The sequence below is a fragment of the Leuciscus leuciscus genome (genome assembly GCF_965113295.1).
Source record: "Leuciscus leuciscus genome assembly, chromosome: 8".
Lineage (NCBI taxonomy): Eukaryota > Metazoa > Chordata > Actinopteri > Cypriniformes > Leuciscidae > Leuciscus > Leuciscus leuciscus.
In genome coordinates this window covers 37,976,058-38,048,146 of record NC_138732.1, presented here as the reverse complement: position 1 = coordinate 38,048,146, position 72,089 = coordinate 37,976,058, and the positions used below count along the sequence as shown (strand labels likewise).

The 72,089-nt window shown below is 38.7% G+C and overlaps 5 protein-coding genes and 1 long non-coding RNA gene across 6 annotated transcripts in view; 1 reads left to right on the top strand and 5 right to left on the bottom strand.

Moving 5' to 3' along the window:
• LOC309504970 (uncharacterized protein) overlaps nt 1-2,014 on the bottom strand; it is a 5,272-nt gene extending 3,258 nt beyond the window's left edge. The window contains exons 1-3 of the mRNA XM_082178295.1: nt 1,888-2,014; nt 1,351-1,464; nt 1-717 (exon numbers count right to left, since the gene is read on the bottom strand). The exon at nt 1-717 is cut by the window's left edge and continues 960 nt beyond it. Coding sequence (XP_082034421.1) covers nt 1-717; nt 1,351-1,464; nt 1,888-1,942 — 886 coding nt within the window. The 5' untranslated portion in view covers nt 1,943-2,014. The remainder of the gene's footprint in view (nt 718-1,350; nt 1,465-1,887) is intronic.
• An 819-nt stretch (nt 2,015-2,833) lies between these two features.
• LOC309504887 (glutamine amidotransferase-like class 1 domain-containing protein 3, mitochondrial) lies at nt 2,834-6,769 on the top strand. The gene is made up of 5 exons (XM_082178176.1): nt 2,834-2,988; nt 3,410-3,530; nt 3,647-3,818; nt 5,641-5,842; nt 6,435-6,769. Exons 1-5 carry the CDS (start codon nt 2,873-2,875, stop codon nt 6,625-6,627), a joined length of 804 nt encoding a protein of 267 aa, XP_082034302.1. The 5' UTR covers nt 2,834-2,872; the 3' UTR covers nt 6,628-6,769.
• A 949-nt stretch (nt 6,770-7,718) lies between these two features.
• Nucleotides 7,719-8,972, bottom strand: LOC309504888. The gene is made up of 2 exons (XR_014208218.1): nt 8,590-8,972; nt 7,719-8,021 (listed from the first exon to the last, which is right to left on the bottom strand). It is a non-coding gene; the product is annotated as an uncharacterized lncRNA (long non-coding RNA).
• Nucleotides 8,973-14,960: 5,988 nt separating this feature from the next.
• Nucleotides 14,961-17,912, bottom strand: LOC309505063 (L-threonyl-[L-threonyl-carrier protein] 4-chlorinase). The gene is made up of 8 exons (XM_082178445.1): nt 17,812-17,912; nt 17,629-17,675; nt 17,042-17,282; nt 16,426-16,669; nt 16,241-16,332; nt 16,024-16,163; nt 15,484-15,588; nt 14,961-15,399 (listed from the first exon to the last, which is right to left on the bottom strand). The coding sequence occupies exons 3-8, from the start codon at nt 17,166-17,168 to the stop codon at nt 15,316-15,318; spliced, it is 792 nt and encodes a 263-aa protein (XP_082034571.1). The 5' UTR covers nt 17,169-17,282; nt 17,629-17,675; nt 17,812-17,912; the 3' UTR covers nt 14,961-15,315.
• Nucleotides 17,913-18,670: 758 nt separating this feature from the next.
• Nucleotides 18,671-30,047, bottom strand: LOC309505038 (uncharacterized protein). Its single transcript, XM_082178402.1, has 7 exons — nt 29,796-30,047; nt 25,953-26,103; nt 24,550-24,693; nt 22,588-22,719; nt 22,315-22,509; nt 21,514-21,639; nt 18,671-19,734 (listed from the first exon to the last, which is right to left on the bottom strand). Exons 1-7 carry the CDS (start codon nt 29,885-29,887, stop codon nt 19,507-19,509), a joined length of 1,068 nt encoding a protein of 355 aa, XP_082034528.1. The 5' UTR covers nt 29,888-30,047; the 3' UTR covers nt 18,671-19,506.
• Nucleotides 30,048-38,462: 8,415 nt separating this feature from the next.
• Nucleotides 38,463-41,412, bottom strand: LOC309505297 (E3 SUMO-protein ligase ZBED1-like; the record flags this gene model as incomplete). The annotated part of the gene is made up of 2 exons (XM_082178674.1): nt 38,463-40,816; nt 40,972-41,412. 2 exons carry the CDS (start codon nt 41,410-41,412, stop codon nt 40,409-40,411), a joined length of 849 nt encoding a protein of 282 aa, XP_082034800.1. The 3' UTR covers nt 38,463-40,408.
• Nucleotides 41,413-72,089: the final 30,677 nt, after the last annotated feature.

Here is a 72,089-nt window from a genome sequence, read left to right as displayed (position 1 = left end):
CTGGCGAATAGGGCACCTGGTTTGTTAAGTGCACAACTAGTGCAGTGTACCCTTCAGTGAAGCGTAGAATGGATGTGAAGCCGTAGAAAGTGGCCGCCAGGGTGTCCATAGATCTATAGCTCTTAACACACACACCCAGCTGAAAGACACCAGCGGTCCATAGCCATGGCACATGGCCAGAGAAAAGCTTAGGCACAACACCAAGCAGAGGACAAGCTAGCACGCTAGCTGACAGCAGGTTCATGATTATACCAATGGTCACGATATCATTAGCTTCTTGATTCTGTAACGGTTTCAAGCTCTCTTTCTTAAATGTTCCGGGTAGCTGAATCTTTCTTTGTGTAATGTAAGACAACAAACGGCCACTGCCAAAGTAAGCACCCACTAAACAGACCATGAGGTAGCAGACAGCGGTGGCTGACTGTCCGAAAGCTAAATCTGCCAAACCAGCAATCTGGTGGGCACATGCTAAACATATGGACAGGGCAATGAATGAGAGGACAATCTCATGACATATAACAGCCACAATGCAAATAACAAGCAGTGCCAGAGTGAAAGCTGCAAGACCTGGCACCATAGCATCTCTCAGCTCATTTCTGCCATTTATTATCTTTTCACCTGAAAGTATGTGCACTAAACCTGAACCACTCCATAGGGCGGACACTGTCAAGCACAAACTACCAAAAAGTGCATTGTGGGACCGGTTGCGCCGTACACCTATATAAAAGGACAGTGAGATGGAGAATGATAGAGGGAGAGGGAGAGGGAGAGGGGGGAGAGGGAGAGGGAGAGGGGGGAGAGGGGGGAGAGGGAGGGAGGGAGGGAGGGAGGGAGGGAGGGAGGGGGGGGGGGGGGGGGGTTATTTATCAACTTTAAAATGAGTAAAATAAATAAATAATTAGAGCTCAATAAAACATTTTGTATACATTTTCATGCAACAAGGGAATGGACAATTTAGTTTATGTGATTATGTTTAGTTTATATTGTTCTTGTTTCTGCTTTGTCATCGGTTATTCAATTATTCAACTAAATCGTCAACCTAAAATGTTAGGTTGACAAGGCATCTAATATGGTAAGATGCCGTATGGGCATCTTACCCCTCTTTTTATATTTTACATTTTGTATATTTTGTGCTATTACAACTAAATTAGTGAATGTATTAATTTCCTATAATAACACATTGGCTGATACATCATCATCCTGCACATGTTAAACATCTAAATATGTTTTATTTGACAAAATAAAAGACTAAAACTAACTTGTGAATAACTTGTAGCTTGTAAGTAATTAGCTAAAAAATAAAAAAATAAAATGTCAACGTGATTTACATTTCTGTGAAAAATATATTACCTGAATAAGCCAGCAGAGCCGCAATCATGAGGAGCAGAACTCCTAAAGCTGTGTCTGTGATCAGAGGTCTGTCTGGAGAGCTTGCATAGTTGTTCACCAGAAGCAACAAAGAACCTGTTAATAAGACACTATTATTATTGGCATCACTTTCATTTCAAGTCAAAAAAAAAAAAGAAAAGAAAAAAAAAGATTACCGTCAAGTGTTTCCATCAGCGTGTAGTTAACTTATTGCACAGTACACACGTTAGTTTTGCCCTCTACTGGCGTTTTTTTTAAACATAATAAAACAGCCTACAAATTAATGAGGATATTATTGCTTATCATAAAACATTTACAAAGATTAAAAATGCAATTACATCGCAAATAAATGTTTAAATTCGAAATAAATTTCTTTATCAGTTTTGTTGTATTAATAAAAAAAAAAAAAAAATACCGTTCGAGATTAAAAACAGCGATTAAAATCATTTAAATTCCTCGCTAATAAATCATTTGTAAGTTCTAAAAGCTCACAAAACGTTTTTCTATTTTTGCACATACCTCCAGATACTCCCAGAACTCCGATGGATAAGTGCAGCGATTCAGACTCCGCCATCCTTCTTCACAGTTCACACACACACAACCTCTCACACTCACTGAGCTTTATATACACACACACCCGCGACGACGTACACGATGATGTCAGAAAAGCACTCGCACAAAAGGTTTATTTCCTTCTTTCCTGGAGTTTCCTCAACCTCATATAACACTGATGGGAATACAAAACAAAAGTATGCAGTTTCAATTGTTTAACTTTTATTTAAGCCATATAGCCTAGGCTACTAATTAGAAACTATATCTTATTACTTTTTCGTTTAATACACTTGAATGTCGGCTACGTTTTTTGTCAAATGTGGATGCAGATAGAAAATATGCATTTATTTTAAAGAAAAATAGCACAAATATACTTTTCAAAATTATTTAACAGAAGTGTTAGATTTCAAATTAATAATTAATTTCAAATTATTAGATATAGAGCTAATAATGAAGAAAAGTATTACGAAAAGGTAATGGAACATATTTGCATAATTAATGTGAAATTCTACACATTACTCAGCTAGGACACCTGTGTGAATCTGAGGAGATCTGACTTCAAACATCCAGGGAAAATGTCTGTGACAACAATCATCTCTAGTCATTGCGGAAAAAAAATACATAAAAAAAATAATATATATATATATATATAACACCAGCGTTTATATATACTATATATATGTAGTAAACAAATATTTTTTTTTTAAATGTATATGTATTAGTAATGTTTTATATCCTTATACTGTACAGCTCACCAAATCACATCCTGTCAATTATGTGAAACTTTCTTTGGCTTTGTTGCAGTGCAGTTAATATGCCACCAATGTAAATACAGGTGAACTCAGACAGAAAGGTCAGCATGACTAAGCATTGTCTACATGGGCAAACAGACAAAAGCTTTCTTTTTCCTTCCAGGAAGCTCTGGCAGTGTGTGACCGTTTAACACGCCTCCATGGGAGGGACCACATTCAGTAATATAAGCAGTCAGCCCGTGTGTTCTTCTGTGCGTTCAGTGAAACATTCAGAAAGACTACACACTTCACTGAAAAGGACAACTCCTTTAACAAGGTAGGTTAAAGCAATCGATTTACTGTAACCTTTAAGTTTAACTCTGAAACATCATTATTTCCATATCCATTTTCTGATTATTTTTAAGGTTGTTGTTTAATGGTACTATTAATATTATTCTCACTATTACTCTTACTGTAACCAACATTTTGAATAGAGTATGTGCATAATAAAACCAACAAGAAATTGTTTTTAGCACTTGTTTACTATAACTCCTTGGAAACTGATGTGTGTTACCTTGGCCAAACTCTCTAGGGGTGTTAGCCATATAAATATCTAATTCTGCAAGTGTGTATGTAACTGGCATTTGTTGTGTACTTCTAATATCTCTTCTCACTGTTATGAACCTTTACATTGTGTTCAAATGAATACTTACAGTAAAAGAGCAACGTTAAAAGTTGATTTCCTTGTTTGTGTTTAGTGTAACAGGCAAGATGGTAAAGCGTGTGGCGGTGATTTTGTCAGGATGTGGTGTGTATGATGGCACAGAAGTTCATGAGGCGTCTGCTGTAATGGTACACCTCAGTCGAGCAGGTGCCAAGGTAATGACACACACACAAACACACACACACACAAGACAAGTTCTAGCGTGAAAATAAAGCTTGTCATTTGTGTCTCAGTTGGACTTGGCTTTAATGCAGCTCACTTTGCGGTGTAGGTTCAGATGTTTGCCCCAGATATTGAGATGATGCATGTGGTGAATCACTGTGAAGGACAGCCTGGGACAGACAAGAGGAACGTGCTGCAGGAGAGCGCCCGCATCGCCCGGGGGGACATCACTGACCTGGCCAAGCTCGACGTCAGCGCCTTTGATGCTCTCGTCATCCCAGGTAATTGAAACGTCTGCACAAATTCAGTACTATATAGATTACATATTACTATACTGTATATACAAAAAGGGGCTTTCGCACCGGAGGAACCTTTTCATAGTTCCTAGAGCTATTGGCGGAAGTACACGGATTTTGGCACGTTTGCACCGCAGGAACTAGAAATGATTTGAGTTCTAGGAACTCCTTTTGGAGGAACTAATTTATCTCCTACTTCAGAGTCGATCTAAACCAGCACTATAGGAACTATCTGTGATGTTAGTGTTCGCTGATTGGCCGAACACACGCGAAACACCTGCACCCGCCATTTTAAAAAAAAGGCCAATATATTTACTCCACAAACTAACTCTATAAACATGTAAAACAGTGATAGATGGACCTCTTAACCTCTACACTGAGGAGAAAATCCAACGTGACTTTGAGGGGACCAAGCCAAACATGATTATGTATTTCTGCTCAGCAACACTGGACATCCACCACACGGCAAACGCTAATACTTTTTCATATACTGTCTATTTTCAATGTATAACAGTTATTTCCAGTAACGTATTAGACAGGACTGTTAAACAGATCATAATCTAATGAAGACGGAGAGTGCTAGCACTGTTTGTTTGCTCAGGATCTGCCGTTCTCAGCGCCGTCAAAATAAAAGTTCATTCTGGTGGTGCGAATGCAACCAGGAAAATTTTCCTAAGGGAACTATTAGTTATCTGGGAAACACCCTGGTGGCTAGTTCCTATAACTACCCGGTTCAAAAGCCCTTAACGTGATAACACCCTGGTTAAGCAACTTCACAAAAAAACAAGCACAAATAGGTGTTTTAAATGCAGGCCAATGTTCTTAGTGAAAGCCAAACCTCCAAATTAAACTATGGACTGCATTTTTTGGTCCAAAAGGTGTGATTAAAACGTTAGTAGATTTATTTATTCGTTTGGTAACAATAAATAAAGAGACATTACCAATTGTCTTTTTTACTCTGAACATGTTTGTCACTTTAAAATAATAGTCCAGATCACTAGTAGTTCCTAGGCAAAACTTGAGTGATTATTAATGCATTTTATGACCATATTCAGAGTAAAAAGCAACAACTGATCACATCTCAGACACACGTTAATGTTGTGATTGGTAATTAATTGGTAATATAATTTGTCATAGTTAGTTGATAGTTCTTAATGATGCTAATCTCATTCAGTAATTATTGATTACTTAAGAAACTATCTTAGTCCTAAATGTGATTTTACTTACTGACTAGTTAAGCTTTTTTTTCTATATTAGTTAAAGCTGAAGTGTTAATGTAGGACTACTCATTTGTGCTGCATTAATTCCTGCATAGTTAATGATGGACCATTACTCTAAAATGTTACCTTTTTATTTATATTTTTTAAATAAAATGATAATTTAGAAATTAAATTATATTTTCTACCCCGATATTAGCCCTCTGATTCAAAGGCTCTGTTTAAATGTGTCACAAGACTTCAATATAAACGCCCACTACTATTAACAAGAACTGAACAAACAAATAATGCTCTACTGAGAATTTTGCATAGTAAATAGACAATTTCCTATTAGGATCCTTTGAAAGGTAAAGCTATTTATACTCCAGTCATCCTGTTGTAGTAGATCTTTTATCTGGCCATATAATGTGTGTGAGTATGGATCTGTGTCTGGCAGGCAGTCTTGTGCGGATGTATTAACCTCCATTGTCTAATAAAACTTGTTTCAATAAAAGCTTACAGTATAACTTACATTGACCTCCTATATTTCAAAGATCAAGGAAATTTGATTTCTCAATTCATGGTGAATGAACTCTTGATGTGCCATGCAGGTGGTTTTGGAGTGGCTAAAAACCTGAGCGACTGGGCCACCAAAGGCAAGGACTACTCAATCACTCCTGAGATTGAGAAGGTCATTAAAGGTTTCCATCAGGCGAAGAAACCCATGGGCATGTGCTGCATCTCCCCTGTGCTGGCAGCCAAAGCTATCCCAGGATGTGAGATCACCGTCGGACACGACTGCGAGTGTGAGAAGTGAGTTTGGGCAATATCTTCAAGCAGGGTTCATAGAGATGATGGTTTGAAGGTGCAGTGTGTAAAGTTCTAGTGGTGAGGTTGCGAATTGCAACCAACAGAAGTTACGGGGGCCGACAGAAGTGATGTCGTCGTCTGAGACAGCAGAGATTCTTTACAAAGATAAATTAATAAATTAGGTTTACTTAATTATTCAGTAAAACGATATGTTATTGCGAATATTATTTTTACTTGTTCATCATTGTGTCTTTAGCTAGCTTCTTAACATGAAAAACAACATAGTGACGAAACGAGTTCTGTAGTAGTTTGTCCGTTTAGGGCCACTGTAGAAACATGGCGGCGCAAAATGGCTATTTCAATGTAAGGAGACCAGCGGTGTGTGTAGATAGAAATGGCCCATTCTAAGGTAATAAAAACATAATGGTTCATTATGTAAGGTCTTTATTCACCACTGAGAACATAGTTATGTATATGATATTGCATTTCTGTAAACAGATCCTCCTAAATATCACACAATGCACAAAGCAGTAGAGCTCTTAAAAGTGGGCTCTGGTGATACAACTGGTTGATATTGTCTTTCTTGCAACCGCAGGTGGCCGTACGCTCAGGTGGCTGTAACCATGGCAGAACTGGGAAGCAAACACTTGAATAAAAATGTCGGTGAGGTGCATGTGGATTCCAAGAACAAACTGGTGACTACAAGTGCGTTCATGTGCAACGCTCCCATCCATGAGATCTTTGATGGTCTGGGTGTCATGATTAAAGAAGTTCTCAAACTAGCCTAACTTTTAACAGAAGTCTATTTATTTATAAACAAATTCATCACAAAACCGGTTTTTTATCGAAAAGGAGAAACAGAACAAACCATCTGTCAATGTTTTTGTTGTTGTGGTAACCTATTATCAATAAAACTGAACTGAATTTAAACATTTCCTTGTTCGTATTGATATTTTACACTTAGTCAGTCTTTCATGAATATGGAATATATTATATTGTACCAATGATAAAAATGTGGAAGATGTTATGTTTTGTGAAGGAGGGCCTTTGAGCTGTGTTTATGATCACAACAATATAGTGGTTTTCAATTAGTCACAACACATACAGTATACATATTTATTTTAGGTATGGGAATGGCTTATTTTAAAAATGTGATGCCTATATTTTGGGCTGTTTTTGATTGGCTATTGGGGTAGTTTTGTTACACAGACCTGGCAACGTCATACTGCACGATACAGGACGTATCATGATACTCAGGCTACTCGCAATACAGTATGTATCAATAATGGGGAATTAAAGCATTCCTTTCATTAAAAAATATCATCATGGTCCTAGTTTTCCTGTTTATATAAATTTGATTTCATTGACATTAAACAGAATAAATACGTTGTAATTCCAAGCATAATCAATTACATGATATCATCAAATATTGCACAGAGAAAATCGAATTTATCCAGTAGAGCTAACAAAAAAACAGTTGTCACGCTAAACTGTGGCTGTAATGAATTGCACGCCGATCAGAGATAACAGTCTTTAATATAATAATCCAAAAACAGGAATACAAGCATCCAGTGATGCTTTTTAAGATCTCATTACAGTATAGAATCATTGTCAGGTTTCTATATGTACACTTTGCTCTTTTATTTAGACCTAGGCTTTACAGATATACACTCATTTCCAGTGTTGCTAATTGTGACAGCAAGTCTCATCATACTCATATCTTATTGTAGCGGCACGAGGATGGGATGGAATGATTTTAAGCATAAATGATCTCTGCTAACGACTACGCCACCCTGGAATCTTGCCAGGGACAATAAAATATAGTTTGTTATTTAAGGAAACACAGGTTCGTCCACAGTAAGGCGGCAGGAGACGTGGGTACAAAAATATAAATTTGTTTTATTAAAGATAAATAATCAATATAAAATGCACAAACATCAACAGCACTCAATGTAGACAATTTTGTGGTTCCACGAGCACACATGGAGCGACCTGAGTCAGCAGGACAGGAGCCGAGGCAGAGCAGTGGATAAGGGCACATAAGGCCTCCACGACAAGTCACCTTTTCCGCACGCCTGTGCATATACACTCACACCAGTACACACACTCACACCACTCAGCACACCACACTCGTGAGGGAGACCACCACCAACAATCCGCCCCTGCTTTGTGCACTCAGCTCCTGGAACAGAAATGTCACTGTTGAAACACACTCAGAATTGTCACTGTTGAAACACACTCAGAATTGTCACTCCAAGAGACAAAAATTGGAGTAGAGATGTTCAGTTTCACGTTAAACATATTACAAAATTCTGAGTCAAAATACAAAATAAAAACTAATACAAATGAAAAGAAAACTTTCCTGGTGTCACAAGACACAGAGACAACCCCGAAATAAAGGGCTCACATGGAGGCACACCCACTAAAATAAACACAAAGGACAGTGTTTTCAGTCCTTTGTCCACAGCGGATCAAAGCAACAGCAAAAGCAGCAGAGCAGCAGAGCAGCAAAGCATAAAGCAGCAAAGCATAAAGCAGCAAAGCAACAGCGCCTCCAGAAGTAGTCCCACGCAGTCAACCGCACGGAAACTAATCGGTGGTGCAGATGCGACCCATTGGTCCATACTACATCTATAAATTTACAAATAATCAATCAGACAAACTCTGTGATTTAACTGCTAACCATTAATAAAAACTGTTTCTCTCAACAGATTGCCATTTAACCTAGGCGCAAATTTAAAACGACATACCTTTTAGGTGCGATCTCTGGGGACCAACTCAGTCAGGCAGACAACATGCATGTGGGCTCATCCCATCTATCAGGTGGACAGCGTGCGCGTCGGCAATAACTAAGCATTCTGGGCATGAAGTATAAACAACCATACTTTGACCATCAAGGGTACAACCTCAGCCGAATGCCAGCCGCGAAAGCTTGCATGTCGCCCTGGAAATAAGCTAATGTTAGCTACAGTATGCCATTGATCGACCAGCTCACAACACCCAACATACCTGAATGACGACAGAAAATGACGACACGGGAAGGGGCGGTGCCTCATGGCACCATACACTCTAACCAGCTTGTTTATATGCGCTACTACAGCTCACTGAAAGGACGAGCTCAAATGAATTAATCAGCCACCTGCAGGCAGGATATATTTCATTAGACCTGCCACATTATCTTATTTCCTCATGTTGAAATGTCATATTCTTATCACAGATGATGACTTTATTATAGACATTTCTAAAGTATATTTAGATCACTGTGGGATATGATCTAATACACTAGTAAACTAGTCAACACTTTGCCACGTTCTCTCTTCTCATTGCCATAATCCATCTCTCTCTCCTTTTCCCTTTTGGACAGTTGTAGGTGTGATGTGATGATGAATTTTTCGACCTAAAGGGAACACTGAAATTAAAATGGCTCTGCTATCCCATTTACCTCTATAAGCCAGAGGTGCGGCTTACCCCGCTATCATTTACTTCCATGGCCAAACCCTGAAATGTGAAAAGGGTTCATTCTTTAAATCCTCATATACTGACATGAAAAACATAAAAAAAGGGAAAATAAGTGAATATGTTTTAAATTTGATCAACCTGATAGGAAATCAGACACATTCTAAAGATTTTGGGCTGTCCCAGACGAAAGATGACCAATCGTGGTGATTTCTGAGGTCGTGACTCCTACATCGTACAGTGAGAGAGGTTTAAAGACGGTCGTTGTCACCGTCTTGCGACCAAAGATAGCCTGCGATAATTATCTGACAGTGTCATAAATTAAGCATGATCGTCTCACAGTGTGTGTGACCTACGTCTGACTAGCCAATAAAAATGCAACATGAAATGGCGTATTGATCAACATGACTTGGCGCTAAAACTTAAGGATTCACTTTATTCTGATGGTCCCTTTAACACATGCTGTTGACTATAAGTAACGTTGCACCTACATGTCTACTAACTCTCATTAGAGTATTAGTAGAGTATTAGTAGACTGGTAGGGTTAGGGCTAGAATAAGTTGACATGTAGTTGCAAAGTTACTTATAGTCAGTAGAGTGTCTGTTGGAGGACCATCACAATAAAGAGTTATCAGATATCAAGCAGACAGTACACTAATACTCTAATGAGAGCTAGTTGACATGTAGTTGCAAAGTTACTTATAGTCAACAGAATGTTCAAAAGGGACCCTCAAAACTACTTTCCTCAAACTCAATTTGCAAAATTGTCATGCCAATCTGGCCTCTTTTCCCTAGCCATTACCGCATCCATATTCTCCTCGTTCCTTCTCTTTTTTCAGTACACATAAAAACCACAACTGCTGAAGTGTGATTTTTTTAAATTTGTTTATTTTTAAGGATCCCATTAGCTGAAAGTCTGTGCAATCAGCTAGTCTTCCAGGGGTCCATTCTAAAAAATGACATTACAACAACCAACAACATTTCAATCATCACAGTTAACACATATACACATTTCACATACATACAAACACACACACACTCGTACATACATACAATCTAGTTTCGATTCATAACAAGACGAAACATAAATACAATATGATTTACAATTACCTTAATCAAAACATATAAAAACCTACATCAACACATAACACCTTAGACTTCTTTTAAATGACAGCTTATTACAAAGCTGACGAACTTCAATGGGAAAGTTATTCCAGATGACAATAGCTCTATACAGGACGGTTTTCTTCATAAAATTAGTTTTTGGATAGGGGGTCGTTATATGACCGTTATTTGCCTTTCTGGTGTTATGATTGTGCACAGAGTTACAATATACTATTTGATTAAACAGAGAAATAGGCATTTTCATTGTCAATGTGTTAAATATCATAGTGCTTAAAGTAACTGTTATTCTTTGGTTTAAAGTGAGCCATGAAAGAGTAGAATACATCTGATCTCTACTTATTTTAATTGAGCAGCCCAGAACAAGTCTTGCTGCTTTATTTTGCCCAACCTGAATTTTTGTCAAGTCCTTTTTAGATGCAGAGGACCACACCTCAGTGCAGTATGACAAGTGACATAATATTAATGACTCTGTTACTATTTTTAAAGTTTCCTGATCCACATAATGACACATTTTTTTAGTTAATGCAATGCTGCATCCCATTCTGTTAACAATAGTATTTATGTGTTCTGTCCAAGAAAGACTACTATCAATAACCAAACCCAACAGTTTAGCCTTTTCTACGCGTTGTATTATTTGCCTGGCTATATGTAACTTTAATTCCGATCCCAGCATAAATTTTTGTTTTGATCCAATGAGATTGATCTTGCTCTATTTGTTTACCACTAGCACACGCTGATGACGTTTTATTCTTATTTACTAACTTGCGTCATATGTAGCCTGTGATAGTCAGGTGTCATTATCATACAGATTACATACATGTCGTACCCAAGTTTATTAGATCCATGTCGTACAGTGTGATCTGTAATGTTCTTATAGGACTGTTGAAATCTCAGCCTGTAGCAGGAAGAGGAAATAGGTAATCTATAGGACATTAGAATTGTTTGTACCTTTTTTTTTTTTTTATAAGTAATGATTGACTTTTTTGTGCTTTTCACAGTGATAATGACTAAATCAATAAATAGGGGAAACCGGGGACGGAAGTAACACTTTTTGTTTGAGCATCAGTAACTCAGTGGTTGTTTGTGCTTTATCTCTTAAACTTTGAAACACGATATCCACATTTGTGGCAAAACTCACTTGGACGTGTACTACACAATCACATATTTTGTGAGTTCATGTCAAACACAAAGAGTTCTGTTGTTACAACCTACCCCACTACTGTTGTAACACTAGCCGGGGATAGATCGATGTAACAATGAGAGCTAATTTGCTGAAATAAGATCCACGCTATCTAATTTACACAATAACTTTATTGTAAAACAAAGAATAATCAATTTTGAATAAAGTGAATTTAAAGTAACCTGGCTACTTTAGGTTATGTAAGTCAAATAATTGGATCTATAGCTACATTTCAATGATTGCTAGGCAAACAAATTATCTTGATAACATTTTTTTTACTATCTTTCCTGAAAGTCAGTGGTAACACTTTATTTTACAGTGTCGTTGTTACATATGTATGTTACATACTTACCATAGTATTAACAGTAAATTAATACTATGGTAAACACTCAACCAAATCCTAATCCTACCCAAACCCTATAGTACATGTAGTTGCTTAATATTACTCAGTACTTAAATATATAATTACACTGTAACAATGACACCTCAAAATAAAGTGTAACCAAAGTGAAAGGTGATGGTAGTGTATGATATTGATGACATTACCACAGCTATTTTCTGACTGCTCCATGTTACAACACTCAGGAAATATTGACTCCTTCACATGATCATGAAGCAATAGAACACAACGAAACTGCTGCTTCCGTTTCTTGCTCATGCAAAATCACAATTCCATATGTATAAAGCATGTATAAAGCCTCTCAGAGTAAAAATTGTGTCTTAAGTGTGTCAAAATTCCAAGAATGACAAGTTAAGACTAGGTCTCAGCTCCTAAATGATTTAATAGTGCTGGAGAGGTATCCTAACCTTGTTAGGAGTAACAAGATGACAGCAGAGAGGAGGAGGACATTCTTTCCATCAAATATATAATGTATTGGAGTTAAATGATGACAGGGCGTTGATGAAACGATAACATTTTGATCGTAAAGGTCTTGTTTTTGTAACTGACCTTGTAAGAAATGTAATAACTTCTCCCACTCTACAAATCAATGCTCTGACTGCAGTAATGAAAGTAATAAGGACATTTTTTGTCGACTGGAAGAATGCAGCAGTGCACCGGTGATGACTTGAGCTCATCAGTCCACTGTAAGCAGGGTTTCAATAGCACTATTGTGGCACTGACCACACCAAACATACAGTAGTGGCCAAAAGAGGTTTTTTATTTATTTATTTAATTATTTTTTTAATGACCTTACAAGTTGTCTTAAACCATCAAAATATTTTAAATGTTTTAATTATGTTAATTATGATAATTATTTTAAAATATGAAGGAAGAACAACACACTAAACTTAGTGAAGGTATTTATCTGACAAAATGATTTGGCAAAAAAGGCAAACTACAGCTATAGGTAAAAATAATTAAAAAAGCTCACAGGAAAATGAAAACTTTGACAACAACATACTCGGTTATTAATATTTCTCTGGTTCTATCTTGTTTTTGCATGTGTTCATCATTTCTTCACACGATTTGGCATATTTCATTGCATTATCACAAATACAATATTTAACTCCAAGCACAACTACCCAATATGCGTACAAAATCTTTAACACATTTTTAATACTATTTGAATAAAGGGTGAATCTGTTTCCTTTGCCTCACTTTTGCCCACTACTGTTTGGCAGTTCATTGACTTTCCAACTGATCTTCAAACCATGTGGCAAAAGCAAGCCACTTTTATGAGGACTGCAAGCTTCCTCAAGTTGTTGGATCCACTGATGGAACTCATGTTTGCATCATCGCTCCAACTGCAAATGAGGAGAGGATTCCACAGCATCAATACTAATTCATGATAATTTTGCACAATATAAAGATTTTAAATAAAATAAAATAAATTTAAATATTAAAGTTTCAGTGTCTCAATTGAATGATTGGTGTCATGCTGCTGTGACCTCACTATTGGATCACTATTGGCTGATTCAGTGGTTGAGGGCGGCCATTTTGGGTTGACATTATTATAGGCCTTAGTTCACAACACTTAAGTGCCACTTCAGTCAGCACTTAAGAATCAGTCTTAGACTTGATGAAAGTTGCTTTTAGCTTCTTCATAAAAGTCTCCTACGCAACAAATTTTTTAACATTTAAGTCAAAGCTTAAGACTATTCTTAAGAGCATATCTGAGAAGTTTTATGCATACGGGCTTAGGCAGAAATCGTGGGAGGTTGGGGGTCAGGACCTACCCCATCTGAGGGTTGTCCCCCACTAAAAATAGCATTAAAAACCATGCAGTGTATTGTAAATAATATATACTTAAAAAAAAAAAAATGTGTTTAGTAAAACAATACAAAAGATTTATGTTCAGAAACATTTTGAGTCCAGTGAAAGACAGAAACAAGTTCTTCAGTAGTTGTGGAACTAGTCGGCTGTCAAGGCTATCTTATTCACTTTAATCATCGGATTAAGTGATTCTTTTTTCTTTAATACAGATGATGCTGTGTCATTAATACATTAGTCATGAAAAAAATGAAAAAAATATGAAATCCGATATATTTTTCCATGAGTCAGCTATGTCAGCGATTATAATGTTACCTAGCTTGTTTGGTAGCTTGTTTAAAACAGGAGCTTGTTGGATAGTAAGTCACCCACTACAACTAACACAGCGATAAGCCTACATGTATGTGTGAACTGATATTAGGTTAATATTGTAGATCTACCGTTGTGTTGGGATTTGCTCAATATGATGTTAAGTGGCAGATCAGTGGGCTTGTATGTCCCAGACGAAACCCAAAAATATATGTGGAGGACACAAGATAATTTAATAATTATAATGTGACCGCTTGATGAACCTATGAATCTAACTCATATTTAAGCATCTTAATGAGCCTTTGTGTAAGTAGTTCAATTTTGGCTGTATTATTAGTGTCTCCTTAGTGTTTTTTTGTTTATTGTCCCCCCTACTGTTAGATGAAATGTACGCCCATGCGGGCCCATGTTTCGATGTGTCTAGAGGTTTCAAGAACAAGACTATAACAAGATCAAGACTGCATATGTATTGTTGCTGCTCTTTCCTTTCTCTTCTTTATTTTATATATTCTGTAGTCTTTATTTTGTATCGGACTTACTAAACCCAGACCAAGGTTCAAATGACATATTGCATCAACAGCCAAAGCAACACTGCCACTGGACACAGACCATTTGTATATATAATACAGCCTGAACCAACATTAGCATGCCAGATTTCACTTTCTATGTGGTTAGTATTGGTAAGAACCTTAGACATTACACTGTATGATTTTAATCATATTTTACTGAGCGAGGCATCTGCTGGTCTGATACCACATGTGGAATACTTAAGTTAATGTGTTGTGATTTTCGACAAAGATTTGTTGAATATGTTGCAAATGACTTAAAACATCCAAAGGTAATATTGAACAGTTTATTGAGCATTTCAGATCAGGTCAATGTTCAGAATTTGACAGTTCAGTTACAGGACACATAAGATCATAGCTTAAAATCCCATGACACATGATTTCCGGAAAAGCCTGAAAGATACATACCCAAAGTTTGAATAACTGTAGTGCTATAACAAAGTAAATATCGCATAGAAAAATATTGAACTTTATTCTTTGATTGTCAACTATTGTTAATATTATAAATAATAATAAATAAGAGCTAAAAATTTGATGTTTCATTCGAGGGGACACACACTGTTAGAGATTAATTAGTTCCTATAGCCAAAGCACCCATGCCTTAAATAAAGAGTTCAGCATTAGCCGGTCACAGTTTGGAGGCGAAATGGTTGTATTTGTCAAATCCGCTGACCAGCACTGTGTCAGGAAAACTCCTGGGCCGCTCAGGGTCCTGTCAGGAAAGCACACATATTTATGATCTTTACTGCTAAATATCTATGACTACATGATTTTGTAAACTGAGAAAGATTTTTACCTGGATTGGATAAGCACATGTAGGGACATATCGGATGACATAGCCACAGCGCCTCCTGTTAGATGTGTTGGGATCGCTGGCATGAACCAGAAGTCCATCATGGACCTGTGTGGGAACAGAATTCAGACAATGAATGCTTGGAAAATGCTTAAATTAAACTCAGACATATTGACTGTGTCTGGGTTCCGGTCTCATCTGCTTATATTTAATTTTTTTGCCGTTCAAAACAGCTCATTTACACACTGGTTTGGAGCGCAAACAGTTTTACCATTTACTGCATTACTGCTATTCTTCTAGTTATTTACTTACAGTGGCTAATGAATCAGAAGGCTCACATATTTGCAGAAAATAACAGTCTACTACTAATACTCTGGTAGTTGACATGTAGTTGCAAATTATGGTTCTTAAAGTGTCTAAAGTGGGCTATCGAAATAAAGTGTAACCTTGACGGGTAGTGCACCTGCATTCTGACACTGCATATTGTTTTTTCAGACATTAAAGAAATGTCAGGGAAACATATAAATACATATTCACACTCACAGACATCTGACCAGCTTGAAGTGGGCATAAGAGGGCATTCTCTGACTGCACCAGCTCCTCTGGGATCTCCTGATTGACACTCAGCATGTTCCCAGCTCGTTTTGATTGGTGGTGGGGCAGAAGACCGGCGTGGTGACTACCTGTTGGATAAATAAGGACAATTTAGACACTTCCCATTACAAATCAGACATCGAGGCACATTGAGCAGTGCTTGTACCTGGAATAACTTGCAGTGCTCCATTGTCCTCAAGCGAGTCATCAAGGGCAAGCCAGACAGACAGAACGGGACCTCCATCAAAACCCCAGTACCTAAAGACCAAAACATGATGAAATCTGAGCCAATAGAAACCCCCCCCAAAAAAACCCCCAAAAAAACATTAGATTATGTGGAATAGTGCTTACGTCATGTCCTGGTGCCAGGCCACAAACGGAAGTCCTTCCATCTTATCACTGCTCAATTGGATGACGCCATTGCTTTCTGGCTTTCGGACTGGATATTTACAAATGAATCTGGAGTCCAGCAGGATGACGTCGGGCCCCAGAACTGCAGTGACCACCTCAAGAAGCCGAGGGTGCTTGGCGAGCGCCATCACCCAGTCATGATCCTTGTGGATGTTATGAAGGCTGTAAGCAGTGTAATCTTCACCTGTAAAAGAATACCTGGGTTATTTCAATTCCAAACCTTGAGTCCAAGCCAACAACAGGAATGCAGCAGATCCACTGAAGTCAAGTCAAGTCACATTTATTCATACAGTGCTTTATACAATACAGATTGTTTCAAAGCAGCTTTACAGTGATAAAAGGAAAATAATGCAACAAAGTTTGTTTCTAGATGAAAATAGCTTCACAGTCCAGCTTAAGTAAGTTCAGTGATGGTTCATTTTTGTTGTAAAAAAGTTATTAATTTAGTTCATTTATATTTAACCACTCTGGAGAAAACCATGATGTCATTGTCCAGCTCAGTTCATTTCTCATATAATGTTGTCATTGCAGGCAGATCAATGATACCGAACCTCACCATGCTTTCTCTCCAGCCCAGCGAAGGCATCCCGGGCCTGCTGGAGCTCTTCTGGACTCAGGATGGGAAGAGCCGACAGATACCCCTGCTTCTCGTACTGGGCCTGAATCTCAGCGTCTCTGTTCATGTCTGAAACGGCAGGGAAACTTCCGCTTGTCTGGTTTGTCTCAATCTTTCTCAAGAGCTTGGCTTAATCTCAGCTGTGCAAACTCCACAGGGAGAGAGAACCTGTTTTTATAACCTGTGGTACAGAGAGAGAACGATGGAAATTAAACTTTGGGTCCATGCTCAGTCTAGCATTTCCTTTTTTGACTTCTGAAAACCTCCTTGTCTTGGCCTTACACCACCTCATTTATTCATGGCAAATTTATTCTGGGTTATTTACTCAGGGACAGAGAGTCCTATGGTGCCTGGAAGCAATGGTCCCTGAGCAATTACATGGGGAGAACAACTTACTCTTAAGCATTTAAGGGTGGAGGCGAGTCACAGTTAGCAGTTAAATGCTGCCATCTATTTAGCCATCTGTCTAGTGCACTGATTTTCAGTGCTAAAGTTCACTGAGTTTGGCAACAACAAGAAACACGCACCTGAGTCTGGAAGCTGTTGGTTTCTTTCTGCTGAGTCTTGGTGCAAGCTGGAAAGATGAAAATAATAATAATAATAATCAAAATGACCAAAAAACAAACAAACACACACTCAAATGTATAAAACAATTGAAAAAGTACAGAAAATGTAATAACAGCCATACATGAAATAAAGATCAGCAATACCTGCTGCTTCTCTGCTGTTCAGGCTGTTTCTTCCTGAGGTGTTTGTGCTCTTTACCTTAAAACTGTGAATATTTATAATCATTTGAGAATCAGGCTCCTCCTCCATTACATCATCATACATACCTGTTAAGATTCCAGGGAAGAAAAGAAAGGGCATATTTTTAACTTTTTTTTATTTTTTTTTTTTTTTTTTATATCATAGGGTGTGTAAACATTGAATACAATATATGTTGCAATAATGTTCTACTGATGATGCTGGGAATTTCAAGGCACTCCAAAAAGAGCATTTCCTTTTGTGAGTAATTCTTTGTGTGTATCTGTCACTGGATATTACTTACTCACCTAAACACAATGGGAAACTGACAGCTCTCAGCGCGTGCTGAATGTGAGCTTGTCACCTATTGGTTGGCATTGTGGTAAAGTGAAAACATTTATTCAAAGACACTTAGAGGCTATACATCCCATACCCATAGTTATTTACTAAATATTGTACTATATATGAAACTATATACATAGTTTTTATCCATTCAAATCCATCCTTACATCCCCTGACTTTGTTTAAAGGTGAACAAAATAATGGCTTAATTTTTATTAAAATAAAACATATTTCTACCTCTAAAGATTTATAATAAAACAATGTCCATTTTATTACATGTGTGACATTTATAGTATTTTTTTGTGTGTTTTTTCTCTCTAAAAATTATGTGCAACTTATTTCAGTTATTAAATAAATAGCTGTTTACAGAGGAAACAATAGAACAAACTATCTAGCAATAATGACATGGTCATTTTTTTTTTTTATATTCCTTATATATATAAACTTGTGTTGTCTTAAGAATTGGGGGGGTACAATCATATATATTGTTAATGTGTATTTTATTGAAACAATGTAGTTGAACATTTCAAAGCAATTCTAAGGGACACATTTAATTGGTTATAATCTTAAAAAAACACAAACAAACGAACAATAACAATGCCTGACCTATATAACAGGTGCAAGAGCAGGGATGGAAATTATTGAGAGACAACCACATTTAATTTAAATTAATCATTCATATCCTGTTTTCTTTTTTATTATAGATCTACTATTCTACACTTTTAACTTTTTAATTTCATCGTTATAATCTATTTTATTTGTTATTATTATCCTAGTGTCAATTGCTCTTGAACTGCATTGATTTGTTTGGGAAACATGCTCTCCAAATAAAGTTTTATTTATGGACACAACTGAGCAAATATCCTGGAAAAATCTGTTGTCATTAAGAATGAGGTCATTACTGAAGAAATTCCAATGGCCTCGGGTTTCCGTAAAGTCAAAGTGCAAAAACATCTGAAGTTGTTTCCTGTTAGTAATGTATTAAGAAAAGGTCCATTTGCTGACATATTAACTAAAAAATAATAATAATAAAAAACCCAAACAAATAGGCTTATAAAGATTACAATATTTACTTTCTGACATGGATTGTTTGAGTTTCATGTGTTCAGCCATTGAACTGGTTCAGATTGTCCCATATTAAAACAGTTTCCATACAGTCATTGTACAAACACATTCATTTCAAGAATATAATAGAATAATACAATAAAGAATAATAATAAAAAAACCTCATATATATATAGCATTTAAAAGGGACCTAAAAGATAGAAAATAGCTTGTTTTCCCTTTCTTTAATCTGATGAATGAAAGCGTGTCAGCGTTCAGGGGAAGTCCAGCTGGCCGTGATGTTCACAGTGTTTGGGACAAACGTATCCCCCCCGCTGATCTTCTCGGTTCTTCCTCCTGTCGGTCCTGGGCCGGTCCTGCTCGTTGTTGCAGCGATGCACCAGAACCGGATCTTTCTCGGCTGGAGATTTCTTCATCAGCAGTCTCTGGAGAATCTGTTTGTCTGAGCGTTCCTTGTGAAAATCATCCTCATACACCTTTAGCTAAGGAAAAAGAACAAATTAAGATAAAAAAAAAACATTAGATATCGGTTTAATTGTGCCTTTCATACATTGTAAATGTGCAGTTGTTAGTTACCGTTTCTGTAATTGCATTACAGACTATAATGACAGTATTGTAGTTCACATGCAGAAATTAAATGGTAAACAGTGGTTCAACTAACATTAATGTTCACATCAACCCATTAAGACCCGATAAGATAATTATCTGCATTCCTGTTAAGTAAGACTCTCATGTTTTATGACATATTCAACATCAGGACACCGTGAAGTCATAATTAGTTTCACTGGAACCTACTGATCATTTCCTTTTGCATAAGATTCTTTGTTCATGTGATAGTTACTTCAAGATCACAATGGAAATCTTTGACGGAAGTCAGAAGTCTGATGAACTTGATCTACAGGTGACAGCATCATGATAAAGGTTCATTGTCTTATAGAAACACTTTCAATCTGTCCTTACTGTACAACAAAAACAGCTTAAATAGAAAATATTCATTTATATTTTTGGCATCAACTAAGTGAGCTGAGTGTCTAATATTCTGGTCATGTGTCCAATAGGTAAATGTGATTTCACTAAGAATTTGATCCAACATGTTGATCCTATAACAACATTCCAATCAACCAATCAGATTTGAGAGATGGGTTTACAGTTAATGTCAAGTTTAGTCTTACAGGGGTAGGGACAGGTTTAGGACTTGTAATGCTGAGTCAGGATCAGATCAAAATCATACATTTAATAATCTATTGCATAAGGCAACAGACGCAGGCAAGTGTAACACAAGCAAATTGCTATCTGCCATCGGTCCATCAAACATTCTACAATAAGGTCTCATTAGTTAATGTGAACTAACAATGAGCAAAACATTTGATACAGTATTTATTAGGGGTGTAACAATATATTGTGTCACAATATATCGTAATACAAAAATTCAACAATATGTATCGTGTATAGTTCATCCAAAATGTTTACAGAGTTTTAGTGTCAGCACTACATTATACTATATATAATGTTGAATATAATATAATAATGCAATGGGGGAATATTTGTGGGTCCTGATAATGCCAAATGTCTGATGTTACCAGTAAAAAGTGGCCTACATTATTTTAAATATTTCCATTATATTCAGAGTGAAAGCATGTTTGTTTTAAAACAATTCTGTATTTTCAGCTTCATAATCATAAATATTTTAATTCTAGTGTCTTTATTGTCCTGTGCATTGGGTTTCCAGCACAAAGATCAAGCCTATTCATTTACACCCACAATGTAATGTAAAAAATGTTTGGAGTATCGCAATAATATCATATTGTCAGTTCAGAATCGTGATATGTATTGAAATCGTGACATGAGGGTATCATTACAGCCATAGTATTTATTCATCTTTGTCAATGTTAGTCATATTCATTGTTAGTTCACGTTAGCCTAGGATCATTAAATAATATTAACAGACATGATTTTTGATTTTAATAATGTATTAGTAAATGCTGAAATTAACAGGAACTAAGATTAATAAATTCTATGGAAGTTTTGTCATTGTTAGATAAGTTCACTAATGTAGCTGGTTAATAAATGAAACTTTACTGTAAAATGATTCGGTAGCTGACGTGTCAGACTGCTAGGCTGTTTGTAGGCTGGAGGAATCAGCCAACAAACAGAGGAAGATCAGTGTGTGCCAGAGGAGATCGTGATTAGCTGGTAACATCTGCCCCCCAGTGGTGGACATCTGCACGACAGACGGTTGAACTGTCCAGTCCTGTGCTCACCTGCTCCTGCAACAGCGCCATCTGCTGACGCATGTCCCCCTCTCTGCGCCGCAGTCTCTTGTTCTCCTGCAGCATGCGCTCATGGTCCTTCTGCTCCGTCTTATATTCAGCCTCATAGATTTTAGTCTGTGGATGGGAAACATTATTGAGATTTGACTGTGAAACCTGTAACACTTTAATCTCCACCTGTTTGTTTAAAACGTAAACTCTGTTTTTATAAAAAACAACAACATCTAAGAAACAAACATTTTAAATAACGATAAGCAGTTCATATTTCACCTCAAATTTAAAGGTTCATTTTTTTTAAATTGTATTTTAAATTTTAGGACCATTAGAGTTTTTTTTTTCCATCATTTGCTTTACTGTAATGCAAAAAAAAAAACCAACTATATTTAAATATTCAACATTGTTAAAAAATCATGTTCAAATATGAATATCAAATATGATCTATCAGGCTTTTGAAGAACATTTTTTGTGCATGTCTCATTTATCATTTTATTGCACAGCATTATGTTTTGCACGCCAGAATTAAATACATATTATTGAGAGACAGAGTTAAAACGTATATTTATATGCATTTTATGTAAGTAAACTGCTATACTGTTATGAAGATGAGAATTTCATCTTTCTTTTTGAAAATATAAATATCAGCAACTGCACCAAATTGCATATTTTCGCTCAGTTTGGGCATCTGAATACCCAAACTGAGATATTCTGATATTCTGTCCATATTCTCCTACATCATAAGTCAACTACAGGCCTATTTAAATGTTTTTGGATGTTATGATCACGTTAACTCACCTGACACCGCAACACCTCCAGCTGTTCTTTCAGATCCTGAACCTCTCTCACCGGGTCAGACCGGATCTCCATTCCCATAGCAGCCAGTCTGAGGCTCGACTTTGTGCCTGGTGACACAGTAGACCGGACATCCAGCGACGGTTTAGAGGGCCGCTGGAGTAGCTGAGAGTCTGAGGTGCCACTCATATCTGGGGTCTTTCAACAGAGAAAAAGTCAATCGAAATGTATTATAGCTACTGTAAATCTCTGGTCTGACTGATTCTGGAAGCTGACCTGTGTCCCTCTAGTCCACTGATGAAGATCTGTTTGGTGCAGTCGGCTCTCCAGCAGTCGGATATACTCCTGGAGATGCTGGTTTTTCTTCAGTTCCTGCATCAGTGTTTGTTCATAATATTCCCCCTTATTCTACACACAAATAACAGAAAAAAGTGTCAGTGTCTGCTCATGTACTGTATCTACTTCTGAATTACAGAAAAATCAATCACACCATAAGCATTCCATAAAAAAAAAAAAAAAAAAAAAAAGTTCAATGTTCTCAGTTAAGAAGATGAGCAGCAAAAATTAATTAACCTTTTTTTTTTTTTTTTTTTTGATTATGTGATATGTAATCACCGCTCAGGCAGCCAAGATCTCAGGCATTAAGTTACTTGTAATTGGCAAGTCTTCCCAATATGGCTTACAATTACCAACACTTGGCTGACCACCAGTGCAACCAAACAACCCTCTTCATATTACATCTGTTCACTGGTAGACCACGGGGAGCTCGAGTTCATCCTGCTGTTCATAAATCACTTGGATGTCTTCATCAGTGTGTTATAGGGCATTAGTGTGCTGGAGTCTGGGAGATTCATACGGGATCAGAGTGAGTCTGCAAGATCCTCATATTCCTGGCTCTCGACCATGCCGAGCGATCAAATGAACTAATTACTCCAAACAACATATTATGACCTGAAGCCATCCTTTAGCTTTCTTCAAATATAAAGCGGTCCAGATGTAATAAATCGGGTGAGAGATGACTCGCCACACATATTGCTTTTCCAATCACTCAAAGAAGCAGGGTTTGTGGAGCAGGGTTTGTGCAGCAGGTTATGGACTTGCATAGGTGTGCTCCAGACTCAACATCAACTGTGAAAACTGATTGGCTAATAGGAATGTTGTTCAGGGATGAAGGATGCTGATCCAAGAACACATGGCAAAACATGTCTCATAGTTCCTTCTTTACGTGTTATTTTGCTTTATCTGTGTTTCTCTTTGACGATTCGGTTTGATCCTGTTTAGCAGGTCACTATTTTATTTGTTCCTCTTGCATTTTACAATTACAATGTGTTTTTTGAGACCGATGCACAAATTGTGTTAGCAGCCTAATTTAATTTTTTTAAATATCGCATATGAAAGTGCTCACTAGGAATTGTTCTAGAACTGATGGAAGTGCTAACCGACATCCTGAATGATTCAGTTTTGCAGCTCAATATACAGTATAATTGTGATTTGAGATGTCCCAAAAATTCTACAATGTTATCACAGTGTAAACATGTTAAAAATCTTTTTGACGAAAAACAATTCAAATTGTAATATGACTGAATCAACCCGACTAGCTAAGATTATTCCATTGGAAGTCATTTTTATTGGCAGTCACCATGAAATCGAAAGTGACACTTTTTTGTGTGAAATATTGCAGTATTTATTATAAATGATTTATCCGTGCACATATATATATTTTTTTTTAATTCATGTGCCTCATGATCTTTAATTAAAATAACTCCCCCTAATTCTTGCAGAGACATCCATTCTCTTCTCTTCTCTGATAACGTGTTTACTGGCGTGAGGGCGGGGCAACCTGTCACTCACAAGAGATCCACCAATAGCAATCCACCACCATCCAATCAGTTCCCATTGGACAAAATCGATTCCTATCCTACAATCTTCGAGAAGATGATTGCAACTTCTGTTTCATGCTGACTTTAAGAGTCAGGAAATGTAAAAATAGCTTCACAAGATAACATACTCACTGGTAATGTGGTATGAAGGACTCGTCCAACCAGTGGTGTGAGTTCAGGGCAGGATTGCCTGTTTGCCCAACCACTGGCAAACGGGATGTTAGCGGGAGGTAAACTCTAACAATATTTACTTTTCTGTTTAGTGACAACAATGATGCTAAAATTACACACTTAGCTTTAAACACACCTCTGCCATAAGGATTTGTGAGAGTGTGTGTGTGTGTATCTGCCCACGTACCTGTTCATGTTCTACTTTGAACAGCAGTCTGCGGTTGACCTGTTTGAGGGCCGTGTTTTCCTCCCCGAGAGCCGCCACACGCTGCTGGAGGCCCACACTTGTGCTGTGGTAGATATGATCCCACTCCTCGTTCAGTTTCATCAGCTGACGCACACACACACACACACGATGGGTTTCCATGTTTTATAGGGACTTTCCTTTAACATAATGATTTTTACACTGTACAAACTGTACATTCTATCCCCTAACCCTAAACCTTCCCATCACAGAAAACTTTCTACATTTTCAAAAAAAATTCACTTGGTATGATTTATAAGCTTTTCTTGAATTCTTGGTATTGGTATTGTCCATAACTTAGGGTTTACTAGGACCACACACACACACACACACACACACACACACACACACACACACACACACACACACACACACACACACACACACACACACACACACACACACACACACACACACACACACACACACGTTGACTTTCATGTCATTGTGGGGAGTTTATGTTGACTTCTGTTTTTAATTTGCTTTGTAATTGTATTTGCTGTATCCTAACCCTATGCTAACCCTAAACCCCTGCAGTCCCATTAAGTGTCTTCACTATGTACTAACATTTTAATGAATCATTTGATACAATGCACTTATTGCGTAAATGCATGTTTTTACTTATATTTCAATATACCTGCATGTAATTACAGCTGTATTTGATTTCTGTAATTACATCTATACTTACACTGTTGCCTTTCCCTTACACCTTAACCCACCCTTAACCTACCCATACCACCAAACCTGGCCTAACCTTCCCCGTATCCCACTTTCATTGTTTTACAATACAATATCAACACAATAAAAACATTGCACCAATTAATTTGTTTATTAATTTATTGATTTGCTTGTTTCCACCACAGAATAAAACAAATTGAAAGATAATTCAGACTTTATATCTCGCAATTCTGACTTTATAACAAATCAGAATTTTGAAGAAAAAGTCACAATTAACTTTTACAAATTTTTTTTATTCTGTGGCTGAAACAAGCTGCATATATTTTTTATGCAAGTACCTGGTAGTTAAAGACACTTAATATAAAGTGGGACCACACTGGATCCGCAAAAATGAAAGGCACCTTACTTCTTGACATAAAAATAGTTTAAAAATAATATTATAAAAGGAATTCAATATAAAGGACACTTAACAAAAAATACAAAGTTTAACATGCAAATGAAAAAGAAGTATCTAAATGAAAGTCAAATTCATGTTCTGAGCTTTCGGAATTGCAAGAAAATATTTTTCTTTTCTTTTTATGGTGAATTTCAGATAATTATACATCAGGTACACTACATACTAGTGGATTATGAAAATTGAGTTTTAGGGTCATGGTGTTTTATTCTACCTCTTTGTTGAGTCTCCGCAGTTCAGTGTTTTTGTTGAGGAGCTGCAGCTTCTCTTCATCAGAGGAGGTGATTGACATGCTCTCTGTGATGAGGGTTACCTGCTCCTCCCCGGAGAGAAGAGACTCTTCCTGTGCCACATCCTCCACCTGCCTACAATGCATGCAAACACCCACACATTAGTTTTTTTTATATTTTAAGATCTCTCACATTATTATTATTATTATTATTATAAATAATATGTAAATATATTATCATGGCGAGCAAACAGCAATTTAGATCTTGTGTTCTTCCCTGCCCACGCAACATCACAGGTAGGGATACACATGATTTATGTGTTGCTTGTCTGGGAGGGGATGTTGTTTGTCATGGGGATCGCAAATGGATCTAACAAAGGGTTTAGAGACGGACCTGGCCTTTTCTCTGCCCTCACCTAGATCCAGTGCCTTTTCTCAGGGTTCAGAAGCACGCGCTGCGTTTTTTTCCGCCCTGAGTGAGGCAGCGTGCTGCAACTATTCAGCTCTGAGGAGTTGTTGCATGGTGCTCCAAGGCCGGTCCCTTGCTCCCTTCGAGCCTATTGAAGAGGTTCCAGTCAAGTTCCTGACTCTTAAAGCATTGATCCTCCTTGCCATTACATCTCTTAAAAGAATAGGAGATCTGCAAGCCCTGTGGTTTGCCCCTTCGTGCTTGGAATTTGCACCTGGCATGATGAAGGCTTTTCTTCACCCTCAGCCAGGTTACATCCCTAAAGTGCCCACTAATGTGGCTAGATCTATTGTGCTGCAGGCCTTCAGTCGTCCTCTCTTGTGGGATCCAGACCAGGAAAAGAGTAATCTGCTAGTCAAGTTCAGGCGTTAGATGCTTATGTCCACAGAGCTGCCCTGACAATCTGAACAACTTTTCATCTGCTTTGGGTCTCCTAGCAGAGGATGAGCAAGTTGATAGTTGAGGCTATCTCTCTTGCATATGAGTCGGCCAGACCACCTTCCCCTACGGCAGTCCCAGCTCACTCGACTAGGAGTATGGCTGCTTTACTTCAAGATGTTTGTGATGTGGCAGGCTGGTCCTCACCACACACATTCGTGAGGTTTTACATCCTGGACATGAGCTCTACACCAGGGGCCCAGGTGCTTAGTGCTTTTCTTCAACGATTTCACACTTGACAGATACTTGTCATTATTGCAGTGTGGGTATAAATGTTCCCACAGCGTCAACTGACGCAGCACAAGTTCCCTTGAAAGGGAACACCTCGGTTACGACCGTAACCTTGGTTCCCTGAAGAGGGAACGAGACGCTGCGTAGCCCTACCATACCTCCTGCGTGCCTATCAGCGACTTACTTCAGCCTCTTAGAAGCTAGCTTTGCACTGTTTGGGCATGCTTTATAGTTGCCTGGTTCATGACGTCTGCCTCTGAAGTCACGTCACACCATTGGACTGATTTCAATCAGAGCATTCCCACGGCGTCAATCGATGCAGCGTCTCGTTCCCTCTTCAGGGAACCAAGGTTACAGTCGTAAACGAGGCGTTTTCTCTACAAGATTACTGTAGTTTCTTTTTTCTAGACTAACTCTAACCTTGCTGTTGATATGTTTATTCTAGTAAATAAAACATTAATAACTTAACATTATTTAAACTCTTTATGAAGTTAATTTCCTCATGTGGATATTTGTACATCGAAAGCTTGTCAGATTTTTCTATTCTCCACAATTTATTTACAAATTAAATGCTTTTTAATAGATAATGATAAGTTAAATAGACAACGTATTAAAGCTACTTTTTTTCTTGAAATATTTATCATTTTTATATTTTTTTATATCTTTTTTTACAGCCTTAGGGATTAACACTGCTGTTATTGCTGCTGTGGTGAAACAGTAATGGGCAGATGGACTCCCGAGAATCTGAACCAGCTCAAATAAAGTCATGGGTGTTATGCAAATGTCCCCATATTTCATTTCAGTCTCATGATGAATGACTCATGCTAAACTTTGACAAAGTATGAACTAATAAAAGTTAGACAAACACATCACCAGTGCCCATAAAAAGAAAATGACTAAAAGCTTTGGGAAATTTGAGCTAGGGTGGGTTTCTGTTTCTATTCTCCCTATGTGTGAGATTGGGTTTTTATTTTCTCTCAGGACATCAAAGAAATATATCAAAATTAAAGTTAACAGTTACGCTAATACTAAGTCAGTTCATTATATTAACATTTATGTGCGGTGTGGCCCTTGTCATGTAAAGTGACTATTTAAACTAAAGGTCAACATGTCCACCCTTGTGATGCTGTATTGGTGAAACTGTCACTAAAACCCTATTTGGATGGGACTAGTTTAACATGGAGAGGTGGAGTAAAGTAACTATTATCAGAGCTTCTCAGTGATTTTAGTCCCGTCCGAATGTGCATCTCAGTAATCATTACGGGCAATGTCAGTAAAGATGACGGTGATCACTTTTACCTTCTGTACAAATGTCCAGAAAAATGACCTCAGGTAATACTAATCACATGCGAATAGACCCGCTGTAAATATGTATGTGAATATTCCGTATGAAAATATTAGTTTTCCGTGTTTTTTCAAGTATGTAGGCGCTTGAAAAAGCATTCAGTGCTATGTAAGTGTAAGTGCCTATTACTAACATAATCCAATCTGAATTTAATTGATACATCGTTTGATGGGACTTATAATTTTTATGTATATAAAAATAGGTTATATATGTGTTTGCGCACATGATATCAGGAAGCAACGTAATACGCACATGACGACGGTGGAAGGAAGGTGACGGCGGTGCATAAATCGAGTTACCCCTAAGTTTTACTGAGATATCTTATCCTGTGAGAATTGGCCTGTGCCATTATTATTATAAACGCCCTGTGGTAAAATTGCATTACTCCATCTACCCTTGTAAACTAATACCGTCCGAATAGGGCTTAAGACGTCATTTATATGTGATTACAGTGCAGAGAATTATTGTGTCTCCTGAGAGATTGCAAAATCGGAGGAGATTATCGCAGGAGGTTATGTACACTAACAAAAAAAGTACTTTTGACTATCATATACATGAATATCTCACCTAAACATATCATTCTTTATAATATTCCAAGGATCACATACCGTACTATCATACAAAATAACCCATTTTACACTCTTAAAATTATAGGTTCCAATAGGACATTTTCACAGCGATGCCATAGATGAACCATTTTTACATACCCAAGGAACCATTCAGTGAACAGTTCTTAAAAAAAAAAAAAAAAATGTCTTTCTTACTGTGAAGATAATCTATAAATGAAGAGTTCAGATGCAAAAGCCTCTAAGTGCCATCTGGAATTTTCTTCTAGAATGATAATTTTTTATCAAGCTAGTATATTTAAATTCAGTAATTTCACTTAAATGGCAATGAAAATTACCTATTAATTGTCATTTAAGTGAAATTACTGAACTCATAAAAATTAGTTTTAGAAAATTAGAAAAAAAATTTCAGATGGCACTTAGAGGCTTTTGCATCTGAACTCTTCAAATATAGATAATAATTCTATATATAATCAATAATCTATAGAATGTTTTTTGACAATAAAGAACAATTTGTGGAATAAAAACTTCCCATGGATGTTAAAGGTTCTTCATAGAACCATCAATGCCAATAAAGTAAATTTTTATGAGTGTAATGGCAAATTATTACAAAAAGAGTCCCTACTTCCTGTTTACAGTTTTCTTCTATGACAAACTGATTGCACTTTATCCATTTTCAGAGGCCTGTACACACACACATACACCTTATAACACTCCTGATGAAGTCCATTTAAATCTGCAAATTTAGATGCTAAAAAAGTCAGTAAAATAATACCCACTCAGACTGAAGATCATTCTCCTCCTCAGGTAAAGAGCGCTCTTTGCTTGAAGAGTCCTCTTCTGACAGGGAAGACTGTGAACTTCCTTCCATGACCCTTTAAAATCTGAATCCAACTGATTAATAGCTGTTCTAATCCTCTTGTCGTCTTTTACTCCTAAATCCAAGTGATGAAAAGTGTACAGCCTAAAGGCAGTGTGGTAGCGTAATGTCATTCACTGGAGGGGAAGTTCAAATTTAAACCCCCTCATTGACATGCAAGACATCAGAATAGGAAGTAATGCTCAGCATGACACAATAATAAACAACCATATGTCAAAACTGAACGATCTTTACAAACTAATAACAATATAATGGGAATAATTAATTTAGCCAAATATGTAGCACTATTGTGTGATTTATTATTTGAAAGTGTGATTTTATGTCTTTGTAATGGTTACTAGATTGAGATACAAAATAAGGAAGTGATTTGCTGGTAAGCTGCAGGGAGTTTCCACTTCAGTATCATCTGTTTTCTGTGGGCTTTCTGAAAAAAGACAGCTAAAAGCAGCACGGTTTAAAGCCAAACCACAATGTCTCCCTGTTAACACATGAGTGAAAGGACATTGGGGGGTTATTTTCAACTCCCAGGATGTCTGTTTAGTTGTAGCCTACTGTAAACAAATGTACCATGGTAACCATATTTTCCAGCAAATTTCCAGTTACAAGAGTTCTTGTTACTACTGCAATAGATAGTTGTAAATTTATATGGATTTAATATTATTACTTTTCATGAAATTACTGGGAAATATTAAGTTCAATGGTGGATGATGTTCCCTGTGACAATTTACAGTTTCATTGTAACCGAAACTGTAGTATAGTATTTAGTGGAAGACAGATTTCTTGTGAATTTGTTTTCTTAAAACAAAATAAAAGAACAAAAAGAACAATATAGCACAAAAATCAACTGAAATCAAATGATGAGTGTAAATCAGTAATTTTGCAGATCAGTGCAGACTTTTTACAGCTAGAAACACCCCATTTACACTGACTCCATGTTTAGACGTTGAGTGGTGCGATTACATTTTAGACTTTTTTATTTTTTTATTTATTTTTTTACAAATTGTAGGTACAGTATAAATAGTAGGAAGTATGCTAGTGTTTCATTCTGAACATTGCAGGTGTGATACCAGAGATGGATTACCACAATGCCCACATTACCCTTCCAACGGTCATGATTACTCCATTCGTATATGACGACTTGCCAATCAGTGTATTGCTGAGTCTAGCATTAGTTAGAGCATTAACTGTAGTCAGCTATGGCTGAAGAGAGTGATTTAGCAATGGCTTTATTGACCCAATGCACTATCAGGATCAAGGACAAAATGTGCTCTGAAATGGAATGTCCTCCCTTCGCTTTGAAACAGAACATACGTGAAGGACAAGGATGATTAACTACGACCTGGTGCTACATCAGCATAAAAAAACTCATTCGAAAAATCAGAATGCACTATGGTTTGATGATAAATGCAAAGAAATAGAACAAACAAATTTAAAATAATAAAATTCACAATCTTGGACAGCAAAACGTAGTGTCATCCAGTGAAAATATTGTCCTTGCATTTAATTATTTATTAATTAGTTTCAATTGGGTTTTTGGATATGTGGGTCAATTTGGTTGCTTCTTAACTTTCATGAATAATAATATAGAAAGTAGATTTTTACATGTTCTAAACAACATGTTAGTGTCACAGATCTGTAATGAGGACCCAAAAGCAGAAAGATACAGAATCCAATCAAGATGGTCCATGGCCACTCGGGCTGTGTCCTCAGCAGATGGGAGTTTGAGAAGGGGAACGAAGTGAACTGCCTTCACATTCAAGCGTAAGAAGACACAAAAGGGAACTCAATTCGTTACTTGAGTGCTGTGTGGGAAGTTTAGTGTGCGCAAACATCCGAAGCGTGTGCCCAGAAATATGCGTCTCAGACAGCGCACAAATACTGAAATGAGCTCTGTTTCACGCCGCCTTGCACTTGAACGGGCATTTTCAAACAAAATTATGTCCAAAAATGTCTCAGTGAGTATCCTAGTAGACAAACTTGGTTATGTCTTGAGTGAACGTAAAGAGTTGAAAAAGTAAACAATAATACAGTGGTATTACTGGTCTTTAATAATGTTTTAAATGTATATAATTTAGGCTAGTAGCTTTAGCTGTGGTATAAAATTTGAAATAGAGCAGTGTCAATTGTCACTGGTCTCTAAAATGTTGGTGTCATAACTGGTTGCTTTTTTGCTAAAACGTTTAATGGCCAGTACAAAATATTTATGACCAATACATTTTCTTAAGCCACCTTGGCAATATATGACCAGGGATGGGACGGACCGGACCGGGAAGAGGGGGTAGTAGACCAGCAGGGGGCCTTGGGATTGGAGGTCTTGTTTTGAGCAATGATCAAGCATGCGCCCATGAACTGACAGATGTCCTGAAGACTGTTCACAGATGATGTACATCATCGGAACCTGGGACCAATAGCCTCCTTCTGTGACAGAAACAGACACAAGAGAGGGCAACGACACAAAACAATGGGCATAACAGAACAAGCTCCCAGCTAAGTTATTACTTTCTGCACAGTTAATGCATGGATTGTTCAGTGATAACCAGAGATGACCCCACACATGAGTAAAATAGGTAGAACACTAGCCCCTGATTTGCCTGATGTAATAAGATTTGGTGGCCAACTGCAACTGTCCAAAGACCCTTCCAGAGACATTGGTACGGCTGATGCCGTTTAGTGTTGTTTGTTTGTCAAAACAACTGGTGGGTGCAAGCGTTGATAGTGTCGGTTCATTGCAGACCAAAGAGATGATTGATTGTAGTTTTAAGTCCTTCTTAATGAAAGGCTTAAAGCCCATGTTGCAGGTTAGAGTACCCAGTAAGCCAATGTATAGAAAAATAATGTAGGAACTAGATTTAAATATAAACATATACTTATAAAACGCTATTTAGGCTTCTGGAGTCGTTTTTGTGAGAACATTTTACTTCCGCATTTGAAAACCGCCGAACCGGAAGTGACGCAACATGAGGTAGAGCGGTCAAAGTAAACAATAGGAAAGCAATGGATCGCAATAACAGCTCGGAAAGCTGGGGGAATTGTAGCCTAAATGTTTACTCGTATGATATATATAATTCATATAATTGATATATATGATGATATCATATAATTATGAGCCTGATATGAAGCCAAGTGAGCAGGACAGGCCAGGGTTAGACAGAACAATGGTGAGTTGTGGTGTGAGGAGAACAGGGCAAGAGAACAGTGTTAGCTTATAGATGTATTCACGTTAGCCTGACGATATGTATAACACTATGCTCAGATCACAGTACTGTACAGATTATTATCATCATGTATCAGGCAATAGCAAAGCAAGTATTTAGACCCTTACCTGCATGTGCTGTGTGTGTCAGCCATTAGGAGACAGTTTCCAGAGGAAGTGGGACTTTATAAAGGCTTTGAGTTTACCCGTTTGGTGACGATAAATACAAAAAATGATCACAATCACAACTGTCTTACTGTATAAAAACTTTATATGTAGAAACAGCCAACACAAACATTAAAGTCGGTTTGTACAGATTGAAAATGAATTATAGAACATAATATATTATATTTATAATAATAATAATAAGTGTTGGCTGCAGACTAATAACAAACACATAAATGCATTACAAGTTTATGTAGGATATGTTAATTAATTAAATTAAGACAAGGCACATTTTGTAAAACAGATGTACAATATGTGATCTCTGACGGATCCGTGAGCGTCATGTTTCCCGCCGGCGGCCGAACCACATGCTGACGGCGGACCGTCACCGGGCGACCCGATGAAGGAGCCGGGACAGTGTCCAAATATCGCCGGGATTATAATCATCCGGTCTATAGTGAACGCTACACACTACCGCGTTATTCAAAGCAAAAGCAGAAGCAGAAGTGAAGTCCCGTCTCTTACCCTGCACAAAACGCACACAGGCACGGAAGATCGCACAGTCCTTTTTCTTATTCGGAAACCTGTGGACTCGGCAGCGTCGGCGCTGTGGTGGGGCATTCGAGGGCCGTGCCCCCCCTAGCGGTTATTGATGCCCCTCCTACCACAGGCCATGGCGTGGCCCAATTTCTTTCTTTTTTTTATATATATTTTTTTTATATTAAATGTACAAATTGTAACTTACATGAAATAAAATGAAACGCATAATTTTGGTTGTTCACGACATGTTACTAGGCTTAGTCATCATTGGTCAATGCTTATTGGTCGCTGAGTAAGCTTGTTACATTTGATTTGCAGCGCGCAAAATCCATTTCAAGTTGTTGTTTGAATCAAAAACAACAGTTTGTCCGTCTATATCATAGACAGTTAGCGGCTAACTGTTAGCCTAATTCTCGACAAAAAATGGATTTACGAAAATTGTTTAGTCCTCCTCAGCCTCTTCCATCAGCAGACTCTGACACTCCGGCCACCACCACCAGTACCACGGTCTCTGAGAGCCGAGCTGGCCCTTCTGTTAATGCGAGCTCCGGACAACCGCCAACAGACTTAACTAGCGCAGCCATAGAGCAACAATCTACACGCCCTCCAAGTCAGCGAACAGCGGTTAATGATATCGGGACTGACAGGCCTGTCCAAATTGTGTTAAAACAGTATCCTGTTACTGTTTACAGTGGTAAGGGGCGATCATTCATTGATAAATGGTTTCACAACAGAGAGTGGTTGGAGTACAGTGTCAAGGCAGACGCAGCATTTTGTTTTTGCTGTCGGATGTTCAGCTTTACTAGAAAATCTGGAACATTTAATGCCTTCGCGAGTGTGGGCTATCGTAACTGGAAACACGCTATGGCCAAAGACCGTGGATTTCATAAACATGAAACTTCGAAGGACCACATGTCTTGCTATGCAATGTGGAAGGAGAGGGAGATGCGTCGTAATACGGGGAATGAGGTATCAACCCTTGTCAATGCAGATCAACTAAGGAAAAACCGGTATTATGTGTCTTCATTAATAGATGTGGTTGGGTTCTTGGTTGAAAACCAGTTGCCACTACGGGGGAAGATTGACACTTTTGATGACATGTCGGAGGGGGGGTCTGGACTTTTCCTGTCCATGCTTTATTACACCATCCAAAAGGATCATGAATTGGCTAATGTGGTGAAGACAATCCCTCGCAATGCCACTTACACCTGTCATGATATGCAAAATGAACTTATAAGAACACTCAGTAATGTGGTGACAGAGGCTATAGTGGAGGAAGTTGGTGACTCTTATTACACTCAAAGTTGATGGGACGCGTGACCCCACAGGATGTGAAAATATATCGATTGTGCTTCGATTTGTGAATGAGTCTTACGAAGTGACAGAGCGTCTACTGTGCATCGCTACGGCTCAGAAAGGTGACGCACAGACATTAACTGACACCGTTCTGACTGAGCTTAACAAAGTTGGTCTGGATAGCTCAAAAATTCTGAGTCAGGTATATGACGGAGCTGCGCTTATGTCGGGGAAACGTGGTGGTGTTCAGAAAATTCTACAGGACAGACTTGGACGTGAGATACCATACGTGCACTGCCTAAACCATCAGTTGCATTTGGTCGTGGTTCATACCATGTCTGCAGAGTCCGCACTTTTGGAGTTTTTTGAGGTGTGCGATTCCCTCTACAAGTTCTGTAGAAAGCCAGCGGTTGCTATGCATTATAAAGGTGCGCATCTTAAGCATCTTCTGGAGCAGAGATGGACAGGGCATCTTGCCACTGTCTCAGTCATTCTTAAGTCATTTAATGACATCAAATCGATTCTGACCGATGCTGACACTGTGCTGAACTATGGCGCAGAGACGAGAATGGAAGCTACAGGCCTGCTGCGCGAGATATCTGAGCCAAGTTTCATGTTCCTTGCCAACTTAACCCACAGAGTCCTTTCTCTATTGGACCCACCGAACAAGCTTCTTCAGAGAGAGGACACTGACTTGTTGACTGGTTTAAGTGTTGTGGCGAGTGCAACAGCATGTGTTAAAAAACTCCGTTGTGATGAAGAGTTTAAGCAGATGCTGGATACTGCCACGCCCACCAGCGAGTCACTGAGACCCGGGCCCAAACGGAGACGCATAGAGAGCACATGGATGGATGGTTTCATCGTTACAGGGCCTACAGGAGGACACAGAGGTGATGATGACTTGGAAACTGAACTTCGGAGAGTGTACTACAGCACTATTGATTCGGTGGTTGGGGAACTCGAGCGTAGATTCAGCGAGCGCAACTCACAACTGGCAAGTGCACTTGCAGCACTAAATCCAGAGGCCGATAACTTCCTTGATGTGAAAGCTGTGAAGCATATTCTCGACCTGTCACAATCGATTATGATTGACGCCGAGTTTGAAGTTGCTAAAGAATTTTTAATGTCACAAAAGCAAGCAATGCAGGGAGACTGGACCATACAGCACATCATCTCAACGTACCACAACCATCTGATTGCAATGCCCAGTGTGCTGACTGCTTTCAAACATGCGTTAACATTTGGCGCATCCACAGCAATGTGTGAGAATTCATTCTCCACTCTGAAATTTTTTTTTTCGGAACACAGACGCACAATGCTACACGAGAGAAAAGCCAGGTTGGTGCAGCTTGCATTCGAGAAATACTTGACACACAAATGCACAAGCGAATGGAAGGACACAGTACTTAGACGGTTCAGCAGCAACACTCGTCGTCTGCAACTTTTCTGAGAGTAAGTCGTTTGTTCATTTCACTTATTGAAGCCAGCCCTGGCTTTCATGATAAGACCTACTAAGCAGGTGAATTGTTGATGAATGTTTGCTGGGTCTATCTGCATTTGTGTTTTATACCTAGCTGCCTGTAAGATACGCAAGTAGAGCGAGGCGGTTGTATTACATGGCTACCTACAAAATAAATGAATAATTTGACACAAAATATTGATTTAAAAAGGAGTTTATTTATTTAAAAACTATTGTATTGCTTCCGCTAAAGAAAATAGTCCGTTCTGTCTCTACGTTAGAATCCTGCGTCCATAGCAACGCTCTGTTTTTCATGGCAACGGTGTGTTATACTTAGCAGCGGCTGTTATCAAGAAATAACAGACCGCATTATACATTAGAATTAAACCAAGCCATGTAATAATTAAAAATAATAATAAACGTGTTTAGTTTTATATAGGATTTCTGCTGTGTTGGACTATGATGTCGCCACTGCGTCAAAATATTTGTCAAACGTCAGTGCCCCCCCGCCGATGACCCAATGCCCCTCCAGTAGATCTGCCCTGGCGCCGACTCTGGGACTCGGTGTCCTGACAGGCCATAATTCACAATCATTTACCACGACGATGATTAATTGAAATACAATAAGCACCGAAAACACACTGAATCATGACCGCTCCAACTGAATACCAACCTACTCCGCACTGAGCGAACGCAGAGCCGGCGAACGACTACCTCATGTGGCGTCATATGACGCGATGGTGAAAAAAAGCGTTTTTTCAACACGGTCAAGGAAACAGTCACGTTTTCTATAAAATTTGTGCCCTTATGTCTTGCAAAACAATTTTTAATCCTGCATTTACTTTTCATATGGTATTTTCATACAAGGTTATATAAAAAAAAAAAATAAAAAAAAACCTGCAACATGGGCTTTAATTTCGCTTATTGGTAAACCCGAAGATCAGAAAGAGGTTCAAATATTACGAGATATGGGAACTGCTCAGTCCTTTATTGTTTCTGAAGCATTGCCCCCAGGTGATCAGTCGTATTGTGGAACTAGCGTATTAGTACAAGGCATTGAAATCAGTTCCACTACATCGGGTACATTTACAGTGCGATTTAGTTGGTGGATATGTGTCAAAATTCATCAGTAGCACTGACTAGAAAGCAAATGTGTGCTGCACTACAGTCTGACCCATTGCTCCGTAAATGTTTCATTTCCGCAGTAAGTCAGGAGGTAGCGAAGGAGGAAAAGTCGCCTATTTTGTTGATGATGGTCTCCTGATGCGTAAGTGGTGTTCTTACGATGCTACTGACGGAGATTGGAGTTCTGTGTTTCAGATTGTGGTTCCTGTTGTATATCGGGCCCAAGTTTTGTGACTAGCCCATGATCACGAATCACGAAGACATATGATCGCATATTGTGACATTTCTTTTGGCAGGGCTTAAAGAAAGATGTGGCTGAGTATTGTCGAACGTGTGCGGTGTGTCAACAAACTGGTAAACCGAATCAGGTTATTCCACCTGCACCTCTTGTGCCTATTCCTGCAATTGAGGAACCTTTTGAGCACGTAATTGTTGATTGCGTTGGGCCGTTACCAAAAACGAAAGCTGATAACCAGTTCTTGGTGACGATTATGTGCGTGGCTACGCGGTTTCCCGAGGCCATTCCCCTTCGTAAAATAACAGCTTCAGTTATAGCTAAACATCTTATTAAATTCTTCTCTACATTCGGACTCCCTAAATTCATTCAAACGGATCAAGGAACTAATTTTCTGTCTAAGTTGTTCGCTCAGGTGTTGAAATCGCTGTCTATAGTTCATCGACCCTCTAGCGCTACCATCCTGAGAGCCAGGGAGCACTAGAGCGGTTTCATCAGACCTTAAAGTCGATGCTAAGGAAGTATTGTATGGACAGAGAAAGAGACTAGGATGAAGGAATTCCACTCGTTTTATTTGCAGCTAGAGAAATGGTGCAAGAGTCGCTGGGTCCTCTGAAAGTATTACAAGATGCGACAGCCGAGAGCTGTCATTCCAACCACACAAGTTTGCGATGCTGTTTGCGAATGCTTGTTGGAACGATGGTTTCGGGATACACTGACTCCTTGAACTATGCTGATAACAACGAAACTTGCAAACATAGTTGGCTAATGATGCTTTTGGGAAACGCACCCCAGAAAAACTTTTCAGGAACATATCACGCTATAGTTTCAACTTCATGTAAAAATAAATTACACAAACAAAATCATTTTCTTTTTACATCGTTACACTGTACAATGCAGTTCTATATTATACCATGTGGCAATATTTGTATCAAAAGTAGCACGGTATTGCCATCTCATACATCATGGGAAGATCTGGATGTACAGCTCATTATCTAACTCAATTAAACTTTTATATTTTTGTGCATTAAACAGTAGCTCGTAGAATAGCATTTATCTTCATATCAGCAGCACGAGCAGAAATGCATTGACACACAGATGAATGACATTCAGTTATCATTTTTGCTGAACACAAGGCAGCCGTCTCGTCTCCTCCCCGCTCTTCGAGGTTCATTTATCTCAATAGATCACTGTGGTCCAGGCCTAATGCTTCTCTGTTAGGAAGATTATAATGGGTCAGCCTTGATTCAATTTGATAGCGCCTTTATTAATTATTGGAGTTAATCACAAAGTACTTACAATTCCCAATTAATTGGGCTTTTTAATGCCCCTATGACCAATTAATATGACTGTATGTTATTATTCAACATGAAAAGATTTATTACAAGAAATGTGATTGTTGCAAACATGTCGTAATGACATAGAAACACAAATGGAAAAGTAAAGACCTTTCATTTTCATTGGGAAAAGGTTCATGGGTAAGATTATTTTTATTACGTCCACAAAGCTCTGGGTAGTTGCTGGGTGTTCGGCCATTTTTATTTGCCGTTTTATTGTTTTATTGTCTGAAAGTACGGTTCCCCAAACTTTTTGTCAGCTGAACCACTTTTGCATGTTGGTGGTTTTCTGATGTTGATTGATGGTCATGCAAACAAATAAAATATTTATGGTTTGCTTTAAATGTTTTTAAAATAATATATACTGCTGTGCTTGTCATTTTGACAGGGGTACATTAGGGGTGTGCAATTTTGAAAAAAACAAAAACAAACAATATCTAGATACTTTCAAAGTTTGTTTATAACAATTCGATGATATTTTGCTGAGTGTGTTTTTGTGCTGGTACCATGGCTGGTTTAGGCCTGTTGTTGACAGCTGACTCCCACAGATATTCATATTATTCATATTCTATGCAGTTGTCAGATCACAACAGTGACAGAAAGTAATATTTTTATTAAGAGGCAATATTCGCCACCTTAAATTGATTTCCAGGGTTGGGGTGTAACGGTACGCAAAAATCACGGTTCGGTACGTACCTCGGTTTTAAAGTCACGGTTCGGTTCATTTTCGGTACAGTAAGGGAAGAAATGCAAACATTAAACTGCAGGTTGTGTATTACTATAAACTTTTTTTTTAACAATTTATTTACACTTTTTTAAACACTTTTTAATAAAATATAATAATATATATATATAAAATAAAAAAAGAATAAGAAATAAAATACTGCTGCAAAGTTCTCCACTAAATAAAATACTCTCAGTCTCAAACCAATATCACATAATAAAATTTAATGAAAAATATTAATAAATAACTATGATTACAGTGCAGCATTACCAATCCCAGCTTGTAGGCCTGCTCATATTTAAAAAATATATATAACTTTTCCAAAGTGTAAAGTGCAGCATCAACAGTTTCAGTTTTTAGACCTGCTCAGATTTTTAAGAACTTTTTCACAGTCTAAAGTGCAGCATGAACAGCTCCAGGCTGAAGGCCTGCTCAGATTCATTCAACTTTCATGTTTTTTGTCAAAAAAATGAACTTGTCCACATTGTCTACGGAAAGGGCAGATCTGCTGGCAGTTACAATGTCTCCAGCTGTAGAAAATACCCTCTCGCTAGGGACTGAGGTAGCAGGTACAGCAAGGTAGTGCTTTGCTAACTTGGCAATATGAGGATATGTGGGCTCATTGGTCCTCCACCATTCAAGTGGCTTGGAATCCAGTGAAATGCAGTCCACAGCCTTGTATAAGGTAACCTCTTCCTTCACCAGCTGCAAAGTAGGCTTGTTTCCCACCTGAGTCTTGAAGAGTTCACCAAACAGTTCAGCCATGGCTGACTTCTTGACAGGAGGAGATGATGCCTCTGGGTGTCCTGTCACTGGGGATGAACTAACTGCTGTGGCCTCCTCACTCTGCAAAATAAAATGACAAAACTTTAATTAACTATTACTGGCACTGTCATCTTTATTTATATAAGCTTTTTTAACAATGCAGATTGTTTCAAAGCAGCAAGTATTTCAAATTATACAATGAAGATATTTTACACACAAGCAAATTAACACAATACCTGTTCTTCCATGGTTGCAATCTCTGTGATAAGGTTGTTGTAGATTCTGTCACGACAGGCATCATCCACATGAGGAAGGGCCTTGAACCTCGGATGAAGAACTGTGCATTTGTGGAGGAAGTCATGACAAGCAGAGTATCTGTTCTTCAGGTTTTCTGTGATGGCAGCCTTGATTTCTCTCACAGTTGGACTGTCTTCCTCATTGTGTGCCATAGAGTTGAGGACTGTGGTTTGGAGGGGGAGGATCATTGATACTGAAGGTGTGGATTCAGTGCTCATCAGTGTTGTGATGGTTTTTAGTGGTTTACGAACCTCAAGTACATCCTCTGCTATTTTCAGATCCTGGTCAGACAACGTGCTTATTTCTTTATTCTTCTTGAGGGCCTTTTCTGTCAGGGCAGAGTACACAGCTGCTTGCTGTTCAAGGTACCTCTCAAGCATATCATAACTGGAGTTCCAGCGGGTGGTGACATCATGAATAAGGGTGTGTTTTGGTATATTAAGCATTTCCTGTTTACTCTCTAAAATATGTGCAGCTGTTGGGCTACGGTGAAAAAAAGACACAACCCTTCTGACTCTACCTAGCACTCTGGACACCTGGTTGAGACCTTTTGCTTTCTGTGATGCTAAATTAATTGTGTGTGCAAAACACCCAATTTGAGGGCCCAGTCCAGCTTCACTGACTGCATTGACAATATTCCTAGCATTGTCTGTTGTGACAGGAATTGTAGTTCCTGGCCTCTCCAACTTCCACTCCAACACTGTCTTCTTAAGTCCCTCTGCCAGATTTGTGCTTGTGTGTTGTTCATAAATGGGGCGGGTTTGCAAAACATGGCTTACCATGTTCCACTCTGGAGTAATGTGATGGGCAGTCACTGTTAAGTAGCTCTCGGTAGCTCTGGATGTCCATCCATCAGTTGTGAGTGCTACAGCAGATGCCTTAGACAGCTCATGGACAACAGCAGTTTTAGCCTGTTCATAAAGGGCGGGTATAACTTTTTGGCTGAAATGTGGACGAGAAGGAATTTCATACCTGGGCTCAGTCACCTTCATCATGTGCTTAAAACCAGTGTTCTCAACAACCGAGTATGGTCGTAGATCAGCTGCTATAAAAACACCAATTTCTTTCGTTATTGCGTTGGCCCGATCGGAATTAACAGCAAAGGTCTGTTTAAATGCCGACGGGAGCTGCGTTTGAATTACGGTCGTTTTTTTTCCTAGTTGTAGTGATGTTCACACTCGCGTGATGCCTTTTCAAGTGCGTTAACAAGTTTGAAGTGTTGCCAGAAACATACCCGATCATTACTGAGCAATGTCGGCACACTGCTTTCGTCTTATCGACTAGTCTTTGTCCGTTGACGTATTTCACTGGGAAACCGAAGTGTTCCCAAACAGGAGACCTTAATGATATGGGTGGCTCTTCAAGCTCCGGCTTGTCCATACTGTCTATGGGCTTGTCTGCATTGGCCATGACGCTAGCTAGCGAGAGGCTGGGCCAAAGCGTGCCGTGTATGTTGTTGTACAGCGCGCGGTGTGTGATTTTTCTTTTTTTTTTTAAACCACTTCAGCGGAAATCCTGCCCTGCAGTTGATTTCATTGGCTTAGGTTACAGTGACGACGGGTAGGTTTAGAGATCAGTGTTGGTGTAGGGCAATCTGTACAGTGATTGACATATTGACATGACCAATGAAAACGTAATATGTTCGTGTGGAAACACGAAAATGTACCTATATTCCGCACACAAAATATTGCATTCGGTGCACACGTGCACCGTACCGAAACGGTCCGGTACGAATACACGTACCGTTACACCCCTATTCCAGGGGCATTTTTTTTCTGAACTTATTAGATTTATGCATCACCTTTTATGTAAAATTTTAACATTAAAATTAAATTATTTTAAAAACACACTTCTGAACAAGACTGAACAAGTGTGTTCTGACGGGAGGACGCGTGTGTTAGTGTCCCTCGAACTGTTGTTCTAAAGTTGTTTAGAAGTGAAGCGTCCTGGTACTCAGCTTTATCCCTTTATCTTTTCTTTTGTTATGTTATTTTTGCTAGTGTTGTTACTATTGTGCTGGTATTAATGGGTAATCTGTAAAAAGAGAAATGGTACTATTTTGGGTTAAAAATTATCCAAAATAAATTGAGCAAGTACATAACCAGCCAGTGTTCGAAACTATCTGCTTGCCTGAGCTTGATTCAAAACGGTAAGCTTGTAATAATGTTTTTAATTCCAGTGGTACTGGAGGATTTCCGCGGGAAATTTGAGCATGTCTTTGCGTCATTACTTCACACCTGTACACATAAAGAAGGAGTCTCGGCCAGTAGGCTATACTGCATGTGAGGAAGTTGGAAGTAGAGATTCATAGCCTTTCCTCACAGCACTTGATATAGTTAAACTTATCAATTTGATGGCGGATCCAGAAAGGTTCAAATGACAATCACCAGTGACAATTGGAGATTCACCCGTTGTACAATGCAAAAGACTTTGGAGTGGCTACAGAAAAAAAGAGACCACAACCGGGCCCATGCGAAAACAAGGATAGATATCGGAAGAGCATTAAATGTAGTCACGCAATGCTGATGTTGTTAACATTAACAATTTGAGAACAAAGTATAATTTGCACGGTTTAATGTGATAAGATAAGCGATTGTTAGATTTAATCAGCGCAATTTAGTTATGCTTTTTTTTACCTTAGTTGGTCAGAACAAAATTGGATGTTACTTACACTGACATGGGCTGGGCTGGTGTGGTTACACGTGGTCTGCGGTTGTGAGGCCGGTTGGATGTACTGCCAAATTCTCTGAAACGCCTTTGGAGACGGCTTATGGTAGAGAAATGAACATTCAATTCACGGGCAACAGCTCTGGTGGACATTCCTGCAGTCAGTATGCCAATTGCACGCTCCCTCAAAACTTGCATCTGTGGCATTGTGCTGTGTGATAAAACTGCACATTTTAGAGTGGCCTTTTATTGTGGCCAGCCTAAGGTACACCTGTGCTATAATCATGCTGTCTAATCAGAATCTTGATATGCCACGCCTCTGAGGTGGATGGATTATCTCGGCAAAGGAGAAGTGCTCACTTAAACAGATTTATACCGATTTGTGAACAATATTTGAGAGAAATAGGCCTTTTGTGTACATAGAAAAAGTCTTAGATCTTTGAGTTCAGCTCGTGAAAAATGGGGGCAAAAATATAAGTGTTGCGTTTATCATTTTGTTCAGTGTACTTGTTCAGATTAAATTTTCCGGTGAAAATTCTTATGTTGGTCATACTTCCAAAAAGTAGAATCTGTGATTCGGAATGACAGTATCCACACCGGCGCGGCGACTGACAGCCGCACATTCTCCTCAAAACATGAATTCATCCGCGCTGTGCCGTGCCGAGGGCCAACCCACGTAAAGTTGATAATTCTGCGAATAACAGCAATTGCAGATTTCGATCAGAGATGGTGACAAAGAGGAAAAACTATGGTCTGCAGCTTTAAAGTAAAGTTTGTTTGTTTTGTCTGAAAGATTTAGCATATGAAGCTTAATGAAACATTAGGTGTGGCAATGCGGGGCATATAAATGAGATTTCAGTGACAATTGTTTCCCCTGCCCACAGGCTACTTTTTAGCCTCTTTATTTATTGTATTCATAAACATTGTAATATGTGACAGAGAAAGAGGACACAATTGGCAAGGTTTGATTTCAGACTCCCACAGTGGGCTGCTGGACTGCAGTGAGTCACGGCTCTGCCTTCGGCTACAGACAGCTCTTATAGATCAAGACTTTCAAATGAGCACTGCCACAGATTTCATTCATGGCCTTTAATTGGAAAAGTGGTTCTCAGCTCTCTCTTTTCCAAAGGAGCGGCTTTCCTCTGAGGGCTTGTAATATTAGAGTGCACTGCTTTTAAAAAAAAGAAAAAAAAAAGTTTAATTTGCTTTATTCCCCTACTCTTGATTAGAAAGAAAACCACTTTAAAAGCATGCAGGGAGTCAGGTACAAAGCCACCTGTCAGATATTCAGAGATTAACTACAGTACATGGTCAGTCTAACATACAGGTAGCCAGATTTTTGACTAACCAGCCAGTGGTTGACTGGTCTTAGCTGGTTCAAGCTGGTCTCCCTGACTGACAAGCTAAATAAGTGGTCAAAACCTCTCTAAAACCAGCCTGCATGACCAGGCAACCATCTTAGGCTGGTTATAGCTGTTTTTTCAGTGGGGAGTTGGATTTAAATCTGGTACAAATTAGTAGTAGCATTTTATTGTCATTCCAAATCATGCGGTGCATGAAAGGTAAGAAATCTTGTACTCCGGTCCCAAGAACAACAATAGATAACAACATTCATAACAGTAGTAATAGAATAAAATCTGTGAAATAAAAGCATTACAAATAACGATACTAATCCATCAGACAAAAAATAAATAGAAAAATAATATATAAGTTAATAAATAAATAATACCCTCCACTTAAATGCTAAAATAATCTATAAATCAATTAATTAGTGTAACAATGTGCGAATAACATTTATCGCTAATACAGTCATCACACAATGGGGTACAGTTTAATGCAGCACTATGATGTAGAGTTCATCAGTCTTACCGCTTCTGAAAATAAGCTATTTTTTAGGCTGGTGGTTCTGGCTTAGAAGACTTTGAAGACGAGAATGGAAAATAGACCATTTTCTAGGCGGGCAAGGTCCCTCAGTCATAATACAAGTTGCCTTCCTTCAGCATCTGATGATGTAAATATCACTTACAGATGGCAAACTGTGCTTGATGGATTTTCTGGGCAGACTTAACTACCCGCTGTAGTGCCTCCTGTCAACAACGGAACAATATCCCCAGCACACAGTGATACAGGAGGTGAGGACAATCTCCACAATACATCTGTAGAAGGATGTGTGGATTGAAATGCCAATGCCAGCATGCTTCAATTTCCTCAAGAAATATAGGCGTTGATGGGCCTTCTTTATCAGGCTATTGTTACTCCACGTGAGCTCATTACTAATATGCACTCGCAAGTGTTTGAACCTGGAGACCACCTCAACAGCTACTCCTCCAATGTCTAGAGAAGGAGGGATGTTGCCACCTTTCCTAAAGTCCACTATCATCTCTTGTTTTCTTCACATTAATGCTGAGGTTATTTGCTCTGCACCAATCCTCAGTTAGATCCACCTCCTGTCTGTACTTTGACTCATCATTGTTGGAAATTAGACCTATCACTACAGTATCGTCTGCAAATTTAACAATACAAGTGCTCGAGCGCATGGCTGCAATCATAGGTGTATAGAGTGTACAGAAGGGGGCTCAAGACACAGCCCTGTGGGGAGCCACTATAAGGATAATGGTGGAGGGTGAGAGGTTGTGAATTCTAACACAATGTGACCTATTTGTTAGAAAATCCAGTATCCAATTACTTAGAGATGGACTACCAAGATGGACAACCAAGCATTGCCAGCTTATTCACCAGAGTTTGTGGAATAATAGTATTAAAATCTGAGCTAAAATCCAATAATTAAAGTCTAACATATGAATATCTGTTCTCCAAATGAACATGGGCTAAATTAACCACACTGCGATAGCATCTGCAGTAGAGGGGTTTTCCCTATATGAACACTTGTAGGGGTCCACACTGGCTCCTACATTATCCTTTGGGCCAGATTTACTAACAGCTTGCACCAGTGCAAACCCTCTTTATGAGTTAAAAAACTACGGTCAGGATTTACTAAAGACACGTACAAAGACACACCGTTATGTTCTGTTTAGTTCATGGACTTTTAGTTTGCATTTCTTCAGTTCCTGTTTTCCTTGTGTTATCCGTTACTATGGTCACCGTCACCCTTCATTATCTTGTTTGTGCTTGCCTTATAAGTTTGTAACGTTCAGCCTTCTCGGTTGAATTACATTAACTAAAATTGGGGTCAGATTAAACTGGGAAGTGTTTTAAAAGATGAGACAACAACAGATATAACCGGAATAAAAGTGTATTAAACAATATTCACAAGGAACTTAAAACAACACAATAAATACAAGAAAACTAAGTCTGTTGAAAGCGTGGAGTCCGTTGCACCATACCATAAAACAGTCCAAAGAATCCTGGTGTATTGCTTGTCCCAAAGTGAATGTGAGTAATGTCCACCGGTGTAGTCCACAGAAGTGATAATCCAAAGTGCTGGAAAGGCAAGTCCACTGAAATAACTCCACAGTCCAGTTTGCTGGTGATCACTTGGTCATCTAGTGAGCAACGAGCCCCAATTGTTTGGCATGCTGCCTGCTTTATACTGTCTGGTTCCTGTTTCCTGTCATGTGATTACTCACATGACAGGCAGACCAATAATAACTTAAAGACATACACACATACAAAAGATAAGAGGAATAAAATGGATTAAAATGACTAAGACAACATGTAAACATATTAAAACTCTAATATACATAAAATCAATATAATATATAGGGCCCTATCTTGCACCCAGCGCAAGTGACTTTGTACACCGACGCATGTATCATTCCTATTTTGCACCCGCGCAAAGCGGACTTTTCCCTCCACAGAAGCACGTCGGTTAACTAAGAAATAGACTTGCGCTCCCGGGGGCGGTTCAGCGCAAAGAGGAGGCGTGTTCCGGCGCAAACGTTCCTTCATGCTATTTTGCAGGTTTAGAAAACAATTGCGCCACTAACCAGGAAAAAATAGTTTAAAGTCAGTGGCGCGTTGCGCATGTTATTCATATGCTATTTTAAGGGCGCATGCTTGGCCATAATCAATGTAGCGTGTGCACAACGAGCATACACTTTGATTCTCTCATCTACACAGAAGCAGCAGTTTTCATTTTTGCAAATCATACATTATTACGATAGATAGATAGATAGATAGATAGATAGATAGATAGATAGATAGATGGATAGATAATTAGATAGATAATTAGATAGACAATTTATTATAAAAGCATACATCTAGCTTACACATTTACCCAAATTATCATACGCCTGTTTAACCGAAGTTAATTTGGGTGGGTTTCTCCATTTCAATGTAACTTCTCTCTTTTACGGCCGTGACGAGAGCGTTGCTCTCCTTGGCTGTGAACCGCTCCTGGCGCGCGCCTGGCAAATCCGCCGTTACAATAGCAATCCGCTATGGAAAAAGCGCCTCTGCTCTTAAAGGGAATGTGAGATGACGCTCTGATTGGTTTATTTCACGTTACGCCCAAACCACACCTATGAATAATGAAGCTACTTCAGACCAACCCATTTTAGATTTGCGCCTGGCGCAAGAGTCATTTATCCCGCCGGGAAAATAGCAACAGCGCCGAGACCCGCCCACAAAGTTACTTGCGCTTTGCGCTTGACACTTGCGTTTCAGATCGTTAAAATAGGGCCCATAGAGTGGTTAAAACATGTGTCATGTGTGACAGTGTCACAAGTTGAACCCGTTCCTTCACACCTTGTCCGATCACTGTTATGTTTAGTTGTGTTTGCCATTGCATGTCTGAGATATTGAGATTAAACTTTCGAGTTTTCTGAACTGGATCTGTCTGTCTTCATCTTCCTGAAACACAACGTGACAGTACTGCACGAAAAAGCATGCCTTAAACCAGACGCTAATTTGCGTGGCTCTTGGTAGATTGTGTTAGTCATTATGGAAATGATCCGGCTGTGTCTGTGTTCTTTAATTTGTGCGTCATCAGTAGATCACGCACAGAACTTTCCACTCCTATCGGCACTTTTATAGGATTGCACTCTCACGTTATTTTTAGCATTGTTTAGTAAATCTTAATGTGAGCCATAACTACAAAAAGCATTTCAAGACTAGTCAAATAAGTGTCACTGAATTGTAGTCATTTAGGTTTGACACTTTGGGAAAGGGATAATTTTAGCAGACTTAAAATATGTTGGAACTATTGTCTTTGGAAAGCAAGATATTAAAAATGTCCATCAGAACCTATAAATGACAAATTACAATTTAGTGTTCACTCAAATCTCCTGGAGACATTTCTATTTACATGTTCAGAATCATAATTATGTTGTGAAGTTATTTCAGTTGGAATAAAATTAGATGTGTCCATCCACCTATTTCACATCCACAAATTGTACAAATGCGCATAAAAAACGTATGAGCTCAATTAAGTTGGAAATATTTTTTATCCGATTTGGAGACATCCACATCCACTGCGCTGGAAACACATTAACTGGATAAATCCCTAGATGTGCAACAATAAACTCTTTTTCTGACTTTTCCTCAACAGTAGATGTGATTGGAAAACTGGACTAACCAGAAGAATAATTTCATCACACAGCATCTCAAATGTTGGCTAGATCATTCTGAAATGCCTGAGCCAAAGTCTGTCATCAGCATGATTTGGTTTAAAAATCAAAAAGTGCCCAAAAGTGTCTCACATGATTGCATTCACCAGGCATCCGAGCCCAAGAGAACATGACAGCGTTTAATGCTTTTTGTCGGCACACCCTGAGCTTCATGTCATTTATGATGGAGGAAAAAAGATCGGCAGTGGCTTCCCCAATTGCAGCAACTTCCATTTTTATTACATTTATTTTGCGCCAATTTCCCATGAAGTGACAATTTTGTTCTCTTGAAAACACGGCATGGAAACAGTGCTTTATTCACAAATGTTTTATGCAATATTCCAATTGTGCGCACAAGTTGGCTTTCAGACTGAAGGTGCAAAATATAATAATTTCAATAGGAATTGGCATGATCTGGAATTTCGCATGAGGGTGGAAAATTTCCCCACATGGGCTTCGCATCAGGTTTAAGATGGTCATTTAAAATCGCTGTGTTGACCATCAGAAAGCTGCTTGGTTTAAAAGTGACCTCAGTGTGAGCAGAACTCTGTGTGCATTGCTGTATTATTAATGGACCGTTTTTGTGCTTATTTAATTGCACATTTACATCTACCTTTTTTGCTTACTGAAAAATCAAGGAGCTTTTAAGAAAGCAATATGGTCAGAAGTCAGACACAGATCTGACTTTGAACAGAACATAGCAAACATTTGCAAACAGGACTCTAGTCAGATATGCATATCACAGTCCATGTTATAAAATCTGCAGTCTGTGGGTGTGCCGACTGGTGGACCTCTTGTGTTAATGAAGAGCAGGTAACACATTTCACTCATTCTACAACCTTAATATACATATGTATATAAACACAGTGGTATACAATCCTGTGTTTGTGTGCTGGCTTTTATGAGGATGAATCTCTTCAACTTCTGGCACTAGAATGTTCTGTTGCTTCATGCATTGGGAGAATGAATATTGACATGTGTGGACAAATGATGAATCACACAGTCATGAAGTGTGATAAACACTAACACTCTGTGGCATCTGTGAGTTGCCATACTAAATTAAAATCTAGCTGAGTCAGTCATGGCATCTATCATGTAGTTCATTTCTTTTATTCTTAATGGAAAAGGTTGCTTTCATTGAGCCATAAAATTAGGAAGCTGCTTCATGAAATCTTTCATTCATCCTCAACACTGCTAAGAGTGTGGAGAAAATGTAAAGGGTTTAAATCACCTCAAAATGAAAATATTTATTTAGTCACCATCATTAGATGAATGTCTAAAGAATGTTATATAATATAATAATAACGGTATAAATAATAATATATACCAAAATTGCAAATAAGCACCATAAAAGTATAAACATTGTCCATATGACTTTTGCTATTTTGGATACAATGGCTTTGAGCAAGAAAAAGCCATCATTTATTTCAACAAATCAGCAGGTTTATGAGAGTTCATGAGAGAAGCAAGGATTTGTTAAAGGGGCTTTATGTATGAATTTTCATACATTAATTGTTTTTTTATTGCCAATGTGTAAACAGATTGTAACAAAACTTAAAAAACAAGACCTTCCCCGACTTCCTAGGGTGTCTATGAAATCCTGTAGACTGATTTTTATGTGAAGGACTTTGGATGTTTTTCCAGGATAATCAAAAGGATGTGACTTTTACAAGCTCTCCTGGGAACCTCTCTTCCGTTCAATGACACACAGATAAAATGTTCAGGATAATCTCTTCAGATAGAGCTATTCTGTACTGTAATGTCAATGTGTCATGCAAAGAAATTGGATTAATTCAAACTATAGTCTCACATAGCCAGATATATTTAGTCTATATTCTTAAATATATTTTATCATCAAGATTTTGTAGTGGTACTACAGTTAAAAAAAAAAATTAACCTAATGCCTTCGGGTGCGCAAGTGATCCAATTATATCCCGTGAGGGAGCTTATAAAAGGGAATTTTACGGCACCGCTTGTGTGTTTGAGCACCGTCTGTAAGCGTCACTGCCGGGGACCACCCATTCTGGTTTTTGATCCCTTCTGCTTGGAGGTATGTGCTGTTTGGCTAACTAGTTAGCACAAAGTTGCGTGATTTTATGTAACAGTTCATTTGGTTTGTCCAGTCCATTGCTGTGGGTTGCTGTGGGTTGCTGGCGGCTGCCATTCCCTCTCCACATTCTCTTCCCGCAGTCCTGTTGACATGTTGATGTGGAACTATCGCTGTTGTTGCACAGCGTTCATTAATAGTTATGTTGTAAGTAATTTTATGTTAAAATTTTAGGAGGAATAGTCTGTGTTCTCGGACACCTTTCATTGAGTGAACCCTGCGGGGCAACGCTCTCTGACGGTGCTGCTTTGTCTGCATTCGATTCTCCGCTACTAAAATGGTTCTCCACTTTGCTCAGTGTGTATTTGTTTCAGTTTGTCTTATTTGCTTAACTTGGACTTGCTTTGCTTAGTTTGTATTTTTTTCTGCTTAGTTTGCAATTGTCTTGCTCAAATGATGTGGTGTGAATAATCACCTCATTTTAGTGTCTTATTTTAACCTCTTAGTAGGTGTTTGTGTTCAACTTTCTTTTTTTCTCTTTTTTTCTTGTTTAATTGTAAGCATTACAATAGTAATAATTATTATTGTTATTATTATTATTTTGTATCTGTATATTATTAATTTTATCTTCTGTTGCAGGAGCCGTGGCTTCAGGGCAGGCAGCTAGTCAGCCCTAGTGTGTGGTGGTGGGTTTCCTGTCACTAAGTACAGTGTATTCATGCGTGACTTCAATTGAGTGCATGGTGAGCTTGTGCACTGGGTAAGACTTTGAAAACTATGAGCTTTTTGCCCATTAAGCTAGCTTACATGCCACTGGCAAACCTCGGCCTCCTTCCAGCAGCGGTTGTCTTTTGTGTGCATACTCTGGCCCACTTTAAAGTCTTTGCTTGATTATTGCTGAATGAAGTTTTGTGAAACTATGAACCTGTGTGCCCTTGTTTGGGCAATAAATTGAGTATAACATTTCCCTGTATACAGGGTGGTGTAGTCAGCTATATTGTTAGTTTGCTTTCCCTTTTGATGTCCCGCGACACTGTAATAGCGTAATTTTAATTACCTCCTGTCAACATGATGCCGGTGAATTCCAGAGCTTGGGCAAATATATCCACATCACTATTATTAGTGTCTATTACTAATTATCACATCGCTGTTATTTTATTATTGAGAGGAAAGCACATCTCACACGCTAACTGTAAATGGCTGAAAAGGAATATCTGATTACTTTTAAGCAAATAACGAAAAATAACTGCTCCCCCAGTGGTCTAAGGTGAATATTTAGATCGGCGCTGTCGAGTTATTTCTTGGATTACACACATCAGTCTTGCCTCAAAAAAAAAAAAAAAAAGAAGCTTGGTCAACCATGGACACAAAGATCATCTCAAAAATGGCCTTTACTTTCAACCTTCAATAAAGTTGTTACAATCTTAGTTGGTTTGCAGTCTGTTGATTTCCATTCACATCACAATTGAGCAGTTTCCCAACAGATGAACTTAGTCTGCAGTTAGATAAGAGACTTGAAACAGTAATTCTTTTAGTAGAACAAGTTGGTTTAAGCTCAAGCTCAAATTAGGTAGATAACCTTTACAGAAAAAATAATAAAATACCCAATTACAAACAAACATTTGACACCCTATGCATTAACACAATTTGCACATTTTTAACAGACTTTTAAATACACATATGAACCGTATGCATTTTAATGCAACCTTATACACAGGAGGAAGCCACACTCCTAGTGTAGTCTGCCTTCACACCTAGGGGACATGGTCGACTCTGCATCTGGTAAGCCAAGACAATGTCGTCCACTATCCAGTGAGACAACCTTTGCTTGGAGAGAGCCTTTCCCTTCAGCTTCCCACCATAACAGACAAAGAGCTGGTCTGAGGTCCTGAAACACTGTGTTCTGTCTACGCAAGCACAGAGGGCACGTACTGGACAGAGCAGTGCCAAGGCTGGGTCTGCCTCCTCTGAGGGCAGCGCTTGCAGGTTCACCACCTGATCTCTGAAAGGAGTGGTGGGAACCTTGGGCACATATCCAGGCCTGGGTCTCAAGATAACGTGAGAGTTAGCCGGGCCGAATTCTAGACACGCTTCGTCAACCGAAAATGCCTGCAGGACCACTACCCTCTTGATGGAGGCCAAATTGACCAGGAGCACTGTCTTCATTAACAGGAACTTAAGCTCCACTGATTGCAATGGCTCAAAGGGAGCTCTCTGCAGGGCTGATAAGAACACTGTGAGGTCCCTAGACGGTATAAGAGGAGAGTGAGGAGGATTTAGTCTCCTCACCCCCCTCAGGAACCTGACGACCAGGTAATGCTGTCCCACTGTTTTCGACTCCAAAAGGTCGTGGTGCGCAGAGATGGCAGCTACTGTCGCCGTGTTGTCTGAACGGACTAGTACGTGTTGGTCCTTGAGCAACGCCCGGAAGCGTAGCAGAGCCAAGCGTACTGCCAGCAACTCGAGGCAATTGACATGTCAAAGGCGCTGGGGTCCTTTCCAGGAGCCCGCGGCAGCATGTCCATTGCACATGGCACCCCAGCCCGTGGTGGAGGCATCTGTTGAGACAACAACATGCCTGGAACCTCGTTCTAAGGGCACTTCGGCCCGTAGAAAGGAGAGGTTCGACCATGGGGTGAAGGTCTGACAGCAGGCCCGAGTAACTGGTACTCGGTGCGTGCCCTGTTGCCATGCCCATCTCGGGATTTGATCGCGAAGCCAGTGCTGAAGCAGTCTCATATGAGTCAGTCCGAGCGGTGTGGCAGCAGCTGCGGATGCCATATGCCTCAGAAGCCTCTGAAATAACTTCAGTGTAACCGCATTCTTGCCCTCGAATTGACTCGGACAGTTCAGCAGTGACTGCGCATGCTCGCTCGTAAGCTGCACATACATGGCGACCGAGTCGATTTACATACCAAGAAAAGAGATCCTCTGCACGGGGGAGAATTAGCTTTTTTCCCAGTTGACCCGAAGGCCCAAACGGGTGAGGTGCCGGAGCACCATGTCCCTGTGTTCGCAAACCTGGTCTGGAGAGTGAGCTAGAATCAGCCAGTCGTCGAGATAGTTCAGGATGCGAACCCCGTGTTGCCGGAGTGGCACAAGGGCTGCCTTGACGACCTTCGTGAAGACGCAAGGGGACAGGGCTAACCCAAATGGGAGGACCGTGTACTGGTATGCCTGTGCCTCGAAAGCAAACCGTAGAAATGGACTGTGTCAAGGAAGAATGGAGACATGAAAGTAAGCGTCCTTCAGGTCGATCGCTGCAAACCAATCCAACGGCTTTTTGTTTGGTGCAGTGGTGAGGCTCAGCAACCGCTTCAGGAGACAGTCCCTGCCCCTGATCCAAATCCTGGTATGCCGTCGTGTGCAAGACACCACTGGCCTGACTTACTGCTTCAAAGAGGAGGCATCATCACATATTCCTGTTCACACAATCCCTCCACATTTAAATCATTTGAATGCTGAAAGGGATAGATGCGAGCTGAATATGGCTTCCTCCATGACTTCTCCAAAGTGTGAATTTCAGGAGGAAACGGAAGGCTCACTGGAGCGGGACGGTTATGGCCTGATATGAACCACTTGTCGAGTCTGTCACGAGCGACTTCCTATCTTTTGCATGCACCCCCAAACTAGATCCAATCTAGTCGTGGCACGGGTCATCATCTCCAACAACTCCTCTTATGCGGGGCTGGCAGTCTGAGAGGGCTCACTGCAAGCGATATCCTCGCCCTCCTCATCCTGGCGGGATGGTTTCAACAACATGATATCTGGTGGATCAGAAGACTCAAGAGACAGTACCTGACTCAGTAGACTGGGTGACTGAGGAATGCAAGAGAGCCATCTCGACCTACGATACCCACAACTTCAGTCTCCACTCTGCCTCGGCTACTGTTGTAGTTTCTCTTTTTTGAAATCACTTCTCAGAGATCTTTGATGCCAGAAATATTAGACTTTATTTTACAACAAAGCCGAACATCTTCTGCAGAAGGTTGCTCCAGATTTTTGCTCAGCTTACACATATATACCATAGATCCTTTTCCAAAGATGGTAACACACCCTATGGATATTTTGGGTAAATGGCTTGTACCATGTGACTTCTCAGAATAGAATGGCAACATTCCATGCCTTTCTTCAGGCTTCCAAAAGTCAAACCAAAGTCACACACAGAGACAATAATAGTGTACAAATATATAGCTAAATTACTTATTTTCTAAATAACAAAATCTTCTACATTCCCTCCACTGGGGCTTATTTAAGCCCCACTTTTACTATCCTTTTCCAGAGTGTAGTTTCAAAATCCAGCCCCATCAGTTATGCTACCTAGTGACTAAATTGAGTCACCCATTCTCCTTTCCAGTAACTAGATTATGCCACCACACTCCGGAGGAACATCTCCGTGAGCCAAACATCTCTCTCCATACATTTAGCTTTCTATCAGTTGTATTTTCATTTTTGTTTCTTTAAAGAGTAAAAGACTTGATAATAAAACACCCTAATAAAACAAAAAAGAATAAAACATTGTTATAAGTATGAGGATAAAATTGGTTCAGCATTGCCTGTTGTTGTCACAGTTATGTAGAGTATGTGAAACATAAAAATACATTATAATATTAAAAGTTTTCTTGTGGTGTAAATATGTTCTTCGACCCAGACACTTTGCGCATTGTAGAGGGTCACCCTTGGGGAGAGGTTAGCTAGCACATACATCCAGGGTCTGGCTCATCAATCATCTTCTTCGTCCTCATTGGAGGTACTTGAATCAATATCCATTGCTTGTAAAATCCAATTTGGTTTATAAGCCCAATCTTAATTATTATATGATTTGGTTGCCCTCAAAAATTTGTTTTCATTATCTTGATATTTCAGCATTTCCATTTGTTTAACCATGGTTTTACAACTAGTGATCTTAATATGGGAAGTACACAACAGAATAATAATCCCCTTTCAATATTGCAACTCCAAAACACATTCCTAATTTAGCAAACCATGCTCATAATTCTCCAAACTTTAAATCAAGGTTTCCTTAACTTCTGCTCTTATGCTTTTTTGACTCAATCGTATTTGCTAAATTTTCCTCTCTGCACAGTATTATTTGGTAAAAGTACAACACTGATCTCCAAACATAAGTCATTCTACTTTTTTCATGTAATTGTTTTCCTCCTAATGCAGAAGAAGCATTACAATAAATCTCTGCTGATTATAGTAGTAATTTATTCATTCTGCATTTTTGTTTTGCATGATCCATATGAATATTGATTCAAAATAGGGCTGGGTAAAAATAACTGTTTCTCATTTTTAATTGCTTCTTATTTTTATATAGGAATATCAATTCTTAAATTTGAAGAATCAATCTTTTAGTCAGTCATTTTTAGTTGATGAACGAACATAACATTGTAGTGCACAATAAATCGCAATATGCTTTGTGCTCTGTTATAAAGTTTTTTCAAATTCTGTCTATTTTATTACCAAATTTAAATAATAAAAAACATTTTTGACATTTTTAATCTCGCGTGTTGTAGCTCCTCATTGTAGCTCCTCAGTTCAAGCGGTTCTAAACTGAATATCATTTCTTCCTTTTTACTAATTTCTAAATAAACTATCATGAATAAACTAATCATGTCTCATAATCACTCAAACTAATTGAGAGCTCATATATTACTTCATAAAAGTCATTCAATACACTCATTAGACAATTAGAAAAAAAATAACTTTAGAAAATAACTTTTTGCACAATCTTACATATTCATTATATGTACATTTCTTTTTCTGTTTATCTAAATAAATCTAACAAAAAGTTTTTATATCAACCATTTCAAACATAAAGCATTATAACTTAATTATTATTAAAACTTCCTTGTGTGTAATTTAATCTTCAATATTCTTGGAATGAATGCTAACCCATTATCTGAATTTATTTCTGATAGCATTTCATATGGCTATGTTGGGTATCTAGAGTTTATCCATGATGATTGCTTTCAATACCCACTAATACAAACAAACGGCTCCTGAAGATTAAAAAAAAAGCTGATGACGTACATTGCAGTCACCCTCTTATACTCATGGGCTGCTCCGGTAATGACGTCATGGACTGTTGTTTGCCAATATTATTGTAGAGTTTACTCATGCTACAGACACCAGTCATGCTGATGACGTTCCCCATAGCAACAATCCAGGATGAAGTGTCGAGTTCCAATTCGAAAGGGAACTATTTGCTACAGCCAGCAAAATATGCACAAATACCTTCAGCATGCCCCCACTTTTTCCTCCCAAGGTTCAGTTTAGACTGGCTTAACCTAGGGCAGGCTCACTAAATGAAAGACCATACCAACTGCATGGACAACAATAAAAATACATCTTTAAATGCCTTAGCATATGACAATTTAACTTTTATATCAATTTAACAATTCATAAATAAATAAATAAATAAATAAATAAATAAATGAATAGATAATAAAGGCAAAAAAACACCCTTGCAATCATAATTTGTGTACAAATTAATAACAGTGGTTGGTGTTTTACTACCATTTCATTTCAGCTGAAAACTGCAGTGAATTGTATGTCCATGAAGTTTTGCAAAAATGCAGGTAGAAGCATGTTTTTCCAATGATCCTGGGTTGTCTCGATCACTATACAGCAATAACGTTACGGGGTCAGGGAAGAATCTAATATCGGTGAGCTAACACTGAGTAAACATCTGCAATGAACCTCCCAAGGCCATTTGTTGGTGAATCAATTCCCTTCACCTGCCTCTGTGTTGAATAGGATTTGCTTTGGCTTCCAATCAGCTGATTAAAAGCATCGACTGGTCTGTCAAGCGCACAGAGAGAGATAGCAGGCATCTACCATTTGTCTGGAGATACATGTCCATGTCTTTGAAGATGCCCAGGCTAAAAAAGGCAGAAAAATTCACAGAGCGAACATGCATTGTAAATCCAATCTCATCTGATTAACAATCAAGAATTTGATTGCTGGTTGTGGTGGTGGTCCCTTATGAAAAAGAAGTATACTTCAAGTGCATTTTTTTAAGTATACTTAAAGGTATAGCGGAGGATGTTTTCCTTCCTGGTGGGTAACCTATACTATTGGTCCTCCTAATTGTCAATCATTCTGGTGAATCAATCAAACTTTTCAAAAAGTGGAGAGGGCGGGTCTTATCTAAAATTTGGAAAGATCCTCCGCTATACCTTTAAGTAATGTTCAAGTATATTTTTAAGTATACTTTATGTAGTAAGTATACTAATATCAATGTGTACTTGTAGTAAACTTGTAAGTGTACTATTTCAATACTGCTTGGGACTAAATTGGTCCACTTTTAGTATATAAAAGTATACATTTAAGTGTACTATAAGTGTAAGAGTAGTAAACTACTTAGTTTTCTATTTTAATACAATTAGTAAATGTTTTAGTTTATGAAAGTACACACTGAAGTGTACTCTCAGTAAACTACTAGTTTAGTAGTTTAAGTATACTTCTAAGTTTTTTTTAAGTGGACATAATATTTTACTTATAGTTTACTATTTATATATTATTTTTGCACTTGCAGTATACTACTATGTTCAAATGTAGATATTATTTTTTTTTATACTTGAAAAATACCGTTAACTACTTTAATTTGAAAAACATTTTATTAGCTTCATGCATCCTTTTTTATCAAGACTTGAATGTCGGTAAGTTTCATAAAGAAAGGTAACATTTTAAACAAAAGAAAATCTCGTCAAAGACTACACCTTGATTAGATTCAAAACGATGATCAAAACACAGATGGAGTAGATCAAGTCCGACACCCCCAAAGCTTCACAGTCGTTTTCTCTTCATGGGTTACGCTTCATTTCATTTGGTAATATTAAGCAGTTTTGAATTACACGCTGTTTAATGTTTGATGATCACGTTATTTTACAATTTTAAAATAATTTTTCAAGTACACTTAAGTATAATAAGTACATAAAGTATATTTTTGAGAAGTATATAAAATGTAGGCTGAAAGTATACTTTCTTATTTTTAGTTTAAAAGAGGTATACTAGTAGAACACTTGAATAAACGTATTTTTCGTAAGGGGTGGTATGGTTTATGGCTCAAGAAAAATTGCTGCTTGTATCCCCAGAAGAAATGAGCCATAAACTTTCATCATTGACTGATAGGTATGAAATTCAGTTCTACCAGAAAGACTTGGGAGGCAAAATACCGTGACAAATACCAAAATTCCGTATACATTTATTAACAGCCCAGCAAGCAAATATTATGATATAAAGTTCTTTTGTCCGTAGCTCGTAATCCGAGGGTACGGAATCTCCATTTCCTGCCTGAAGACGAAGGCAGTGGCGCAGCCGACCCCCAAAAATGGTGGCGGAATAATTCCACCGGGACGAAGCCCACCCCCAATAAACGGTAAAGAAAAGTATACCCGCCAGTCGTGTATCCTGTAGTTCTTAAAACATAGAAAGAACAAAAGAGTTAACTTAAAATAAGCATGATGAAACATGGAACGTGGAATGCCTCATAGGCAGCTAGCTTAATTAGTAAAGAGGGCCACTTTCATCATTGTGAGAAACCGTGAACCTGTAAGATACTATGTGAAAATGTGCATTTATGCATTTGTATATTTTCTGCTGCTGTATTTTACATTTTATGCGTTAATGCATTTGGCTGACACTTTTATCCAAAGCAACTTACATAACATTTCAAGGTACACATTTACATTCTGATCAGTTCTTGCTTTCCCTGGAGAACGAACCCATGACCTTAGCATTATAAGCTCCAATGCTAGCTACATGACCTGGACAACCAACACCTCCAGCCTGGTCAAGAAGGCTCACCAGCGCCTTTTCTTCCTGAGGACACTGAGGAAGAATCAGCTTTCCTCCACTATCCTGGTGAACTTCTATCGCTGTGCAATAGAAAGCATCCTGACCAACTGTGCTACAGTGTGGTATGGGAGCTGTTCTGTTGCAGAGCGCAAGGCACTGCAGCGGGTGGTGAAAACCGCCCAGCGCATCACTGGGACTCCACTACCTGCCATCGAGCACATCCAGAGGAAACGCTGTCTGCATCGAGCGCGCAGCATCCTTAAGGACTCCTCTCACCCAGCCCACAGACTGTTTTCTCTCCTGCCCTCCGGCAGGCGTTTCAGGTGCCTCCGGACCAGGACCAGCAGACTAAAGAACAGTTTTTTCCCCAGAGCTGTCTCTTTATTAAACTCTAACCCTCATTGATCCCACTCCCCTCATATACTGATTGACTCTCCTCTCCCTCCTCACACCTGCCTCCATTTTGTTATTTGCAATACTATAATGTTCATTTGCACTGCTGACTGTTATTACAGAAACAACTGTTTACATATGCATCTTGCACTACTACCTTGACTGGAATATGCTCAATTTGCACTGCCGACTGTTTATTTACAGTACCGACTGTTTACATATACATTTGCAATACCATACTTTAACTGTAATATGCAATTACTTCCACTGCACTTTCACTCGGATAGCTTCTGTCCAAACTTTATTTGCACTACTTTAAATCCATTGTTATACTGCTCATTTTAGCCTAACTTATACATATATCTATTTGTAAAATTCTGTTTATAGTAATAGCCATCTGTATATTATGCTCACATTCTGTTTATAGTAACACCCATCTGTATATATATATTCATAGTACATATCTATCTGTAAAATTCTGTTTATAGTAATAGCCATCTGTATATTATGCTCACATTCTGTTTATAGTAACACCCATCTGTATATATATTCAGTACATATCTATCTGTAAAAATTCTGTTTATAGTAATAGCCATCTGTATATTATATTCAGTACATATCTAGCTGTAAATTCTGTTCACAGTAATAGTTATCTGTATATTATATTCATAGGACAAATCTATCTGTAAATTTTTGTTTATAATAGTATTCAACTCTATATTTATTCAGTACATATCCATGTTCTGCACTTATGGAACCACTGTATATCCTGCACTTGCTGCTATTGCACTTCTGGTTAGACCTAAACTGCATTTCGTTGCCTTGTACCTGTACTTGTGTAATGACAATAAAGTTGAATCTAATCTAATCTAATCCAATGCTCTACTGTTTTAGCTACAGGAAAGACGTGTTGAAAGGAAGCAAAACCATTAAAAAAAATGTAAACCGAGAATGAGGGCTAACATAGCTACATAGAGACAAGCCATTGAAAGCCACAAGCCGTGATAGACCACACAGAGCAAGGCCGCGGTGGACCACACAGAGACAAGGCCGTGACAGACCACACAAAGACAAGGCCGTGATGGACCACACAGAGACAAGGCCGTGACAGGCCTCACAGAGCAAGGCCACGCTGGGCCACACAGAGCCAGGCCATAGTTGCCACACAGAGCAGGGTCACGCTGGGCCACGCGGCCGTGATAAACCACAGAGACAAGGCCGCGATCAGCCACAACGGCCACTAATGCCACAAAGAAGATGAGGTAAGACTAGACAAGGCCACAAGGCCACACGGAACCGAGGCCGCTAAGGGCCACAAGGCCACAATGGCCACATACAGGACAAGGCAATGATACGCCTCGAAGACCCACACAGAGACAAGGACCGCTGGGCCACAAGGCCGCTAATGCCACACAGAAACAAAACACTCATAGACGAGGCCACTAGGCCACACAGAACCTAAGCCCCGAAGGACCATACTGCCAGCGATAGGCACAAAGGACAAGGCAACGATATGCCACAAGGCCATGGAAGACCACACAAAACCTATGCCCCGGAGGGCCACAAGAGGCATAAAGGACAAGGCAATGATATGCCACAAGGCCACACGGAGACCAGGTTACACAGAGACAACGGCCACTAAGCCAGATAGAGACAATGTCATGTAGGCCACTCAGACGAGTAATGCAAGCTACAGACTATCGAGAGGATAGATGAGTAATAAGATAGAGCATGACTCCACCACCAGTAGTTGCATAGGGATTTACCTGAATCGTTACTGGAGAGCTTGCTGAGCTTCAATAATTATTTTTAAATATTATATATTCTTATATATGATTTCAATGCAGAGGAAGACCATCTGCCCAGGATCTTGATAGCTAAAGTAGAAGCACCACGTTCAGCCGCTGTAGTGGCTGCCCCGATCCTGAAGGAGTGTCCAGTATCCTGGGAGGGAGATAGACTGCAACTTTTGAGGACATTAACTAGATGTGTCCTGAACCAGGCTTTAGAGAGAGGAGCTCCGTTAGGTAGGATAAATAAAGGGGAGTGATCTGAGGATCTAGGACGGATTTTAAGGAATTTATCATAGATGAGAAGGGACAAAAACTATCATTAATTTAGAAATTGTTAATGTGAAGCTAGATCCTTGAGAGTCATTCTTAGAGTGCTTAATAAAGAGAGTAAAGAAATTAGGTGAAAAGTGTAAATCAGAAAAGGAAAGACCATGGGCAGGATCGAATTGTTTGGTTTTTGAAGTGAATTCCCCTGGATTCATAAATCCGTAAAGCAGTTAGATACACGGCTTCTAGCAGAATATTAGTGCATGTGGAAAAGAGACGATTGCGGACAGAGATGATTAATCTTTGCAATTAAGGCAAAGTAAAATGCAACCGTTTATCTGGGGAATTGCTAGAGGATTTAGCTATGCCTTTAAGTAATAAGCGAACAGAAGTAGCAGTGAAAAATCGGGATTGATATACTTGCGTAAAATTGAATACCTGCGAGCAATCTACTAATGGAGAAATATTTAAATTACGATTTCCATAAATATAGACGAAGAAGGAACCACCGGCCATGATCAGGATGGGAACTAGATGAATCTTAGTGAAGTATAGTCTAGCTGGATTGAGCAGATCATCTAATTTAGCAGGGAGATGGATCCGGGTTGGCTGAAGGACAAAGCCGTCTGAAGCCTGAAGACTAAAGCGCGAAAGCGCGTAGCTATGGCATTGCAGTGGCCAGGAATGTGCGCAACCTTAATCATGAAATTAAAGACTAGTGATAAACGCCTCAGGAATAGCATGATAGTCTGACAAGAAGATCTGCCTTAGTGATGTTAGCAACCGCTATAGGATCATTTTCGTGAAGCATGGATGGACGAAGCCTGAGCAGGCTTGGTAATTCGTCTGACCTTTGCTGTTCCAAATGTCCAAAATCTGAGATCGGACATGCACCCTTCGTCTAGCTGGATCTGGTCGGCATTGACAGATGAGAGATAAATGCTCTGCCTTGAAGAAAGATACTCATAGTGAAATTTAGGTGATCAAGCAGATAAGCATATACCTCTTTTTTTATATATTTTTTTATTTTTTTTTTACCTACCTCAATCACACTTTGATATTCTGTTGTTGACTTTTGAGCATAAAATCTATTTCTCAGCTGCACAGCATATATCCGACATTACTCTCAAGTTGCTCTTTGTAGGAATTAAGTTTTTATTCAAGGCCGGGAGATTGCTGGCCACAACAACCAAGTGAGTCCCTTGACTAGAAAGATACATGAACATTTAAATCATACAGATGAGTAAAAATATAATGTCACTCGAGTCTTCTTGACTCTGATTTGTTCTGGTGATTGGTTAAGTTTTTGGCTAAGTTTGTGACCTTTGACCTGAGCATCCTTAGTCTGCCTTCTCTGTACATTTAATATTCAAATACCTATTACATAAATTTTTCTATCACACATATCGGTGGATTAAAGTAGTCACCAGGAAAAGTTATGTTTTTCAGTGATTGTACCATATATATCCTATATAATCATATCTACTACAGCATATGCATAACATCCAATGACCAACTTGGTCTCTTTTAGCTCAGCTTCTTCCTTTTTAGATATGGTCATATATTTACATGTATAATTTTCTAATTTTTACAAACTGTTTGTTTTCATAGTTTTGTATTTTCATTCATTTAATTGTTTTGTAAACTTATGTATTTTAATGGTATTGATGACTGTTCTTCTATGTTTGAGGATTACAGAAAACAAGCTGAGATATTCATAAAATAATGTGCCCCCCTGTGTTTGGTTGAAGTCTGCAATCATCGCTAGGTATAAGTCGAGATCTTCCCAGCGATCGGGAAGTGATTGGCAAATAACATCTCTGTAAAGGCCGAAGCAATAACAAATTCAGAGAAGAGCGTAACACAATTTGAATTAGGTACTGCTCCTTTGAGGTAGAACGCACTCTCTCAGTTGTGAGTGAGCAGACGGTACAAGGAGCGCGAGCTGTGAATATGGTATTGTTAGGACCCTGAGATATTTTGTGTATATTTTCTCTCTCTCTCTCTCTCTCTCTCTTTAGACATGTTTGTGTTTCATATGGGCATTACCTGTTAACCTGTGGCAGACTGTGATTGGTCCTGCTATGCACCTGACCTGGATATAAGGACCGCCCCAAACACTTAATGGACGCCCTTGAGCCTCGTTGACTGTGCTTGCTTTATGCTTCGTGTTCGTACTAATTGATTGTGTTTCTCTTCACCCTTGTTCGTTTCGTCATCATTTATTGGAGTCAGAGTGTCGTGCCAGAGAGATTGTTAGTGTTTAGTGAAACTGTGAGTGAGTGAGTGAGTGGTTGTTTATTTTAATCCTACTTTTGATATTCTGCTTTATCTGACAATGGCCTGAATGACTACGCCTTGGATTCCGATTCTAACTTGTCGACCTGAGACTGTAAATATTCTTGTATATACATCTTCACCAAATTAAGAGATGTAGGGGGTTTGACGCCAATTTATTTGTATCTCTTTTTCACTTTGTTTATGGTTAAGGGAGTGAGGTAAGCTAAACTGTATTTTTGTTTTCTTTATCTTTTGTTTGAGGTCATTTAGGTTCTAAAAGAAGATTGTTTTGTTTGTTATTTTGGCCTTGTCTGCCCCTGATGCTAAACCCTTCTTGGTAAATAAAGCTCATGTTATTTATCTCTCTGGTAGTGTGACTCTCTTCCCTTTTCCTGTTGCGGCTGACCCCTAGCGGTCGTAACAGGCATGTATATAAAGCCAGTTTAATATTTCTGTTGCTCTTAGTCTTAAGCTTGTTTTAATTCTATCCAGTAACACAGATAGTGAAGTATTTTGCAAACTGCCCATGTGTGCGCTCTGATGCTGGTGATAATTACCACTGCACTGTGGAATATCAGTTACGTGAATCTTTACTTATACTTGCTACAAAATCAGGCGAGCTATCCGGCCCCACTGTTTAAAGCGTTGCAGTATGTTATGTTGCAGTCTGGATTAGCACTTCTTAAAAACAGTGCCATTATTGAACTCTGCCGCTGGTGAAGGGAAAGGTAGAATAGCCAAGTTAATGTATACTTACCTGATTGAAGTTTGATCATAGTAGAGGGGATATGTTAACAGTGGCTAATGGATCTAAGCGCCTACTGAAACTTGAAACCCGACTTGGAAGTGTTACTAGAACTTGAACCAGTGTGAGGAGATCGTCTCTCATAAGTTGCTGTTTTTATAACCGCCACGCGCTGGTTTCCTACACATGGGTATCGCTCTCGCTCTGGTGCGACCACCAGAGTTGGTGAGATCAAAATCAATGATATGATTTTGTGTCGTTATGTTTGCAATCGAGATGCAGGTGAGTGAACGCCGGCGTCGGTTTCTGCGAATGAAGGCGTCAGCATCTGCGAACTCAGACATGTGTAAGTAACGATCTTTTATACTACAAGTATTGGAACACGATTGGATAGATGATAAGGTAATAAGTGACGTAACAATTGAATCTACCTGGCAGAACTTACGCTAAAGCTTTCATTGATGACCAGTATGGATGTTGATCCAGGAACATGTCCAACTTGGCAAAAGTGGGGACATGATCACCTTGTGAGGTGGTACTGTAAATAAAGCCATTTTAATTCCTCACATTGAGAAAACCCCTAAACAACAGTAATCCTGAAGTGATCACATGAAAATGATATCTATGTGACGAATTTCTGGCAATGAAAAAAACAAACATCAACAATTAAATGACCAAATGGGATTGTCCTATGACATCATTGTGGGTAAACACCCTCACAAAGTTTTACTGAAATGTTAAGGCCAGCGTCTCGCTTGACAGCACATTCAGTCAAAAAAGGTGAAGTGGAACTAACATCGCCTGTTTCATTTCACTATTTGTATAAACTCACTAGAATAGAATGAATCAAAATAAAAAGGTTGCTGCTCACAAGTCATTCTGGATAGACAGATAATCAACATATTTTAAGAAAGCTGACACATGAGTTAACAGTTCAAGACTTATTCGGCCTGTTATTCATATGGAGATATATATATATGCTCAAACATAAAAACAAAAGCATTAAGAATATCACTTTTAAATGCATAAAAATATTATTAAAATGTGGTATATAAATTATAACCACAATTAAAGTGAAGCCACATCTGTGGTCATGCTTCATTTCAAATCTGAGGATTATATCTCTAAAACTATGCATTTTATGAATAATTTCATAAGACTGTTATGTGTTTTTATAGAAGGCTAACACCTGTACCACCTGACTACTGCATTGGCGTTTATAGTGTTGGTAGAGAGACGCATAAATCCGAGTCTGAGGACGTGAACAGCTCTGCAGGTCACGGGTTGCCACAGGTTGTTTGTTTGTGGCGCTCTGTGACTTTCTGTCTACAACTCTGCATAGCCTTACTGAACACGCTGATGAGGTGTGATGTGTGTGCGAAAAGGGTGTGGAGATATGGAAATACAGTACATATGTTGACAGGCATGTAGGACATCGTATTATTGCAATGATTGGATCTTTTTTTTCTGGTCCTGAGACTTCCACAGAAGATATATGTAATTGTTTTAATATTTAGACCACTTCTATTATTGATGCTATCATCATGTGAAAAAAGTTTCAATCATAATAACAAAAAGTGTTTATGAATAAAATTGCCTACCCTACCTTAAAGTGTTATTTCCTGCAGTTATTGCTCAAGATTAATAGAGGGGGAGATCTGGAATTAAAAGGGTTTCTGTTATGTCTGAGTTTTGGGGGGTTACCATCGCAGTGAAGAGCAGAGCCTGTAGTTAGATGAAGGATTGACCGAATCACATTGCCTTACTTAGAAAGCAATGCATGCTTCAGCACAGTGATCGGCTGTGTCCGAAACTGCCAGAGGTGGACAAAGTACACAACTTCCTTACTTGAGTGAAAGTACAGATACTACTGGTCAAATATTACTCTGTTACAAGTAAAAGTTGTAAAGACCGATTTTTACTTAAGTAAAAGTACAGAAGTACTCGTTTTTAAAAGTACTTAAGTATTAAAAGTAAAAAGTAAATGTCAATGCATTGTTTTATTATTGTTATATTGTTGTATGTAATACTTACAGTACCTTATGCCTGAATCTATGCCAACCTACCCTCATATCAATATCACATTTATTTCTAGAACACAGTTCCAGTAGTGGGATTGAATGTGAGATTGAATAAGTGCACTCAATAACGTCCACAATGGTTTCGGACACGCAAATGGCTGTTCCCTCAAATAATGCCCCATTTAAAGTTTTTGGGCTTTTAGTTATAATGAATATGTTAGCCTTACTGTTATCTATAAGCTAGTGTGCTCCAAAACAATGACAGAATTTGCATGTAGAAGACCAAACCCAACGTTGAAAATTAAAATCAGGATGATGTCAGAATCCAATGTCAGATTGACGTTAATATTAATATCCAACGTTGGACAGACGTTGTATTGTGGTTGAAAATGAAAATCGGGTTGACATCAACATCAGTCGGGTTCTAACGTCAACCCGACTTTCATTTCCAACCAAAATGCAACCCCTAAATCCAAAATCATCCCCTGACTGACGTTACTACTTTATACTCAATGACCTTGACAGAATTGTAGTGGAGTAAAAAGTAATATATTTTTCTTTCAAATGTAGTGAAGTTAAAGTAAAAAGTTTCCAGAAAAAATTATACTCAAGTAAAGTACAGATACTCAAAAAGTGTACTTAAGTACAGTAACTCAAGTAAATGTACATTGTTACTGTCCACCTCTGGAAACTGCATACTCCCCTACTATATAGTAGGCAAAAAGCTGTGGGCGAACAATTAGTATGTTTAAATCCTCAGTCTTTATAAAAGAGTAAGCGAGAAATACCTGGGTGGTGTACTATTTCTCATGAGATTCAGACGTGCGTATTCTAATGCTGCGTCCGAATATGCTTACTTACCTACTATAGAGTAGAAGAAAATAGTATGTGAAAAGAGTAGTATGTTCAAAACCTCAGTATTCATAAAACAGTAGGCGAGAAATCCGGATGGCCAACTCCTTCAGCCCAGATTCTGAAGTGTGCATCCGATGGACACTTTCTATCCCAGGAGGCCACGGGAGAGGATACGTCATAATCGAACATGGAGGAAAACGGCGACGCCGGTGTTTTCAAATGTGAGTGTTAGAAACCAAAAAACATGGATCCTTCTGTCAAAATGTCATTTGTTGAACTACTGTAGAGTGAACTGTTGAATTGTTGAAGGTGTAAAGATGGTAGATGGTAGATGGGCTATTATGTAGAATTCACTGTTGTCAACACTGCTTAAATGAGATAAATGTAACAAGTAAGGTAAATAGACAAATCTACATCTACGTTGTTCAACATTGAACTCATACCCGACTACCTACCTGTGGGAAACTTACCACTGCATTGAACTTCAGTCCTCTGTAGTGATGGCAAAATGAGGTTTCCTGAACCACTGAGACCTCGCAGCCCATTGCTTCAGCCAAAGGTTCATTACTCGAAGCTTCATTCAGCATTGCTCACTAGTGACACCTAGCTACTGTGCAAAGAAATAGCAGACAAAATTCATTCTGAACCAGTCTGTTTTATTTATTTAGTTATTTATTTTCTACTCACTGTTAATGTCTGTAACCTTTCATTTGCTATAATAAAAAGACCTGAGCAGACATTTGTCCATTACCTGTGTATAATATAAAATACGTATCTTTCTCTGTCTGAATTTACTTGTGTAGAGACTACTGTCACACACACAGTTAATTAATTATTCATAAATTGTTTGGATAGTGACAGTATGAACAACAAAAGTGACACTGTGTTGAGTGCAGTGCTTATGTTGGAGCGAGTGTAATAAAGTAAACTGCAACAGAATAGTCTGAAAGGAAGGATTAAAATAGATTTTTATTGAGAAACATAATTATTTCAAGTGTTTAGACGATTCCCCTTCTCGGACAAAATCTCTCCAGCCTTGGAAAAGATCCTTTCACAAGGAACAGAGGATGCAGGGGAACATGAAAATGCCAGTGCCAGCTGGTATAAATGAGGATACTGATGCTTCTGTTGAGCCCAGACAGGGGAGGATTCCCTCTTTCTTGCTGGTCCATTACCAGGAAAAAGGAAGAGGTCACAAAAAGCAAACAAATCCAAAAGGGCAATCCAAATAAAAAAGCAGTCCAGGTCCAAAAATCCAAAGCAATCCAAATAATCTGATCTAATTAATATAACAAGACTATAATATAGCTACTATAATTAATAATAACAATATAGCCTACTATAACTATTCTAACCTGATAATGTAATAATATACAGCCCTAACACATATATGACACAAAAACGATAATGACAATGATAGTTATCTAACTCTGAGACTACTACAACTGCTTCTCCTGACAACACCCACAAGGTGGCGCGAGTTTCGAACCTCCTTTTTCCCATTGACAGTAAAAGAAATGGACACAGCGACCCCATTGGATTCAACGGAGAAAAGTGAAGTAAATTAGAAGCACTCACTTCCTGATGGCTGAGCGTACTGCGCAGACTCAAACTGAGCTTGACGACGTAGATGTGACGTGAGCAACCGTCTGTCTTCTAGTAGCTGTGCCAAGAGAACTCTGAATCATTCCCTTCCGAAACTTGCAGAGATGGAGAGTGTGAGTAGGAGGTGTCCATGAGCTAGGAGCAGGAGTTCTGATTAATTACTTTGTCACTTTGGCTCCACGTCCCCCCGATTGCACGCGAGCTTCTCCTCCTGTCCATACGGTAATCTCTCTACTGTGCGACAGAGAGTCGCGTGGTTATGACGCAATCGTTAGCCTATTTTTACAAAAAATGTTTACAAAAACTGCTTCTACGGGGCCATAACGTAAGATACAAGGTAATGGAGCCTTTTATACATTTTCGTGTTTCTTTAGAAATAACTAATGGACAAATGGAGTCTTTAAGCGCCTCAGATGTAAAGTTATTCGCTGTCAAAGTGACACCAAAATGAATGGGAGTCAATGGAATGCTAACAGCAGGTGATGGTCAGCTAATCAATGCCGGCCCCCGGGGAAGCTTCAGTTTTTTCTGAAAGATTACCCCCTTGCTTTTTCCGGAAGAGACACTCAGACCGAACCAACGACGTATCCACACAAACCGAGGCCTTGTTTGTCATTAGCAAGGGCGTAGATTTGGTTTGAACATTGGGGGGGTCGAAAAATTATTCTGCATATTTTTCATGTGATCATGGTATAAATATTGGGGGGTTGTAATGCATAGATTTAAATATTGGGGGGGTTATCTCCCCCCCAACCCCCCCACAAATTACGCCCCTGGTCATTAGTCACGTGATTTTCACTTTAACAACACAAGCCTCGGATCGCGGCTTCATCTGGCACGCCCATTTTTTCTGGACACAAGCTCCGACGCCTCGGTTCAAATGTCACATCACCAGTCCTCAGTGTGTCATCGTCTGCCAGTCTCCAGTCCTCCAGTCACTTCTCTCCGTCACCTACAAATGAACCAGAACTATCAATCCAGAGACTCACCTGCTGATAACCTCTGTGTCATTCAATAAACTCCATTCAGGTTTTAGCTGTGTTTGCAATCTTCTGTTCTGTGACATCTACATTGCAATTTAGAACGATCTGTTATCAGAGGTGACTGTGTCCAAGTAATGTCCATTTAAGAAATTAACAGTTCAAGAGAATAGAAATCATGCAGTTAGCTAACATGTATTAATTATACCAATGAGCTCGATAAAGCAATTATTACAAGTTGTGATTATTAGAATATATACGTTTTTTATATTGTTTATTATTGTTTATTATTTAGATCCCCATTAGCTACTCCATTAAGCAGCAGCTATTCTTCCTGGGGTCTTAACAATTTTTACCAAAACATTAACATCAAAGCTGTACAACAATGAGGACATACAGAAGTGCACACAACATCATCTAGTCGTCTAACTCACATGTACACACACATACAGCACAACACATATACACTAAACATAACAACATAACAATAACAATATAAGCTCTTCTATGTACCAAATATTACCACTCTCTGGGTATAATATAAAATATAAAAAACACATTTCAATTACCATAGCTCATTATACAGTCATTATTAATTATTAATTACATAATTACAGTTACTCCAAAGTAAATAAATACATCAATATACAGTAGTGTTGGATAAAAAGCGGGTTAACACATCAGCAACTACTTCAACATGTATCCAGTGAAGAGAGGCTAATGAAGCGGACTTCTGCCATCAAAGGCTTTAAGTGAGTATACTACAGAAACTAATAAGACATCTATTTAAATCTTAAAGGGATACTCCACCGCAGGGCCGGTGCTAGCCATTTGGGTGCCCTAAGCACAAATGCTTGGCGGTGCCCCCGCACCCCCCACCCCCCACCCCCCACCCCCCACCAAAGAAATAACAACCATTCAGAATTTCTTAGTTAGGTTCTCTTTACTTCCAAAATAACTGCTGCAAATAAATAATTTTACATTAACAATGGCACCAAACATGAAAATAAATAAATAATATAAAGGTTAAAA

Bases quoted from the DNA above. Each gene is read 5' to 3' on its own strand.
- LOC309505063 (XM_082178445.1), bottom strand. From the start codon at position 17,168: ATGAACAGAGACGCTGAGATTCAGGCCCAGTACGAGAAGCAGGGGTAT. The intron at 15,589-16,023 runs GTGAGTGTGAAT...GTTCCCACACAG, and splicing joins TTCAAGCTGGTCAGATGTCT to GTCCATGATGGACTTCTGGT. The intron at 15,400-15,483 runs GTAAAAATCTTT...CTTTCCTGACAG, and splicing joins CATGTGCTTATCCAATCCAG to GACCCTGAGCGGCCCAGGAG.
- LOC309504887 (XM_082178176.1), top strand. From the start codon at position 2,873: ATGGGAGGGACCACATTCAGTAATATAAGCAGTCAGCCCGTGTGTTCT. The intron at 2,989-3,409 runs GTAGGTTAAAGC...GTTTGTGTTTAG, and splicing joins AGGACAACTCCTTTAACAAG to TGTAACAGGCAAGATGGTAA. The intron at 3,819-5,640 runs GTAATTGAAACG...TGTGCCATGCAG, and splicing joins TGATGCTCTCGTCATCCCAG to GTGGTTTTGGAGTGGCTAAA.
- LOC309505038 (XM_082178402.1), bottom strand. From the start codon at position 29,887: ATGGAAGGAAGTTCACAGTCTTCCCTGTCAGAAGAGGACTCTTCAAGC. The intron at 24,694-25,952 runs GTAGAATAAAAC...TGTGTGCGTCAG, and splicing joins TGCGGAGACTCAACAAAGAG to CTGATGAAACTGAACGAGGA. The intron at 21,640-22,314 runs GTGAGTTAACGT...TCCCATCCACAG, and splicing joins TGGAGGTGTTGCGGTGTCAG to ACTAAAATCTATGAGGCTGA.